Source organism: Macaca fascicularis, chromosome 6, assembly GCF_037993035.2.
Source record: "Macaca fascicularis isolate 582-1 chromosome 6, T2T-MFA8v1.1".
NCBI lineage: Eukaryota > Metazoa > Chordata > Mammalia > Primates > Cercopithecidae > Macaca > Macaca fascicularis.
The window spans coordinates 103,557,597-103,628,542 of record NC_088380.1 but is presented as its reverse complement, the minus strand read 5'-3'; the positions used below and the strand labels follow the sequence as shown (position 1 = coordinate 103,628,542).

At 47.5% G+C, this 70,946-nt stretch overlaps 2 protein-coding genes across 5 annotated transcripts; both read left to right on the top strand.

Annotated features, from left to right (window-relative positions):
- The first annotated feature begins 43,994 nt into the window (after nt 1–43,994).
- LOC135971389 (SH3 domain and tetratricopeptide repeat-containing protein 1-like) lies at nt 43,995–60,552 on the top strand. Of its 3 annotated transcripts, none has more exons than XM_065546580.2 (3): nt 43,995–44,042; nt 59,094–59,274; nt 60,451–60,552. In XM_065546580.2, exons 1-3 carry the CDS (start codon nt 44,006–44,008, stop codon nt 60,482–60,484), a joined length of 252 nt encoding a protein of 83 aa, XP_065402652.2. In that variant the 5' UTR covers nt 43,995–44,005; the 3' UTR covers nt 60,485–60,552. The 3 variants fall into 3 exon arrangements, with proteins under 3 accessions (XP_065402652.2, XP_065402653.1, XP_065402651.1); XM_065546581.2 differs by lacking the exon at nt 43,995–44,042 and adding an exon at nt 44,080–44,386; XM_065546579.2 differs by lacking the exon at nt 43,995–44,042 and adding an exon at nt 58,313–58,571.
- Nucleotides 60,553–64,451: 3,899 nt separating this feature from the next.
- On the top strand, nt 64,452–69,992 carry LOC135971388 (SH3 domain and tetratricopeptide repeat-containing protein 1-like). Of its 2 annotated transcripts, XM_073993976.1 has the most exons (4): nt 64,452–64,759; nt 65,465–65,621; nt 66,583–66,779; nt 69,593–69,992. In XM_073993976.1, the coding sequence occupies exons 1-3, from the start codon at nt 64,586–64,588 to the stop codon at nt 66,684–66,686; spliced, it is 435 nt and encodes a 144-aa protein (XP_073850077.1). In that variant the 5' UTR covers nt 64,452–64,585; the 3' UTR covers nt 66,687–66,779; nt 69,593–69,992. The 2 variants fall into 2 exon arrangements, with proteins under 2 accessions (XP_073850077.1, XP_065402649.1); XM_065546577.2 differs by lacking the exons at nt 66,583–66,779; nt 69,593–69,992 and having other exon boundaries at nt 65,465–65,974.
- Nucleotides 69,993–70,946: the final 954 nt, after the last annotated feature.

Genomic DNA, 70,946 nt, shown 5'->3' with positions numbered 1-70,946 from the left:
TCACTGTGTAACTAATTACCCCCAAAACTCTGTGGTTCAAAACACCATTTATCTCAGTGTCTGTGGGTCAGGAGTTTGGTGGTTTTGCTGGATGAGTCTGACTCAGTGTCATTTCACAATGTTGTAGTCAATGTGGGATGCAGCAATCTGAAGGCCTGATTGGGGCTGGAGGGTCTGCCTCTAAAAATTCCTCACCGGCATGGTTGTCGGCTGGTGGCCTCTGTTCATTACCATGTAGCTCTCACCCTGGATTGCTTAAATCTCACAACACACAGTTGGTTTCCTCCAGAAGAAGTGATCCAAGAGGAAGCCAGCAACATGGAAGCCATGATGTCCTTTATGACCTAACTTTGTGACATGCCATCACCTCTGCTGTGTTCTATTGGTTACTTGGAACAACCCTGATATGACACAATAGAGGACTAGGCAAGAGCATCAATCCAGGAATTTAGGGTTCATGGGTGCCATCTTGGAGACAAGCTAGCATGCCTGTAATGCTAGAAGCTGAACCCAGGAGCACCATCAGAGGCTGTAGATTCTGGTGATATCTCAAACACTCTTCCTGTGATCTTGATACAGTAACAAAATTTCTGAGTAACCTGAAAATGGAAAGAATAAGTTTCTACCAGGTGAATGATTAGGTGATGATGATCACTTTGAAGTAACCTGAGCCTGGCCATGTAAATCCAGCAATGTGTTCTTGGAAAAAAAATCACTGCCCTTCTCTAGGCCTTGGTTTCCTCAGCTTCAAAAAGTGTATAATAATAGCTGCTTTGGGCCAGGCGCAGTGGCTCATGCCTGTAATCCCAGTACTTTGTGTTGGGGTCCGCGTGTTTCCTAAACAAAGGAATGAACACACAAGACAACACAGGACGAGACAAACATGGCTGCCACCCCAAACGACATGCTCTGCTTTATTTTATACAGTCGTTTGTCGAATGTTGCCAAGTCACAAGACACATTGTTGTTTTTCTGACCGTTCCCTGACTTTCTGGATTTTCAAGATGTTTACACATAAATCAGCCCCCAGGGTCTGCTGTTTGCAGCTGGCTCCTTTGTCCTCCCTGTTTGCATGGAAGGAATGCCCTGCTTCATTTGCAAGAGCAGGACTTATCGGGAACGTCTCGTTTGTGAGCATGTAGTCCTCTACACTTTGGGAGTCCAAGGAGGGCAGAGCACAAGGTCAGGAGTTCCAGACCAGCCTGGCCAATATGATGAAACCTGTCTCTACTAAAAATACGAAAATTAGCCAGACGTGATGGCTTGCACCTGTAGTCCCAGCTACTTAGGAGGCTGAGGCAAAAGAATCACTTGAACCCAGGAGGCAGAAGTTGCCATGAGCCTTGCCGGGCCCGGTGGCTCACGCCTGTAATCCCAGCACTTTGGGAGGCCGAGGCGGGCGGATCACGAGGTCAGGAGATCGAGACCATCCTGGCTAACACGGTGAAACCCCGTCTCTACTAAAAATGCAAAAAATTAGCCGGGCGAGGTGGCGGGCACCTGTAGTCCCAGCTACTCGGGAGGCTGAGGCAGGAGAATGGCGTGAACCCAGGAGGCGGAGCTTGCAGTGAGCCGAGATCACGCCATTGCACTCCAGCCTGGGCGACTAAGCGAGACTCTGTCTCAAAAAAAAAAAAAAAAAAAAAGAAGTTGCCATGAGCCAAGATCATGCCATTGCACTCCAGCCTGGGTGACAGAGTGAGACTCCATCTCAAAAAATAATAATAATAATAATAATAGCTGCTTTGGTCAGTTCTTACAGGGGTTCAAGGTTACATATGTAAGATACAATTATTAAGCAATTGATAAATGGTAACTATTTTAAAGAATATTGCATATTGGCCAGGCATGGTGGCTCATGCCTGTAATCCCAGCACTTTGGGAGGCTGAGATGGGCGGATCACAAGGTCAGGAGATCGAGACCATCCTGGCTAAAACAGTGAAACCCCATCTCTACTAAAACTACAAAAAATTAGCCAGGTGTTGTGGCACACACCTGTAGTCCCAGCTACTTGGGAGGCTGAGGCAGGAGAATGGTGTGAACCCAGGAGGTGGAGCTTGCAATGAGTTGAGATCGCACCACTGCACTCCAGCCTGGGCAACAGATCAAGACTCCATCTCAAAAAAAAAAAAAAAAAAATGCATATTTTGTGATATTGCCTGGTAACCATCTGAGTTGATAGATGTATTTCAGTTTTTGGAAAGAAATATTTAAATTAGTAAGAAGGTAAACCTTTCTCATTTAATAACTGATATACCATATTTCATAAAACTAAGAAAATAGAAGAAAAACATCCATTGTCCTACAACTCTAATGCAATGTCATCACCGTGTTTCCTTACAGCCTTCTTTTCCATGCATTTCCCATAACTGAAGTCAGAGTGTACATAAAAGTTTGCTTTTTGCTTCTTTCTCTTTATATCTTAATATAGAAACTTCTAACAGAGTTTGACACAGACACTTGCCCCAGTGTGTCATGCTCAGAGGAATGACCCATGGGTCCTAATGAGAGGTAAGCACTGGAAAAGAAGGGGAAATTCCATAGGTCAACAAGGCTCCATCAGGATCAGATGAAGTTCTGACAGCAGATCTCATGGAGAGTATCAAAGGCTAACTAGGGGAAACAGTAGGAGTCACTAAGAGATTCTGGAAGTTGTGTAGGGATGAAAGTTGCTTAACTACTCTCTGACTCAGTTCATCTTCTATACACCAAAGATGTTACATGCCCCTACATTTATAGGGCTGCTGGGAGCATTCATGAAGTTCCTGCATGTAAAGTTCCAGGCACAAAGTAAAGATGTTGCTATTAAAATGGTAAGATGTGGCTGGACGCGGTGGCTCATGCCTGCAATCCCAGCATTTTGGGAGGCCAAGGGGGGTGGATCACGAGGTCAGGAGTTCAAGAGAAGCCTGGCCAAGATGGTAAAACCCTATCCCTACTAAAAATTAGCCGGGCGTGATGGTGGGCACTGCTCGGGAGGCTGGGACAGGAGGATTGCTTGAACCCAGGAGGCAGAGGTTGCAGTGAGCCAAGATCGCACCACTGCACTCCAGCCTGGGCGACAGAGTGAGACTCCATCTCAAAAAACAAAAAAACAAAACAAAGCAAATGATAAGATGCAATGCATCAGGGTCTGGGATTTTCCCAAGTGTTTAGCAGCCTAGGAATTCTCAACAGACTTCTGAAACATAATTTATGCCCTAAAATGTTGATGACTAATATCTATGATATAGAAAAGTATGTCTGAATATCAAGTCAGTGTGGGTTTGATCATTCATTTCAACCATTGGAAACAAACCCCAATGTCTCAAGGAGCCAGGTGGGTGACCTAAGGGTGCAACGGCAGGAGGGTGTACCACCTAGAGAGCACAAGCCCTCCTCAAAAGAGAAGCTGTTACTGGGTTCATTGTTGCCCTATGTAAGTGTGGACCAGGGTTGCTGTTTGACGTCTACAGAGCATTATTTCAACATTCATCAGATTTAATGCACTATACCACATAAGCGAGGTGATGCTACTAGGGTAGTTTTTGGAAATTTACACACACACAAGTCTGCTAAAGTAGTTAGGTTGAAGGATTCCTAGCTCTGGGAGAAAGGTTACATTTTCTGCCTTATCCCCAGCTCCCCAGCTATTGGGGTTATTTGAATTATTTAACCTTGACCTGTTGGATTAGTCCATTCTCACACTACTAATAAAGACATACCTGAGACGGGGTAATTTATAAAGGAAAGAGGTTTCATTGACTCACAGTTCTGCATGGCTGGGGAGGCCTCAGGAAACTTACAATTATGGTGGAAGGGGCAAACATGTCCTTCTTCACATGGCAGCAGCAAGGAGAAGAATGTAAGCTGAGAGAAGGGGTCCCTTATAAAACCATCAGATCTTGTGAGAACTCACTATCATGAGAATAGCACCGAGTTAACCACCCCCATGATTCAATTACCTCCCACCAGGTCCCTCCCGACTCACATGGGGATTATGAGAACTACAATTCAAGATGAGATTTGGGTGGGGACACAGCCAAACCCTATCACCTGTATTTAATTTGTATAATAAAATACATTTAATTTATAAATTATGTTAAAAGTACACATTGACAAATGAAAGGTTTCAATAAATCCTATACTAGAGCAAAGAAACCCATTTAACTGTATTCAGCCACTTGTTTCTCATAATATTTCATTCAAAAGCTTTATTTTCCATATAAAATGTACGAACACCTTACAGAGCACTCTTTGGGAAAGGATGCCCGACTTTTAAAAGGAAGACCCAAACAAACCGGTCAACAGAAACGGAGTGCTGCTGTGGTGCCATGTCCGAGACAGCTGCCAATAGTCCTCTGCCACTCACCATCCTTGCATCAGCATCTGGGACATGGTCATTACACTTGACGGCTTGTCACTCCACCTCTCCTCACTCCTCAGCTCACAGAAAAGAGATTTGTGAAATACCAGCTCTGGTCTTGGCAAATATTTGTTTCCCCCGGCACCCTGGAAAATGCATTTTTAAAACTCTTCCTACACTTTCGGTATGGCAGCAGCTTTATCAGTATGTGAAGATAGAGCGATGATGTGGCTTGGATACTTGACATTTTGTATTGGTGGAAAGTGGCAAACTGCACTGAGCTGTAAATGCACGGTAAACGGTGTCGTGCTGAATTATAAAGACAATTAGCATATTTCTTCCTTGTTTCTCATTTATCTTTTAGTTTGTAAACATGGAAAGCAGAGTGCGGTAAGCTTTACATGCCTTATCTGTAAAATGAGCACAGTGATACTTCGTTACAGACTTTTGTAAGCCAGAATTTTTAAAATGTGAAAGTACCTAGGATAGTATAAAAAACATAGCAGCATCCAATAAATTACAATTCTTAGTATTACTTTCACGCCTCCTGTTAACATTAAACTCTTGGAGGATAGAAGAAAGCATGGCTGTGAGGCACATAAAATCACCAGAGGAAATCAGAATACTGCAATGTTTGGGGTTCCTTGAAAATTTTTAAAGCGTGTAAGGGTCCTTAGACATGATCTTTTACAGATGAGAACAAGATGAAATGAGATTGATAAAAATTAATCAATTTGCCCACGTTTTGCACAGGAGCATAAATTACCAGCAGACAACATCTGGATTCCATACTAAGAGCAAGCATCTCATTACAAAGTTACAAACTGAACATGCCTCATGTCTAAAGTGCACACACCTATCAATCTTCACTTTGCATGGTCCCAAAGATTCTGTAACTTTCACAAATTTGCATGTTTAATAACAAATTTGAACTTTTAGGCTACTGAGTCATGTGCTGCAAATGTCACCGGTCCTTTGTTTAAGTCTCTGCGTGTATTTCAGTCAACAGGTTTTCTTCATTACGCACTGTGTTTTCTGTCCATCAGGCAGCAAAGCATCAGCGCATCCCACCACCAGATGGCGCCAGAGCCACTTGTGGAGGCTCTAGGGGCGCCGTCAGCTTGGGACTAGAAGCTGATGAAAAACGAGGAGTTTCGTTTCATTTCCGGGTTCCATTTAAACGTTCATCCTGGGCCATAAAAGCAGATGAATTAGATATGCCATTATCCTGAATATTATTATTTATATTTTATTTTATTATATATATATATATATATATATATATATAGAGAGAGAGAGAGAGAGAGAGAGAGACAGAGTCTCGCTCTGTCACCCAGGCTGGAGAGCACTGGCGAGATCTCAACTCACTGCAACCTCCGCCTCCGGGTTCAATCGATTCTCCTGCCTCAGCCTCCTGAGTGGCTGGGATTACAGGCACGCACCACCACATCCGGCTAAATTTTGTATTTTTAGTAGAGACCGGGTTTTACCATGTTGGTCAGGCTAGTCTCGAACTCCTGAGCTCGTGATCCACCAGCCTTGGCCTCCCAAAGTGCTGGGATTACAGGCGTGAGCCACCACGCCTGGCCTATCCTGCATATTTAAAGTTAATTGAGTTTAAGAAACACAGAGCAGAGAGAGAAATAGCGGCCCGCCCAGCAGCTCTGAGCTATCTCATATAAGGTTTAGCGGGGAATCCTGACCCAAGTCCAATCTCCAAGCTCTACACATCTCACCAACAAAACAGGAAGCCAACACATTCTGGATCTTCTTTCCAAGATAAAGTCGACCATTTGTAATATTTTTTTCAGAGACAACGGAAGCTGAAAAATAACTGCTGAGAAAGGAGGAACTTTTCTAGAAGAACTTAAATCCAAAAGCCTATGGGATAGTAATGAGAAGTGGAGGAGAACAAAAAAGGCATGGAAAGTAAAATCAGGAGGTAAAACAAACGTTTTAGAACAGCCAAGTGTGGGGAGTTGGAAAGTGAAGCTTTGAGTAGAAACCAGAGTTACAAAATTTCGGAGCTGGAAGGGGCCTTACAAGGAAGCAGAATTGGGCCCGAGGACTAAATAGTTGCCAAAAAACACACAGGCAATTAGTGGCAGACAAGAGAGAACCTTCGTTTTTGCTAACCAGGGTTCCTTCCATTGAAACATGTGGCCCTCTCACTATCTAACTAAAAACCTTTCACAAAATCCAAGTAAACACAGAGAAACATCCTCTCTTCTGTCTTCACTGCTTTCTCTGCCCACACCTGCACATGTGCACACACAGCCAAAATTACAACAATACAGGAAATTGAAGGAAGCCATCTGAAACTTCAACGTCGGGCACAGCCGCCACAGATAACATATCAAATGCAAGGCTAGAAATCAGCACTGTTCACATTCACACAGGAAGCCCGACTCAAGCTGTTTGACCCTATTTAGTAATCAGTTCCATACTCACAACAGAATGCCAGAACAAAAACAGAAGGAAAAGAAAAAAAATAACTCCAACCCTTCTTTTCCTTTGGAAGAGGATTTATACCAAGAAGTTTAAAGACAGGCCCAGCTGGTTTATAGAATTTTGCAGGAAATTTGGGGACCTCTGTGATGCCATTGTCTTCCCTGGCCCAGGAAAGTAGCCATACCAAGGCAGTTATGGGGATAATTCAAACAAATCAAAGCCATATTTCACCTCAATTGTGCTTATACTTTAGGCAAAAGTATTTTGGACCTAAATATTTCCGATAATCATCAGATGCATCCTGGTCTCATGGGAAATGCTGAGAAAACCTATGGGGCTATTATCCACTTACTAGCTCTGTAACCTCGGGCAACTTACTTAACTGTTCTGAGCCTCTTCCTTCCTCTACCAAAATGAGATTGATCAACTATTGCCTTCCAGAATAGTTCTGAGGTGAAAATGAGAGTCAATGTTCTATGGCATGAAGACACACCAGGAAATATTAGCCGTTTCTTTCAGACATATATGTATATTTAGTAATTATTAAAAATTTAATATATATTCATATATATTAAGTTTTATACAGTATTATATATAATTATATAAAAATTATGTATAGTAAATATTACATATAAAGTTTTACACATATATATATATATATATATATATATATATATATATATATTTTTTTTTTTTTTTCCTGAGACAGGGTCTCCTTCTGTCACCCTGGCTGGAATGCAGTGGCAGAATCATGGCTCACAGGAGCCTCAACCTCCCTGGGCTCAGGTGATCCTCCCACCTCAGCCTCCCAAGTAGCTGGGACTACAGGCGTGCCACCACACACAGCTAATTTTTGTATTTTTTGTAGAGATGAGGTTTCACCATGTTGCCCAGGCTGATCTTGAACTCCTGGAGTCGAACGATGCACCTATCTTGTTCTCCCAAAGTGTTGGGGTTACAGGCATGAGCCACCGTGCCTGGCCCCATTTAATTTTTCTATTTTGTTTAATTTGTGTGGACTTGGGCCTCAAAGAGAAAAGTGAGAGGAAAATGCCACTGGGGAGTTCTCTTAGGCCTAATCTACATCTGAAGTTCTCAAATATTTTGGTCTCAGAACCCATCTTCTTTCTTAAAAATTGAGGATTCCAAATGGCTTTTTAAGTGTGGCTTATTGATATTTACTATATTCACAAATAATACTCAGGGTTGGGCACGGTAGCTCACACCTATAATCCCAGCATTATGGGAAGCTGAGGTGGGCAGATCACTTGATGTCAGGAGTTCGAGACTAGCCTGGCCAACATGGAGAAACTCCATCTCTACTAAAAATAAAAAAATTAGCTGGGCATGGTGGTGCACGCTTGTAATCCCACCTAGTTGGGAGGCTGAGACAGGAGAATCACTTGAACATGGGAGGTGAGGTCGCAGTAAGCTGAGATCGTGCCACTGCACGTTAGCCTGGGTGACAGAGTGAGACTCAATCTCAAAATAAAATAAATTAAATAATAATACTGGGGAAGTCTTAAATTATTTATTCATATAAAAGTAAAAGTAATATATTATATGTTAATATAAATAACACAGTTTATGAAAAATGCATTTTCCAAAACAAAACAAAAATGTGGTGAGGAGAGTGATGTCATTTACAGTTTACAGATCTCTTTAATGTCTAGCTTAATAGAAAACAGCTGGATTCTCATATCCACTCCGCTTCTACACTCAGCCTGTTGTAATAACTTGTTTTAGTGGAAGTTCGTGAAGAAAAATCAGCCTCTGTGTAGGGGAGAAATATTTTAATAGCTTTTTCAGGTACTAGTGCTTATGGTGTGATACTATACATAAGTTCAGTAAGTATTAGTTTCTTAGAAGTTAATTTCAGTGTGGAATCTGCAGCCTTAACAATGGAGTTTTGTGCAACTTTAACAATGGAGTTTTTCCTCTGTTACAGGAATTCCACTGATTTATTTTGCCCTTTGAATACATTTTATCTATGCATGATTTTGTAACATTTGGAAGATACTGGTTCACTGAGTTATATAGATCTTTCAATTTCAACAAATTTTTTATACAACATCAAAAATCATTTTTTAACAATATTACCACCAATCTCATCAGAATAGTCTCTATAAGGAAACTGTCAAGCTCACTGTGATAGACATAAGTTTTCTATAGTTTTTATTTTCTCTTGAGTTCAGATTTTATCTTTGGCAACAGATACTCTTTGTTATTTTACTTGAGGTGACAATCTCACTTTATTCATTTTTGAGAAAGCATTTCTGAATTTCTCAAAACATGACTCCCAACATAGCAATGAATGGACAGCCACCTGGTGATATTGCTCCTAATATCCACAGAAGCAGCGTATGATATTACTCCCAATATCGCAGGGAGGGTACAGCTCTTCTGTGATATTGTTCGTAGTATTCGGAGGGGGAGAGGATGACGATAATTCCAGTATCACAGGCTGTGTTCACCTACCCTGTGATATTGTTATGAGTATCCTAGAAGGGAGAGGATGATATTACTCCCCATAGAGCAGGAGGTGTACACCCAGCCTGGGATATTGTTCCTAATATCCATGGAGGGGAGAGGCTGATATTACTCCCAATATGCCAAGGAGTGACCTCCACCCTGTGATATTCTTCTTAATATTCCAAGGCCAAGAGGTTGATATTACTCCCAGTATCGCAGACACTGTACACCCCTGTGTGATACTCTTCCTGATATCCGGAAGGGGAGAAGATGGTATTAATCCCCATATCACAGGAGGTGAACACCCACTCTGTGATATCTTTCCTAATATGCAGGGAGAGAGAGGATAATTTCATTCCCAATATTATAGAAGATGTACACGCCCCCCCCCCGTGATATTGTCCTCAATATTCCAAGGCACAGAAGATGATATTACTCCCATTATCACAGAAAATGTACACCCCCCAATGATGTTGTTCCCATGACCCAGGAGGGAAGAGGATGACATTACTTTCAATATGGCAGGGGGTGTACACACCCCCGGTGATACTGTTCCTAATTTTCACCTGGGAGAGGATGATATTACTCCCAATTTCGCAGGGGTCAAAAACACTCCTTTGATATTGTTCCTAATATCCAGGTGGCGAGAGGATGATATTCCTCCCTATATTGCAGAGGGTGTACACTTGTCTTTGATACTGTTCGTAATGTCTAGAGGGGGAGATGATATTACTCACAAAATCATAAACACGCTGTGTGTCCACCGTGGATCCTACGTTGAATTGTCTATTAATTTTAATATCCTAAAATTTTAATAACCCTAAGGGGTCACCATTTTAGATGAAACTATACCAGGAGATTCCTCTAAGGCCAAGAGCATCCAGCTGCTCCCCTGAGAGACTCTACCCCCTACCTCAGGCTGTCCTTGGAGATGAGATGACCCTGGGGCTGATACTCACTAGACCCTCCAATAGACATGGCCCCTGTGGGTATCCTGGGTCATCCCCAGACAGTTCTAAAATGCCAGCACTAGGAAAAGACAGGAGGGTGGCTGAGGACACAACACCCTGTAAAGTTTTCATGGGGGGACCTCAACCTAAAGATATTTTGGTAATATGTACACTTAGGAAAGATGAAAAGAAGAGAGGTACAAAGATTTTTTTTACAGTAGAGTGTCAGATGATTTATTCTCCGCATTCCTCTCATGTAAAATGTTTGGAAACAGAAAAATATTTTGGCCAAGGTGGCTCACGCCTGTATTCCCAGCACTTTAGGAGGCCGAGGTGGGCGATCAGTTAAGGTCAGGAGTTCGACACCAACCTAGCCAACATGGCAAAACCCTGTCCCTACTAAAAATACAAAAATTAGCTGGATGTGGTGGCGGGCGCCTATAAGCCCAGCTACTTGGGAGGCTGAGGCAGGAGAATCGCTTGAACCTGGGAGTCAGAGGTTGCAGTGAGCTGAGACTGTGCCATTGTACTCCAGCCTGGCAACAGGGCGAGACTCTGTTTCAAATATATATATATATATATATATATACATTTAAAATTATTACATGTAGATAGCATTTGAAGTCATGGGACTGACTGTAGTTAGAAACAAGAGAACGCAAGGAAAGTTTTTATATTTATATTTATATATAATTATATAAAATTAATATACATAATTATAATATGTAAATATATAGGCTGAGCACAGTGGCTTATACCTGTAATCCCAGCAATTTGGGAGGCCGAGGTGGGCAGATCACCTGAGGTCAGGAGTTCGAGACTAGCCTGACCAACATGGAGAAACCCCATCTCTACTAAAGATACAAAAATTAGCTAGGCGTGGTGGTGTGTGCCTGTAATCCCAGTTACTCAGGAGACTGAGGCAGGAAAATCACTTGAACCCGGGAGATGGAGGTTGTGGTGAGCCCAGATTGCGTCATTGCACTCCAGCCTGGGCGACAAGGGTTAAACTCCGTCTCAAAATAAATTAATAAATAAATAAATAAAACAAGAAATATATATTTATGTCTAAATATATAATTATAATACATAAATGTGTATATACATACATTTATTATAAATTTATTAATATATGAAATATATTTATTTCTGAGACAGGGTCTGGCTCTGTCACCCAGGCTGGAGTGCAGTGACACTATCATAGCTCATTGGAGCCTTGAACAGATGGCTCAAGAGATCCTCCCATCTCAGCCTCCTGAGTGGCTAGGATTGCATGCACACACCACCATGCCTAGCTAATTTTAAAATTTTTTGTAGAGACAGGGTCTTCCTTTTTTGCCTAAGCTGGTCTTGAACTCCTGGGCTCAAGTGATCTTCCTGCCTCAGGCTTCCAATGTGTTAGACGTGGGCCACTGCATCTGGTCTAATGCATTTTTTAATTTGCAAGTTTATATTATTTAATATTTTGAAGTACCGAATGTGTTGAACAACCAACTTGCAGAATTCCTGAACAATGGACGGTGAGCTGTCATGTCCTGGTTCAAATCGTCCTAGCACACCAAGGCTAGCAACCTTTCGGCCAACTTCCACTTATGTCTCCCGGGGCAGGACAATGTCACTTGGCCAATCCCCACTAAGAGGGACTCTGGAAAGGCAAGAAACTATTCTGTTCTCTATAATGGAACATGACCAGAGAGAAGGCAGCTGGGGGGGGCCAGCAGGGCCCTCCAACCAGCAGCGTCCACCATCGACCAACTGCCCTAGAGCTACACCGTGCTGGGCATTTGGGGCACTGTTATCAGCAAGGGTTTCCATTTTTCTTCTCATGGGACCTTCATGCTACTGGCAAGAGACAATTTTTTTTTTTTTTTTTTTTTTTTTTTTTTTTTTTTTTTTTTTTGAGACAGAGTTTTGTTCTTGTCACTCAGGCTGGGGTGCAATGGTGTAATCTCGGCTCACTGCAACCTCTGCCTCCTGGATTTAAGCAATTCTCCTGCCTCAGCCTTCCGAGTAGCTGGGATTACAGGATTGCACCACCACATCTAGCTAATTTTTGTATTTTTAGTAGAGATGGGGTTTCACCATGTTGGCCAGGCTGGTCTGGAAATCCTGAGCCACTGCACCCAGTCAAGAGGGAGATTTTAAATCAATAAGTATAATTGTGATGAATGCCAGAAAGAAAAATGTGTGTGATGGGTTGGGGACCTAAGTTATTGTCTCATATTTTAACACTTTCATAGGCAATAACTAAACACTTAGAAGCTTAAAACGACACACACCTTTAAGCCAATTTTGGCAAGCTAGGAGTTGAGCACATTTTAGTGGGTCCTGTGCTTGGGATCTCACGCTAAGCAGCTGGGCTGCGTCCTCATCTGAGGCTCCACCAGGGCAGAATCCATTTCCAGGTCCGCCGAGGTTACTGGCAGAATTCATTTCCTCGGACCCGCTTGGCAAGGGCCCAGCTTTTTGCTTCCTTGCCTACAGGGCCCCTCCAAAGGTCCTTTCTCAGCACAGCATCTCCCTCCTGTAGCGCCTGCAGGTGGAACCTTTCTCTCTAGTGTGCGAAGGTGATGCACTGTGACAATGACATCCCATTGCTTTTGCCAGGCTCTATGGGTTAGAAGCCAGTCACCGGTTTTGCTCGTACCCAAGGTCAGGAAGACTATGCAAGGGCATAGGTCATTGGGGGGTCAGTCACTTTAGGGTGTGGCTGTCACCACTGAACTTGGTGAGACTTTAAGGGTTGGTAGGAGCTGGCCAGGTACAGGGGTGAGGGTGTGTCAGGCAGGGGTGAGGGCATGGAGGGGGATGCAGAGGCCTGCACCCTGGAATGTCCTTTCACTCCCTGAGGTTTTGTTCTCCTGATCCCTGAGTACATCCCAGAACACGTTGGGGCCCTAGCAGGGGAGAGGTAGGGAAGCATGTGTTGTTCATCCGGGGACCTTGTTAGGCAAATCAGATTAGGGGCCAGGCTTTCAGTGGTGGGTGTGAGCGTGGGAGTGATGAGTGTGCAGGTGTGTGTGGGAAGAGCGATGGGGATGGGGTCAGCCCCAGCCACCATGAAGACCTGAACTGTGCATCCACCCATCCCAGCAGCCTTCCTGAGTGAGTGCCTTCAGGGCGCAGGTCCTGTTTTACACATGGAAGTGAATCAGAGTGGGACACTGCCTTGCCTTAGAGAGGTCACACTTCTTCTCTTTCTTCTTCTTCTTCTTTTTTTTTTTAATTTGTGACAGAGTCTCACTCTGTTGCCCAGGCTGGAGCGCAGTGGTGTCACCTTGGCTCACTGCAACCTCTGCCTCCCAGGTTTGAGCAATTTTCCTGCCTCAGCCTCCTGGGTAGGGTAGCTGGGATCATAGGCATACATTACCATGCCTGGCTAATTGTTGTATTTTAGTTTCACCATATTGGCCAGGCTGGTCCCAGTCTCCTGGCCTCAAGCGATCTGCCCGCCTCAGCCTCCCAAAGTGCTGTGACTACGGGCGTAAGCCACCACACCGGGCGGAAGGTCACACTTCATGCCACGTGGGTGGCAGCCACTCAGACAGCACCCCAGCTAGCACTGGGAGTGAGGGGTGCTCAGCGTCCTAGGAAGGCAGAGGGCTGCATGAGAGGTTCGGGGAGGAAGGACTGGAGGAGAATTTGAGATTTTCACCTGAGCAGCTGGGTGGATGGAGGGGCTGTTTACAGAGAATCACAAGAATGTGAATGAGCAGGTTAGGGCACTAATAAAGCACTCTGTTTTGGCCCGCAGAAAATTTGAGATGCTTCCTTGTGTCCAGCTGGGGCTTTGGGAAAGGTCAGGGCTGGGCATCTGACTGGGATAGATGTTTCTGGCAGGCAGCAGAGCATGTGGATGGTTTGTGAAGCCCAGAAGGGCATGAGATTTCCTGTGGCAGTGCCCACTGCAAATGGAAGGTCATTTGGCCTGAGCCCAGGTATATACAAGTTGGGCAGAGAAGGGGGTGGGTCCCCGGGACCCACCGAGGAGCAGCTATGGAAGTACAGGGAAACCAAGGGTGTGGGGTCACATGAAGCAGGAAGCTCAAATAAGATGAGGAAAGACGTTTTAAAGACGATCAGGGCTGGGGACAGTGGTTCATGCCTGTAATCCCAACACTTTGGGAGGCTGAGACGAGAGGGTATCTTGAGGCCAGGAGTTTGAGACCAGCCTGGGCAACATAGGGAGACCCCATTTCTATAAATAAATAAATACCATTGGTACTTGGCATTTCAGGCGGGGAAGAGCAAACACATGAAAGCTTTGAGGCAGGAAAGGGAAGTGATTAGCGCTCGCTCCTGGTTCCTTTATCAGACCTTAAAGAGATGCAGAGACATTTCAGGTACTCCTTGGCCGAGCTCCTTCAGGGAAGCCCTAAGTTCGCTTCTACTTCACATCTATTAATTTTTTTTTTTTTGGAGACAGAGTCTCATTCTGTCGCCCAGGCTGGAGCACATGCAGTGGCACCATCTCAGTTCCCTGCAACCTTCACCTCCCGGGTTCAAACGATTCTCCTGCCTCAGCCTTCCCAGTAGCTGGAACCACAGGTACGCGCCACCACGATCGGCTAAGTTTTTGTATTTTTAGCAGAGATGGGGTTTCATCTTGTTGGCCAGGCTGGTTTCGAACTCCTGGCCTCAAGTGATCCACCTGCCTGGGCCCCACAAAGTGCTGGGATTACAGGTGCGAGCCACCGCGCCCGGCCCTACTTCACTCCTAACGCCCACCATACGTGCTTCCAAATGTTTGCTGAATGACAAGGTGAACGAGTGAATGGGACTACGTGACTTCGGGCAGCAGGCAATCCTATTCCTTGGACCTCAGTTTCCCTTTTTGTAAATCAAGCCTGTCTCTCGCTCTCTGCCCTAAAAGCCTGAGTTCTGGGCTTGAGATGAGCACGTCCTGTAGAGCAGACTCCAGGTGGACGTTGAGCTGGGTCTTCTAGGAGGCCAGGATCCGGCCAGCTCTTGGGTCAGGTCCTCCCCCAGGACCCCGCACGCCCAGTCCCAGCACCGCCCCGCGCAACCTGCCTTTGTTCCCCCAGGCCCCGCCCTCTCCGTGCAGCTCGCTCCCCATTGGTCTGGGGGCGGGCCCTGGGCGACCGACACCGCTGGGGGCGGGGCGGCGGGCGGGGCCGTGTGCACCTGCGCGGTGTGTTTCCCGGCCGCAGCCCCGCACCAGCTGCAGCTCCTTGATCCGAGCCGGATCCTGAGCGGGGAACACTGGCTGAATCGGCGGCGGCGGCGGCCCCGCCCCGGGGCTCCATTGTTGAGGCTGCCGCGGCTCTGTCCGCTGCTCAGCTGCGCTCCAGTCGGCCCAGGCGCCGTGGCGAGGAGCGAGCGCTGCGAGGCGGCGGCTTGAGGTGAGACGGCGCGACGGGCGACGGGGTCTCCGGACCGGGCGGGGGTCTCTGCCCCGGGCGTGGCGGCTCCGAGCTGGGCTCCGCAGGGTCCGAGGTCGGGATCCGGGGTCCTTGCGCCTGGGCTTTGTCTCGGGCTCGGGTGGCACCGGGGGCTTCGCGCCTGCTGCGATACCGGGTGGGCCCGCGCGGGGGTCCTGGTCGCCCTGCGGGTGGGGGCCGGTCCCTACTGCTCCTGGGCTCCCCGCGTCTGTCGCGGAGGGGGCTGCATGGACCCGGCCGCTGGCTTCTGCCCGGTCCCCCGCGGCGTGGCTGGTCCCCGCGTGCGGCAGAGGGGGCCCTGCGAGGGCCCACTCGTGGGGCGGGGTCCGGGTCACCGCGAGTGGGAGACTCCGCCGCCCTCCCTGCCCTCCCTGGCAGCGAGACTGCTTCGCCAGACTCACCGAGGGGACTGCGCGGACCCTCGGACGAGGGAGTCCGTGACTCTGGGTGGGGGCTGTTTCCCGGCCCCGCATGACGGCTTCCTGAGTGTTTTGTCACCTATATAGGTGGCTGCGTGGACCCGCGCGCGTGGGTCCTGGCCGCCCTGCTAGTGGGGCTGCGCGCCGCTCCGTGGCTCGTCTGCGTCGACCCCGCCTGGGACGCGCGTGTAGTGGGGGTCCGTGCGCTGGGGGCGCACTGCCCCCGCCCCATGGTTTATCCTCTCACTTGCCTGGCGGGAGGAAGCGAGAGGCGCGGGCCCAGAGCTGTCGCGCAGCAGCCACACAGACCGCACTGACCTCTGCCCTGGCTGGCGGGTCCCGGGGGGCGAGGGGCTGTCACCGCGCGTCCCACCGCCACGCTTCCTGCTCTGGCCCCGGGCTAGGCTCTGATTCGAGGGAGCAGGGCCCTTCTGCCCAGCGCTTCTTGATTTCTTCCGTTAGTAATGGGAAGAAAAAAAAATCTGGAAAGCCAGATTGAACTTTGTAGCTCTCAGCGCTTGGAGAGTGGAAGAAACTCTCCCAAGAATTTGGTGGGCTGGAAAATGCGTTTCGAGCAGGAGCATCCACACCCACGGAATGAGGCCAAGGCAGTTACAGTTAGAGGTCAGATTTAAGAGGGGAGAGCCAGGGTGAGGTCCGTGGGTGGGGAGACCTGATGCTGCCCCTCAGACGTGTATTTCTCAGACACCAAAGAAAGTGGAATCACTCCTTAGTGAATGCTTTCATCAAACTTTTGAAAAACCTGTAATGTCCCAGGAAGGAAAATGGAACTGGACAGTTTTCCCCTTTTAAGAGTGTTAAACGTCCCGGAGACAAACAGCAGAAGGCTCAAGGAGTCCAAATACTCAACCTGAAGTTCTTTCTGAACAAAAGATGGTGTATAAGTAACAGGCATAGGAGACAAAACTGAACTAATGACCGCAGCTGTGGCTCCTAGCCCTGTAGCATGTCATGCAGGCCCTTTTGCCTTCTCTGCCCTCCGCTGTCCCAGACCCCAAGGCTACCGCGCACCTCCAGTCATCAGCTCCTGCGGACCCATTGCTATGAACTCTGTTTCTGTGGCTCCCTTCTCTCTGAAGTTTTGCTTGTTCTCCTGAAGTCCTGGTCTTTAAGAGCTTATGATCTGCAGGGACAGATTGGCTTTGGGCAGTACATAGTTAACTGTAGCACAGCTAGAAAAATGCTCCGATAGAGGTGCGCAGGCAGTTTGTGCATGCTGGTAAATGCGAGGTCCTTTTTCAATACCATGAATCCAAGTATTCATGCTATTTTAAATCTGCAATTTTTTGACTCTCCAGAGGGTTTTTAGATTAATTTTTTTTCTATTACTTCCTAGTGTTTGTTGCATCGTTCAGAGTACTTGATTAAAACTTATCAGGTCGGCCGGGTGCGGTGGCTCACGCCTGTAATCCGAGGACTTTGGGAGGTCTAGGCAGGCGGATCACTTGAGGTCAGGAGTTCGAAACCAACCTGGCCAACATGGTGAAACCCTGTCTCTACTAAAAATACAAAAATTAGTTGGGCGTGGTGGTGGGCGCCTGTAATCGCAGCTCCTCAGGAGGCTGAGGCAGGAGAATAGCTTGAACCCAGGAGGCGGAGGTTGCAGTGAGTGAAATGGCTGCACTGCACTCCAGCCTGGGCCATAGAGTGAGACTTCCTCTCAAAACAAAAACAAAAACATTGTACTGGGTCTACCTCCGGCTCTGGAATTCTCCTGGAAGGCCTTCTTTTCTGGGCTTCATTTTTCTCACTTTTGAGGATCATAAACTACATAATTTCCAAGAATTTTTGCCCTACACCTTTAATTCTTTCAAGCAAATATAGCAGAGAAAAATTCTCTTCCCCGCAATGGTGTAAATAATGGAGGCCTTTGAAAATGCGGATTCTAAAGTGGAAGTTCTTTTTCTTCTTCCCCTTTGTTTCCTTTTAAACGAGTTTAGTTACATGAATATATACTTTATCTCAGAGTTAAGGACAAGTATCTATGATGAAAGCTTAAGCAGCTTTTTGGCAATATCTTGCATATTCTTCACAATTGTGTTTTATGTGTAGCATCTTCCCTATATCCAGTTGGTTTTTTTTTTTTTTTCTCATTAATGGAGTTGTTGAGCTCAGACCTTTTCAGGAGCAGTTTGTTGATCTTTTAAGTGTCATGTGAAATACGTTCCAATTTAACATTTTATTTTGGTGAGTAAAATGGGAGTAAATGGAAATTTGAGAGTGCCTTGAGTAGATGTACTTGGCTTTGTGTAATGGTTTGAAGCATAGTTTAAAATTACCACTTGTGGCCGGGTGTGGTAGCTCACACCTGTAATCCCAACACTTTGGGAGGGCAAGGCAGGCAGATCACGAGGTTAGAAGATGGAGACCATCCTGGCTAACACGGTGAAACCCCGTCTCCACTAAAAATTAGCTGAATGTGGTGGCACACACCTGTAGTCTCAGCTACTCGGGAGGCTGAGGCAGGAGAATCACTTGAACCCGGGAGGTGGAGCTTGCAGTGAGCCGAGATTGCACCACTGCACTCCAGCCTGGGTGAGAGAGTGAGACTCCATCTCAAAAAAAAAAAAAAAAAAAAAAAAAAACACATAAAAAATTGCATCACATGTTGAATGACCTATAAAGGAGTTACAATTCTAAGGAATATGGTAATTAATTCTTTAAAATAGTCAGGCCGGGTGCTGTGGTTTACACCTGTAATGCCAGCGCTTTAGGAGGCTAAGGTGCGAGGATCACTTGAGCCCAAGATTAGAAGCTGCAGTGAGCTGTAATCATGCCACTGCACTCCAGTCTGTGTGACGGAGTGAAACCCTTTCTCTAAAAGATAAAAAGGTAAATAAATAATTTAAAAATAAAATACTAAGCTCCTTTCCAATTTATCTGTTTGGTAAGGTGGGAATTTGATGTGCTTGAGTTTCTTAAAATCATGTGTCTTTGTAGAAAGGAGACACAATTTTCTCTGCTATTCCTAGTTATTTGGATGATTATGGGGATTAAAAATAGCCATTTGGTCAAGTCTTGAGCTACTGAATTACAATTTTTGCTTCACTCAGTAGGATTTTGCCTTTATTTTGATTTGCATTCTTATCTTAGTTTAGGAAAAGATCTTTGCTATATGCCCCATGCACTTTGTTCTTTTGGGGAATCTGATCTTAGGAGAGGGCTTCAAAACACGACCAGATTTTCTTTATGGTTTTCTAGATTTTATTAATGTCTTAATAAAATTTAACTAGTTAATGCTGCTTCTGTGTCAAAGTATTTTTCATTTAGAGTAGGCTTGATTTTTATATGCATTAAATGAAAGGAAGTCTCTCACGGAAGGGGACACATGGGTATGGAGAAGACAGAGGGTGTGTGTGTGTGTGTGTGTGTGTGTGTGTGTGTGTGTGTGTGTATTTTTTGGAGACAGAGTTTTGCTCTGTTGCCCAGGCTGGAGTGCAGTGGCAGGATCTCGGCTCACTGTAAGCTCCGCCACCTGGGTTCACTCCATTCTCCTACTGCAGCCTGCCACCATGCCCGGCTAATTTTTTGTATTTTTAGTAGAAACAGGATTTCACTGTGCTAGGCAGGATGGTCTCCAACTCCTGACTTCGTGATCTGCCCGCCTCAGCCTTCCAGAGTGCTGGGGATTACAGGTGTGAGCCACTGCGCCTGGCCAACAGAGGATTTATTTTTGAGGTCTACATTTCAGATTTCTTTTCTCTAGCCCTGGCCTGGGTCCCAAACAGGGAACTTAATTCACTCTATCACTGAAGTATACTCTTGCTTTGATGCCATTGGTATGTTGTCCTAGAGATTTGCTGTGGCTGCTAGGAGTGTTTCAGAGTTAAGAACTGATGCAGCCTCTCTTTTGTCAGTTTATGAGTCTATAAACCATCTTGTTTCCTTTAGCGTTATCTCCCTGGAACTGGAAGGTCAGAGATGAAGTTTTCTTAGATTATAAGTCTCAGTCTTTGCTATCTACCTTCGTCTGTCTCCCATGTCACCTGCTGTTTTTTTCCCCCCCTGTTTTTCATTTTAATATTTTCATTGGATAGGTGTCTATTATTGCAGGCTACCTCAAAACATTTTTGGATATTGACAGGATATAAGTATGAATAATATGTAAAAGATAACTTATTCTAGTTCTTTTGAGCAGAGGATTTGGTTTCCATATGTGGCCCTATTAAAGCTTTTGTTAAGTCCAAGTACTTTCTGAACTTCAGTTCCCTTACCTGTAAAATGGAGTTAGTTGTTAATAATACCTGTTCTGCCTAACTCAGGAGATTGTTTTGAGGATCAAACGAAATTATGAATGTAATGGAATTTTGTAAATTTTAAATGAAATATTGTATTACCTAAGATTTTTTTTTTTTAAACACCGTATTAAGAATGGAATGAATCTGGGTTTTCTTTTGAAATCCCAAATGTTTAATGTACAGAGACGTTTTAATGTGTCTGTTGGGGAGCTTCATTAGGATTGTTTTCTATCTTTAATTGGCCAGTATTGTTTTATATGTTAGCATTTTTGGGGAACATCAAAATTTGTGTTTCAGTTATCATTAATATTTTACAAAGTTATTGAATGTGCATGATTTAGCCTTTAACAATCTCTTCAATTATTTACATTCCCATGTAAAAAATGCAGTAATGAACGTCCATGTAAATAACATTCCCATGGTTCAATGAAGCATAATTTCTTGACATCTCAGTTTCTAAGTGCTCTGTGTTGAGGTTGGGAAAGCTAAAGGGCAGTCAGAGGTCAAGGTCAGCAAAGCGTCACCTTTGACATTTGAAATCCAGCAGCAGATATCACAGTGAACCCCATTCCAGCATCCAGGAAGTTTCTCTGCCCTGCCTCTCCTCCGGCCACCTCAGAATCTGTGTCTGCGGTGTTGGTCCTGCTTTCCTGTCTCTCCTCTGCCTTTTCTTTCTCTTCACCAACTTCTACCGAGTGCCTCTGATGTCTCAGACAGTGGCAGTGGGATTACAAAGGCTAATAAACCCAGCCCTGGTCCTCAAAGAATTTATGTTTTCTGTGCAGATATTAAGTGACACTGTCATATATAGTGTTGACAAACATTGATACAGATTTCCTGTGAAGTGCAGAAGCACCATCCTAGAAGCAGAGATGCAGAGGCAGCACTGGTGACTCACACGTGGAGAGCTGGAGTTCTTGGTCTAGTGGGATAAACTGACCTGGACATCATTTCAGTGCAGCGGAGTGAGTGCTGGGATGGGCTCCCTTGGGGCATCTGGGGCTGGGTTTGTCTGGTGTTTAGTCTCCTGTCTGGTACTTAGAGTTTATCAGTAAGATGAGCATTGGGAGGCTTCTAAGTGAAAAGAAAGGCAATCACTTACCTGGAACCTAAAATTTGTAGGTGTTCTGGGCCATTTATAATTCACTGAATCTGTTTTGTCAGAATAAGTCTATCATTTATTGTTTTGGATGGAGTGTGGCCAGCCCTGCCTTGCGATGTAAGGAAATCAGGAAACGCTTGTCAGGTGTCAACACTGTGCCAGACACTGTTCTAGGGGTTTCCATGTGAATCACTGTATTCATTTCTGTTGCTGCTTTACCACATTTCCACAAATTTAGTGGCTTAAAACAATTGAAATTGTATCATCTCACAGTTCTATGGGGCAGAAGGCTGACGTGGATGTGACTGGGCAAAAATCACCATGTGGGCTGGGCTGCATTCCTCACTGGAGAATTGTTTCCAAGTGCTTTTGGCCAAATATAGTTCCCTGTGGTTGCAGGACTGAGGTGTCTGTTCCCTTGCTCTCCATCTGTTGGGAGCTGCCCTCAGCTCCTAAGGCCTCTATCTGGTCTTTGCACGTGGTCCCATCAGCTCAGGACTAGGTAGGCCAGGGACCTGGTCAGGCTCTCCAGTTCCCCTGTGTGCATTTCTCTTCTTGCACTCGGAGAAAGTTCTATTCCCTATTTTAAAATATTTTTTTGAGATGGAATCTCGCACTGTTGCCCAGGCTGGAGTGCAGTAGCGTGATCTCAGCTCACTGTAACCTCTACCTCCCGAGTTCAAGTGATTCTCCTGCTTCAGCCTCCTGAGTAGCTGGGACTACAGTTGCCCGCGACGACACCTGACTAATTTTTGTATTTTTAGTAGAGATGGGTTTCACCATTTTAGCCAGGATGGTCTCCATCTCTTGATCTCGTGATCCACCTGCCTTAGCCTTCCAAAGTGTGGAGATTACAGGTGTGAGCCACCGCGCCTGGCCAGTTCTATGCTCTTAGAGGCTCATGGGATTAGATTGGAACTCCCTGGATAGCCCAGGATACTCTTCCTAAGGCCTGTGGCAAAGCCCTTTTGCTGCACGACATAGTCACAGGTCTCGGGGGTTGGAATCCCCCACCACAGTTACTGATCCACTTACTACAGCAGCCTGGGAGGTGCTTCTTTTCGTTGCCTCTGGTTAACAGATATCTTTTTTTTTTTTTTTTTTTTTTTTTTTTTTTTTTTTGAGACGGAGTCTCATTCTCTTGCCCGGGCTGAAGTGCAGTGGTGCAGTCTTGGCTCACCACAACTTCCACCTCCCAGGTTCAAGCAGTTCTCCTGCTTCAGCCTCCTGAGTAGCTGGGACCACAGGCACGTGCCACCAAGCCTGGCTAATTTTTGTATTTTTAGTACAGACGGGGTTTCAGTATGTTGACCAGGCTGGTCACAAACTCCTGACCTCGTGATCCGCCCGCCTTGGCCTCCCAAAGTACTGGGATTACAGGCGTGAGTGACCACACCCAGCCATGAATATCCTTCTTAAATGAAAAAACCGTTCCTCTGACTTGATGTGAGGCTATTGGTGAGACTGATAGCAGTGGAGACAGGTCCATCAGAAATGAAGCTAAACTTTGTTTTCTGGAGTATTTTGATGGCCTGCCCTGATCATGTAAGTTTTGCTAAGAAGTCATTAGAGTAATTCCTCTACTGGAAGAAACACCATATGGGGAATTTGGGACCTTCCCTTTTCAAGTTTTACACAAAAGACTCTTCATGGGCGAAAAGTACATGATTCCAGGTCCATTTCTAGAATGGAAACAGCTGCGTCAACCCAACAGCGATTCACATTCCTGAGTTTGAGAGAATCTGATTGTTTCAAGGCTGAAGCCAAAAGCCCAATAAACAATGTTTGTACCTTTATTCATAGTTAGGAATTAGGTGCATCCTGTGGTCAAGCAAACAACTGATGGTGGTCACCAAGTAGTTTAAAACCAAGTAGGACCTCATTTTATCATGTGGGTGCTTTTGATTTTCTTAACTAAGTTTTTATTTTCCTGTGCAATAAATGACAAACTCTGACTTGAAATGCATTTCCTTTAATAAACCAGAATCTAGGGCCGGGCGCGGTGGCTCACGCCTGTAATCCCAGACTTTGGGAGACCGAGGAGGGTGGATCATGAGGTCAGGAGATTGAGACCATCCTGGCTATGGTGAAACCCTGCCTCTACTAAAAATACAAAAAATTAGCCGGGCATGGTGGCGGGCACCTGTAGTCCCAGGTACTCGGGAGGCTGAGGCAGGAGAATGGCGTGAACCTGGGAGGCAGACCTTGCAGTGAGCGGAGATCATGCCACTGCACTCCAGCCTGAATGACAAAGCAAGACTGTCTCAAAAAAAAAAAAAAAAGAAAAAAGAAAAAAAAAAAACCCAGAATGTATAATCCTAAGGTTTTTAACCTGGCTTTCAGGACTTTATGAAGTCCCCAAAATCCTGTGCAACAATTTTGTGTATCTACATCCATGTGTGTTTATGGGGAGATGAATTATAGCTCTCCATACTTTTTCAAAGTGGTTGGATTCCAAAAAATTTTAGAATACACCACTTTGGCCTAGTGTGGTGGCTCACACCTGTAATCCCAGAACTTAGGGAGGCTGAGGCAGTAGGATCCACTGAGGTCAGCAATTTAAGACCAGCAACATAGCAAGACCTCCACCTCTACCAAAAAAAAAAAAAAAAAAAACAATGCTGGGCATGGTGGTGCACACCTGTGGTTCTAGCTGCTCGAGAAGTTGATCACCTGATCCCAATAATTTGAGGCTGTAGTAAGTTAGAATTATACCACCGCTCTCCAGCCCAGGCAACAGAGCAAGACCCTCTCTCAAACAAAAACAAAAACAAAAAACCATATCACTTAATATACTATTGTTGTTGGTCAAGTATCAGATTTTGTTTAAAAACTAAATACTCTTTTTTTTTTTTGAGATGGAGTCTCGCTCTGTCGCCCAGGCTGGAGTGCAGTGGCATAGTCTCAGCTCACTGCAAGCTCCGCCTCCTGGGTTCACACCATTCTCCTGCCTCAACCTCCTGAGTCCTGGGACTACAGGCGCCTGCCACCACGCCTGGCTAGTATTTTGTATTTTTAGTAGAGACGGGGTTTCACCATGTTAGCCAGGATGGTCTCGATCTCCTGACCTCGTGATCTGCCCACCTTGGCTTCCCAAAGTGCTGGGATTACAGGTAAATACTCATGTTTAGCAAAGTTGTACAGGCCTACAGCTCTAAGAATCAGAAATTAACAAGGCTTAGGACAAAACCCAGCAATCCCCCACCCTACCCTTCTCCACTCTGATCCTTGCTCCTTGGAGGTTACTGTGTTTATGTTTTAGCTCGTTCTTCTAGATTGTGTGAAAGACAGGGAGGTGTCCTACTATGGAAGACAAGGATTCAGGCTGCTTACCTTCCCCGCTCCTCCTGTTGCCCACGTTTTTATCCCCCATCCTCTCAGTAAAATTATTGTGCTAGTGAGGCCAGGCACGGTGGCTTGTGACTTATCCCAGATTTTTGGGAGGCCGAGGTGGGCAGATCACTTGAGGCCAGGAGTTGAAGGCCAGCCTGGCCAACACAGTGAAACCCCGTCTCTACTAAAAAATACAAAAATTAGTCAGTTGTAGTGTTGCACACCTGTAGTTCCAGCTACTCAGGAGGATGAGGCACAAGAATTGCTTGAACCTGAGAGGTAGAGGTTGCAGTGAGCTGAGATCGCACCATAAGCTGAGATTGCACCACTGCACTCCAACCTGGGCAACAGAGGTAGACTCTGTCTCAAAAAAAATTATTGTGATAGTGGGATACATAGTATAATAGTGTATATATTTAGTATTCTTCCTGGTTTTTGGCCCACAGCTTCTAAAACCCTTGTAATTTCCTGAGTGATAGGAACATCATTGGTTATAATATTTGGTCTTAGGTTTCAATACCTGACACAAGAGCTTCTAAGACTTTGGGAATCTCTGGGGCGATAGGAGTGTCTTTTGTATGATAATGAGATGACAGGGGGCTTAGGCCCCTAGACAGGTTCAGGATCAGGGCTGGTTGCCAGAAAGATGAGTCATGATTATAGAGTTAGACATGTCAGCCCCACACCTACCTCTGGGAGGGGAGACGAGACAGGCTGGAGATTGAGCTAGTCACGGGTAGCCAGTGACTTAATCATGTTGATGTTATTAAAACTCCATAAAACCCTCTAAATACTGGGTTTGGGGAGCTTCTGGTTTGGTGAATTCATTTGGTGCTGGGGAGGTGGCGCTTCCAGGCATGGGAGCCCCGACCTCTCTGCCCCGTGGTGTGCCCTGTGCCTCTCTTGCATTTAGCTGTTCCCGTGTTCTCTTCTTTGTAATAAACCAATAAGAGTAAGTAAGTGCCAAGCACTTTGCGTCTGTCACCTCTCTTACTTTTTCAGCAACACTGTGTGGCAGATAATGTCCCCATTTTGCCGGTGACAAAATGAGACTGATGCATTGAGTAACTTGCTCAAGGTCACATAATAAGCGGAATTCAAGCTCTGAATCCGAAGCCTGTGCTTTTAACGAGCATGCTGCATACGCGGCCTCTTTATTTGTTAGGAGTTTCGGTGTCTCTAGGGCCTGACACCAAGTTGACTGTTGTGGCCTAGAGCTGTTATAAGGGAGCTTTTAGCGGCCCTGCTGAGAACAGAGCCAGCACCTCCGGATTGGCAGGGCAGGGGCTGTTCCTGCTGGGAGCTGCAGGTCACTCCCTGTAGCCCTTGGCTGATCTTGCTCATCCACTCCCTCCCTCATTCAGTAGTTCCTGAGTGCCGCCTCTGTGCGGAGGAGAAGGAGGCAGCCTTCCAGCCCAGGTGGGGCCTGCAGGTACACAAAGGGAGAGGCAGCTGTGCGCTGAGCTGGCTGTAGGCTGGGACAGTGTGGCTCCAGAGGTGGCGATAGAATGCTCTGGGACTGCAGAGAGAACACATGCTTGTGAAAGGGAGGAAGGGGCAGTCACCGCAGAGGAGGTGTACTTGAGTTGGACTTTGAGGGAGGAGTTGGATTTCCACAGTGGAACCGAGCAGCTGAGGCTTTCTCAGCAGCTGAAGATTACAGCCAGCCAGCCTCAAATGTTCAGTTTTTCCTGAATTCCCTTTTTTAAGAGAGTGCAGTAAGTTTTCAACAGAGATAAAGCAGTCACCTCCATGTCATTCATGTTCTGCAAATCCTATGTGTAATTGTTGATGCTTAGCAGATGGGGGCAGCCTGGGCCATAAGAGAAGAGCCTGTGTGTCCACTTGTTTGGACATCAGTCAGGTGTTGCACAGGGCAGTGATCACTGCCTTCCCCTGAGGAACTCAGTTGTACTTTTATGTGGAGAGGACAAAGAAAGCTGTTGTACAGGGGGCAGGAGACATTTCAACTGCAAAGCAAGGCACAAAATACATAGTCTGTGCCCTGCATGAGAAACCTAGCAGAACTGTGTGCTGATTCCACCCCTGCCTCCCCTTCTGAGAGCGAACCGTCCATTGTACCATGGTGGAAGGCATTTCTGAAGCCTCTGCAATCGGAGTGATCTGTTACTTGCCCATTGAGCCTTGGGGCAGCAACCAGATGGTGTGGCTGAAACACAGGCCTTGGCCAGACGTGGTTGGTCATGTTGGTTCTGCCACTGATTGTGAATTACAAAACCTTGGAGAAGTCATTGTCTTTGTGTGTGCCTCTCATGTAAGATGGGGAACACTGTGGCCATTGCAGAAAAGCAGATAGGTGGAGCGAGTATGGAGTGCTTTGTGTGTGTGTGTCATACGGTGAATGAAATGGCACTGATTGACATTATTGATAGTAATAACAGGTTTAATTCAGGAATAAAACTGGTAAAGTAGGCCAGGTGCGGTGACTTACGCCTGTATTCCCAGCACTTTGGGAGGCCAAGGCGGGCAGATCATGAGGTCAGGAGTTTGAGACCAGCCTGGCCAATATGGTGAAACCCCATCTTTGCTAAAAATACAAAAATTAGCTGGGTGTGGTGGTAGTCCTGGGTGTGCCTGTAGTCCCAGCTACTTGAGAGGCTGAAGCAGGAGAATCGTTTGAACCCGGGAGGTGGAGGTTACAGTGAACCGAGATGGTGTCACTGCACTCCAGCCTGGGCTAGAGAGTGAAACTCCATCTCAAAAAAAAAAAAAAACCTGGTAAAGTATTTTACCCAGCCTAGGTACATGTGGTAGAGCCGAATGAAAGCTTAGAAAAAGATGACTTGAGAACTAGCCCAGCAGAGGAATCAGGTGGGATGTGTTGTTACTGAGTAAGTGAAATTTGCACCTGCTTTCTCCCAGGCCTCGCTGAGTTGTGTACAACAGAGAGCTCAGGTGTTGGGGGCAGTTGACCGGTTGAAGAATGCATTGCTATTATGTGAGGAACATTGGGCTTTGAAAAAGCAGAACTGGATCCACGTTCTTGCCTGGTAACTCTAACTATCATCTAGTTTGTAAAGGGGAATACAGTTCACTGAAAAATTCTTATGACAGTGGGGAAAGGATTGGGGCTTCTGCATTGGTGTGTGTAATATAGGTCATATGAAAGAGCATTTAGGCTGGAGGGAGACTTTTCATCTCTATAACTTTACTTTCACAGGATAATTCCATCATGATTTGAAGATTTTTGAGTCAAAACTACATTGTTCTGCTATGTGTTTTGGGGCAAATTTATACATACAATTTGCTTAAATATTTCAGATGATACAAGAATATATGTGTAGCATAAAAAGCTGAAATTTGCATTTCCCCTTCTCTAGAAGTAACCATTGTGAATAGTTAAGTCTGTATTCCGCTATTTTGTGTATTATAAATACACTGTGAATATATGAGTCTATATAGACATATATGTTACAGAAACACATTTTTAGAGATGGAATATTGCTGTGTTGCCCATGCTAGTCTCAAACTCCTGGGCTCAAGTGATCCTCTCGCCTCAGCCTCCCAAAGTTTTGGAATTACAGGCGTGAGCCACCGCGCCTGTCCTGGATGAGTATATTTACTAATTGCTAAGTTACTCTGTTCATTACGTGTCTATTGAACTCCCCCATGTGCCAAGCATTGTTCTGAATACCTTATATGCACCAATTCACTTAATTTTTAGAGAAGCTCTATTGTTGTGTCCCTTTTACAGTGAGGAAACTGAACCACAGAGAGGCTGGGGACGTTGTCTAACATCACACAGCCAGTGCTGTTGGAATTGAGGTTGGAACCCAGACAGCTGGCTTCAGATCTCTTAGCTGTGATCATAGATGGCACACCCAAACCTTAGGGCCACCTCCCAAGCCTTGCCTGAGCTCTGCCTGAGCTCTGCGAGAGCCGTGTATGTGAGGTTTCTTTCCTCTTTAAGAACACAAGTCTTGGAATTGTCCCAGACCCTGGTAGGAGCTCTTGAGGACCAAAAAACAGGGGTTCTTCAAGCCTGCCCCAAGGCCAGATCTCTGATTTAGCTACTTGGAAGGCAGACGTGGAAGAGAGTAATTTTGCCAGAACAAAAAGTCAAGATGGCTGGGCTGACTCGGCCAGATGCGGTGGCTCATGCCTGTAATCCCAGCACTTTGGGAGGCCGAGGCAGGTGGATCACCTGAGGTCGGGAGTTCGAGAGCAGCCTGGCCAACAAGTTGAAACTCCATCTGTACTAAAAATATAAAAATTAACTGGGTGTGGTGCTGGGCGCCTGTAACTCCAGCTACCAGGGAGGCTGAGGCAGGAGAATTGTTTGAACCCGGGAGGCAGAGGTGGCAGTGAGCTAAGACTGCACCACTGCAGTGCAGATTGGGTGACAGAGTGAGACTCCATCTCAAAAAAAAAAAAAGAGGGAAGGGGAATGGCTGGGCTGTCTCATCCTGGGGAAGAGGCCCTACAGCAGCCGTAGGACCTTGGCCACTTGGTTGGAAAAGAAGGAAGGAAAAGCTTCACCCATGGCGGTGACCTGGACTGCAGAAACCACACTAAACAGTCCACGTCCTGGAGCCTGGCCACCCCCTGGCCACCCCATTTGCTTCTCTTCTCCTTGGGTAGAGGGTGTGGGGAGCTTTCTACCCTGGAGGCTGAGCAGTGCAGCTTCTAACCAGGGTAGGCGTTTGTCTGTTCCTGGGAATACAGACAGCATTCTCATAAGCAGCCCAAATACTCCTGAACAGCTTTTTGTAGGGTGGGGTGGAGTGGGGCAGAGGGTCATTTTGACTCATAGGTACCTTTTCCACTTTCACGGCTGATAACTGTGTTACAGATTAAAGTTTTGTTTTTGATACTGAAGAGGGCTTAAGAGAGTGAGCTATTATGGCACATCTAAGTCTGCTAAAATAGAACCGCGGGGTAGTGTAGGAAAATCTCTTCTAAATTATGGATCATATATGGTGAACGTTAGAAGCCATGTGTACCTAAGTTGACAAATCAAAACATGGCTTGTCTTTGGGTGACCCAGGTAAGTCTGGATGCCACTGCGCCTTGTGTGAACACAGGATGCTGAGGTGTAGGGATCAACAGGCTTTTTCTGGACATCTTGCACTTCTCCCTTGGGGTAAAGTGGGGCAGCAGTAGGAGCACACAGCTGTTGGGCCCCTAATATTTGTCAGCTGTTTTACATGTGGGATTCCATTTAATGCAATCTTAGAGGTAAAATTATTTTATTGAAGATGAAGATAGAAGCTTAGAGAAGTTAAGAAAATTGTTCAAGGTCACGTCATTTGTTTTTTTTTTTTTTTTTTTTTTTTTTTTTGAGACAGAGTTTTGCTCTTCTTGTCTAGGCTGGAGTGCAATGGCGTGATCTTGGCTCACCACAACCTCTGCTTCCCAAGTTCAAGTGATTCTCCTGCCTCAGCCTCCCGAGTAGCTGGGATGACAGGCATGAGCCACCACACCAGGCTGATTTCATATTTTTAGTAGGGACGGGGTTTTTCCATGTTGGTTAGGCTGGTCTTGAACTCCCAACCTTGGGTGATCCGCCCAACTCGGCCTCCCAAAGTGCTGGGATTACAGGTGTGAGCCACCACGCCTGGGCAGGGCCATGTAATTTAAGTGGAAAGATGAAGTACTTGATGAACTCAGAAGTTTGACTTCAAAGCCCTTGATCTTTCCATAACACATGGTTCCTTCCCCGGTTAGTGGGGAGTGACTGAAGAACTCAAGGAAGTTGTGTTTTGTGGAAAGAAGACCTGAGGGGTGTATGGTCTTTCCAGGCTTGGAATTGCCATGCTGGGCTTCTGAATTGTGTAGCTGGGCCATAGAGAGAGAAGCCCCTCATTTAAGACTTATTCTTTGGGGGAAATAAAGGAAGGCCGCCCACATGAGACAGGCAGAGATGACTTTCTCAGAGCTGCTGTGGCAAGGGAGTCGGCACCATCACTTGCGTGTGGCAGAGACTGACATGCAAGTGAGTGGCAGATGAGGAGTGGGGAAGCTTCAGGATGGAAAAGAATGGCTCTCAGTGGAGGCTGTTGTGGGGGCTGGAGGCGGCTGTGCAGAAGTGGGGTGTCCTATGTGATTCGTTAGGGGTGTATTTGGCTTTCTTTGAATTATCCTAAATGGAAATAGGGGCCAAAATTAGGGTGGCTGTCAGTTTTGAGTCAAGTCCTGGCCACGGACAGAATCGTGGTTTAGTTTCTGGGTTGTGGAGAGAGAGCAGTCTGGCTTCCTGTCTCATGTGCTAGCCTGGCTGGCCTCCTAGCTGTTTACTGTAGATAGGGGATTGGTTTCCTGGGTGGGCAGCTACAGGTTGTGGTCTGAGTTCTGTCTTTATACATATGATCAGGCATGTTCTGTTTGTATATTCAGTCCCTCATTTTTCTTGTCAGTAAAAATATCAAATGACAAATTGGATACATTGGGAACTTTTTAGATGTCTGTGTCCCCTGGAGGAAGTTTTCACGTTCACATTTAATCAGAATGAATATAAACAATTGGGCCATTTATCTTGAAGTTGTAAAATAGGAAATCTTCAACAATACTACCTCAGCGCCATTTCCTGTCTGTCCATCGTTAGGGAATGTGTTTTTATCGCCCGCCGGCTCATCGTCCACCAGTTTGTGGTTGATCCACTTCTCTATACGTCTTGTCTTGTGTGCATCTCATTGTTTGCTAGTGTTAGCTTTCCCCTTCGTCAGTGTAGTTTATTTGTGTAGCCTCTGTTGGTAGGAAGTTATTTGTGGAATTTGTGAATGGAAGGGACCTTGGAGGTCTGCTAGGTCAGCCCAGTGATTTTCAAGATAAACAGAAATACAGGGAAATGTTCCAGCTTCTTTGGTGGCAAAACCAGGAATAGAAAGCAGTGTTCTTTGTGCCACAATGTCATTGGAAGACAACTCAAGGTGGGCCTAAAATGCAGAGTAACTAACTTTCATTTATCTCTGCTTCTGACTCTTGTTATCAGACATTTTAAATTGACCTTAATGTGTTCGCAGAAATATGAAAAGTTCTGACTTGTTTACATATAAGGTACTTCTTTGCCTACTCATTTGGTTGTTTTTTTCAACAGGATTGAAAAGACATTGTTATAAACTGAATGTTAATGTCCCCTCCAGATTCTTGTACTGGAGCCCTAACTGCCAGTGTGATGGTATTAGGGGATAGGACCTTTGAGAGGTGATTAGGGTTAGATGAGGTCATGAGCGTGGGCCCTGGTCTGACAGGATTAGTGCCCTTAGAAGTAGAGAAACCAGGCCGGGTGTGGTGGCTCACACCTGTAATCCCAGCACTGCCTAGCTAATTTTTAAATTTTTTGTAAGGTCAGAGTCTTGCTGTGTTGTCCAGAGTGGTTTCAAACTCCTGGCCTCAAGCAGTCCTCTCACCTCAGCCTCTCAAAGCACTGGATTACAGGCGTGAGCCACACGCCCAGCCCAGTGATTTTTTGTTGTTAAGATCAAGGACGGGTTCCCTGGCTTGGCATTCAAGGCTCATGATCTGGGCGTGATATGCAAGTTGGGTTTCAGTGTTTCCATTCCCGCCATCAGCCTTGCATTCCAACTTGTTGCCTAAGCGCTGTTCTGAAGCCCAGCCTGAGAGCTGCATTTAGAATTTATACCTTCTCATCTCTTCATCTTCTTTGCCTATGTTCTTATCTCCATCTGGGACATCGTCTTCACCTGTGTTCTTATTTCCGTCTGGGACATCGTCTTTGCCTATGTACTTATCTCCATCTGGGACATCGTCTTCACCTGTGTTCTTATTTCCGTCTGGGACATCGTCTTCGCCTATGTTCTTATCTCCATCTGGGACATCATCTCCACACTTCTGCCTCTTTAAATCTTCTCCATCCTTCAAGACTTGAAATACTCACTTCCTTTACATGATCCCCGCTCTGACATCCAAGCTAGAATTAATCTTTCTTCCTTTGAACTCTGATAGTGATTAATGTTTTTCATCCTTTAATTATGCAGCAGTCCTGTGTGTTAGATATTATTATTTCCCCAGTTTTTCATAGTTACTCTGAAAATATTTACTGTAGTCATATATTTTGAGTATGTAATATGAGCGACATTCAAAAGGTCCTGGAGAGTGAAAGGCAGTCCTACTCCCATCACTGCTCTGTGACCACTGTTGCCAGTTTTGTTTGTTTGCTTGCTTGTTTGTTTTTCCAAGATGGAGTCTTGCTCTGTCACCAGGCTGGCGTGATCTCAGCTCACTGCAACCTCCACCTCCTGGGTTCAAGCGATTCTCCTGCCTCAACCTCCTGTGTAGCTGGGACTACAGGCGCGCGCCACTATGCCCAGATTATTTTTGTATTTTTAGTAGAGACGGGGTTTCACCGTGTTGGCCAGGATGGTCTGGATATCTTGGCTTCTTGATCCACCTGCCTCAGCCTCTCAAGGTTCTGGGATTACATGTGTGAGCGACTGCACCCAGCCTATGTATCTTCTTTTTAAAACACAGATGTTGGCATAAGATAAACAGTGTTCTCCATCAGTTCCCCACTGGTAAATATTTAGGTTATTCCCAACCGTTTGGATTAATCAATGCTGAGTTGTACGTAATTCTTCCATATTTGCATCAATATGTTCATAGGATGCATTGCTAGAAATGGAATTGTGGGATTCAGGGTTCTGCACATTTTAAATGTTGATGGGTGTTGCTCGATTCCCTTCTGTTAGGGCCATACTGTTATCTCACTGTCAATGTGTAAGGGCGCCTATTTCTATTTCCTTGCCAACAGTTTGTTCTGACATCACACACACACATAAAAATAGCCCTTTGTTCCAAAAACATGGACATTTTACCTTTCTACTTAAAGTGTGAGCACACTGACTGAAGCTCTGTGTTGCAGTGATATGTGCTGCTAGGATTGTGGCTCTGTTTTGAATTTGCTAGCCAGGCTATGGCTTTCCAGTCAGTTATTTTTTGTTTTCTTCATGTTGTTCCTGCCGTTGGGCTGGGGTAACCTGTGTGAATTTCCTTCTACTGCCCAGCCAGATTTCCTTTCCAGTGGATGGGCTTAGTGTCTCATATGGCAGTCCTGTTTCCTGGTGATCTGGGCTTAGTGTGTCATCCGGCAGCCCTGTTTCCTGGTGATCTGGGCTGAGTGGCTCCATGAGAAGTTGCACCCATCTTCTCCAGTAGTGCGTCTTTTCACAGCAAGCAAAACATTTTCACCACTTTTCTAGCGGTACAGGCACTAGCTCTTTTCTGGGCATCAGGAGACCTGGCTTTGTTCTGGTTCAAGCAACAGCTGGTGAGTTACCAAAGACAAGTCGCATCTGGCCCCTGGTCCTTTGCTTTATAAGTGAATCGCAGTCCGAGTGGGCATCACTGCCCTGGTCTCTATGCGGTGCTGAGTGTTGCGGGGATGATGGCTAAGTGTCAGGATGCATTTCCACTGCTAGGGGATTACAGGCCAGCCAAAGACACAGGAGGAAAGCTAACAGCCCTGGGCAGGTACACACAACGAGAGGAGTTTGAAAGGGTGGTTCCAAGTTCCTTGGTGTGATTGATGTGATCACAATAAACATTTTATCTCTAAGTCTTGGGCCATTGGACCAAGAGAAGAGAGAGCTGGTGTTGAGTTGTAGTGAGAGGTGTGTGGTTCGTGTGCCTGCTGAGCCTGGCTGGGACTCAATTCCATTGAGTCCCATTCCATTTTACCTTCTGTTTCCACCTTTTTCGTGCTCCTGCTTGTTTCTCCAGAAAAAAATGCAATAAATTGCTTTCAAAAACTTTACAAAAGCCATAGATGCTTATTGAAAATAGTTCAAATGATATGGAAGACAGAAAGATAGTGAGTGTTTTTCTGTTGTGTGTTTGGATGAATGTGTCTTTGGGGTAGTCACTATTAACACTGGGTGTATTTCCTTCCAGATCTTTTCCAGTGCACCTACAAATACATATGTACACTTCGTAAAAAACAAAATAGTACCTGATAAACATTGAGTTCCCCTACTCCCACTGCACAGTCTACATGGACATCCTTTCATGGTGATACGATGAGACCTGATCGACTCCTTTTGTTCGCTGGAGGGGCAGGTAATAATAGCTACAGATAACTCACCTTCAGTGGGCATTTACCATGTGACAGGGTCTGTGCTCCGGGCAGGCTACATGAAGTGGGTCTTAAGGCTTTTTACAACAATGCTATGGGTGAACACAGTAATTGTTAACATTTTGCAAATGATAGAATTGCAGTAGAGAGAAGCAAAGCTGCTTGCTCAAACTCATGGCATGATTCCTGAGAGAGAGAGAACACTTTTAAAACAATTGTTGCTATAATCAGGTGATTTATGATCATTTCAAGAAATAGTGCATTCAGCGAATACATTTCAGGGTCTGGTACAGTCTGGGAGCTGGTCCTGAAAATGCACTGGGCTAGAGGTAAGGGAGCGGTCCATTGGCCCTGGACCGCTAGTGCAAGGAGGGAGGTCCCGGGGAGAGGGGGTATGGAGAGGAGGTCTCTGAACAAACCTTGCAACATCCATTTCTGCTGAGTCTGGTCCGAGGTCTGGGTCTTGACATGCACACTTTTCAGAGATACTTGGTTTTGATTTTTATCATGGCTCACCTGAGCAGCCATGGTTTCAAACTGCCTGGAGATGTGGTCTGGAAGGCCAGTGCTATGCCCATCCTTCCCGCTCCTGCAGGAGGGGAGTCATCCTGGACTAGAGGGCTTTGCCTGTAATCAGCTATCTCATAATAAGTGGATTTGATGCTGGTTTCGCTAGGTCAGGAAATTTCCCATTTGGAAGGAAAACTGATACTTGTTTTTGGGTTTTGCTGAGGAGTCACAGGGTTTAGAGCAGGGACTGGAGGTTTGTTGAGACACACGTGAGTGCACTCAAACATCTTCCATGAAACGTGGAAATAAAGACAGTGTTCCAGAGAGGTCCCTGGCTTTGGGATATACATATTTCAGTAACAGAATGGCACTGGATGTCTGCTGAATTTTTTTCATGCTATTTTGGCAAATTTTATTTGGGTGTGTGTCTCCTTTACAGACGGTATGACATCAGTTTTTGCCACCAAGTATTTACAGCCATTGGTCCCTCCTATGTGGGTCACTTTTGTGCCGTGGTTTCTTTGGGTAAATTGTAGGTCTCCTACCCAAAGCACATTGCCCATTTCAAGGTGCTCCTGGTTTCTGAACACCTGTGGCAGTGCCTTCCCTGTAGGTGAATCCAGCGGAGAAAGTACCCCTCCCCAGGAGGTGGGGACTGGTGATTGCCTGAGTGAGGAGGCCGGGGATGAGCCCTGGACTAGAATTTGGGACTGGCTGCTTTTTCCTTCCCCTCCTCTCCCTCCTATTTTGCCACCACCCCCACTTTTTAAAAATTTCTTATTAAAAATTAAGCAATTATTTTGGTTTCCTTTATTCGCTATTCCTTTCTAATCGCATGCAGAGTGAGCCTAGGACAGTGGAAAGGAAAGTTGTACTTAGCTTCAGATGATCCTACCAGTCCCGCATTGAGGGGCTTCCGCCAGGCAGCATCGTCAAGTGGCGTTGAGGTTCTCCTTTCAGTCCTCAGCGTTAACCAGCAGAGGCAGGTGGTACTTATTCCTGGTTAATGTTGAGGAAGTTGAGCTCAAAGTGGCTAAGGGAACTTCCCAAAGTCACATAGGAAGTAGCAGAGTAGAACCAAACACAGATTGTCTCTGAATCAGGCAGGTCGTCCGATTCCAAAATGGGCTCTTAATTTTTGGAGGTCAAAAAGCTGAACAGACACAGATATTTCTTTTTTTTTTTTTTTTTTTTTCTTTTTGAGCTAGGGTTTTGCTCTGCTGCCTAGGCTGGTCTAGGCTCAAGCTGTCCTCCTGCCTTAGCGTTCTGAGTGCTGGGCTTACAGGTTTGTGTCACCACACCCAACCGAACAGACATTTCTTGAAAGAAGACATACAAATGGCCAAAAAATATGTGAAAAAAATGTTCAGTATCACTTACAATCAGAGAAATGCAAATCAAAACCGCAGTGAGGTATCATCTCACCGATTAGGATGGGTATTATCAAAAAGACAAAAAATAACAAGTGCTGGCAAGGATATGGAGACAAGGGAGCTCTTACAGGGTGTAGGGGGGTGTAAACTAGAGCAGCTGGCTGGGCGCGGGGTGCACGCGGACATCCCAGCACTTTGGGAGGCCGAGATGGGCAGATCACCTGATGTCAGGAGTTTGAAACCAGCTTGGCCAACATGGTGAAACCCCGTCTCTACTAAAAACACAAAAATTATCTGGGCATGGTGGATCACACCTGTAATCCCAGCACTGTTGGGCGACTGAGGTGGGCGGATCACTTGAGGCCAGGAGTTCAAGACCAGCCTGGCCAACGTGGTGAAACCGCATCTCTACTAAAAAATACAAAAATTTGCCAGGTGCAGTGGCAGGCGCCTGTAATGCCCGCTACTCAGGAGGCCGAGGCATGAGAACCACTGGAACCCGGGAGGCGGATGCTACAGTGAGCGAGCCGAGATTGCACCACTATACTCCAGCTTGGGCAACAGTGAGACTCTGTCTCAAAGAGAAAAATGAAAAAGAGTAAGAGTAAGCTAGGGCACCCACTATGGCAAACAGTATGGAAGTCCCTCAGAAAACTGCAAATGAAATTACAGTGTGATCCAGCAGTCCCACTACAGTGTAGATACCCAAAGAAAAGGAAATCAGTGTTGGAGGGGCATCCACACCTCTGTGTTTCCTGCAGCACTGTTCACCATAGCCAAGGTATGGAATCAGCCTCGGTGTCCAACAGCAGATGATGGATAGAGAAAATGTGGTCTTTATACACAGTGGAGTACTAGTCAGCCATAACACAGGATGAAGTCCTGTTATTCTCAACAATGTGGATGGAACTGGAAGATATTATGTGAAATAAGCCAGGGACAGAAAGTTACACAGCATATATTCTCTTATGTGGAAGGCAAAAGGAGTGGATCTCATGGAAGTTGAAAGTAGACAGAGGATCCTAGAGCGTTGGAAGGGTGGGGGAAGAGGGAGATAGGGAGAAATTTGTTAAAGGATGCAAAATTAGAGCTGGATAGGAGTAAGTTCTAGTGTTTTATAACATAGGACGACTATAGTTAACAAGAATATATAGTTTCAGGCTGGGCACCATGGCTCATGTATGTAATCCTAGCACTTTGGGAGGCTGAGGTGGGTGGATCACCTGAAGTCAGGAGTTTGAGAGCAGCCTGGCCAATGTGGTGAAACCCCATCTCTACTAAAAATACAAAAATTAGCCGGGCATAGTGGTGGGTGCCTGTAACCCCAGCTACCAGGGAAGCGGAGGCAGGAGAATAGCTTGAACCTGGGAAGCAGATGTTGCAGTAAGCTGAGATCACACCACTGCACTCCAGCCTGGGCAACAGAGCAAGACTTTGTCTCAAAAAAAAACAAAAAACAAAAACAAAAAAAACAATATATAGTTCCAGATAATCGGAGGAAGGGTATTGAACGTTACCAACACAAAGAAATGATAAATGCTTGAGATGGTGGATATGCTAATTACGCTGATCACATACATTACATGTATTATAACATCACTATGTGTACTCCATACATATGTAGAGTGCACAATTATGTGTCAATTAAAAAAGAAAAAGCTGAACTTAGATTGCAATGGCTAAGTAGCTAGCTTTTTCATATTTTTGATATAGACCCGGGGCATTTATTTTAAGTAAACTGCCCTTGGCTTCAGGAAATGTTTAGTATTTGAATTTTAGCCTTGCATTTTATTATACAGAGAAGTAAAACTGTAGGCTTGCTTTAGATACAGTCACAGGGGTTTGCCGTGATGACTTTTTGTGTAATGAGGGGGAAATATACCTTAATTAATAGGCATACATGCTCATTTTTCTCCCTCGTACACATTTTTAGTTGTTCTCCAGGCATTGTGATACTTATGTAAACAGTATGCAATATCTTAGGCAGGAATCAGAATTTTAAGGTAAGAATACTTAGAGTTATATATTTTTCAAGCTTTCAAAGTGGACATTTTACATGTCTATTATATAACTGTAATTAAATTTTCAAAAAGACAATACCTGTCTAATATGAGTGATGCTCTAACATTTTTTGTTTGTTTGTTTGTTTGTTTGTTTGTTTTTTTGAGACAGCGTCTCACTTTCTCCCAGGCTGGAATGTAGTGGTGCGATCATGGCTCACTACAGCCTCAGCCTCATAGGCTCGAGAGATCCTCCCACCTCAGCCTCCCAAGTAGCTGAGACCACAGGTGTACAACACCATGCCCAGCTAATGTTTAAAATTTTTTGCAGAGACAGGGCCTCCCTCTGTTGCTCAGGCCAGTCTGGAATACCTGGGTTTAAGTGATTCTCCTGCTTCATTCTCCCAAAGTGTTGTGATTACAGTCATGTGCCACTGCCTGGCCCCATATAAGTGGGATGATGACTTTAGCCTAGGAGTTCCACACCAGCCTGGGAACATGGCTCAAGACCCTGTCTCTACAAGAACTAAAAAAATTTACTGGTCGTGGTGGCACCTGCCTGTGGTCTCAGCTACTCCAGGAGGCTGAGGCAGGAGGATAACTTGAGCCCAGGAGTCAAAGCTGCAGTGAGCTCTGTTCTTGTCATTGCATTCCAGCCTGGGTGACAGAGTGAGACCTTGTCTCTTAAAAAAAGTTAATGGCTACCTGATTATTCATAGGAAAAAAACCTGAACTCTGATCTAAACCTTATACCTCGTACAAAAATTAACTCAAAATGGATCATGGACTAAAATGTACAGTGCAAAATAAAGATGAAAAGAGAAGCTAGAGACTGGGAGAAACTATTTGCAAACCAGATGTCTGATGAAGGACTCATATCTAAAATATATATAGAACTACCAAAATTCAGCAGTGAAACCACATCATCTACTTTGAAAATGAATAAAAGACCTGAAGAGACATTTCAGATAACATATAAGCACATGAAAGGATGTTCAACATCATGAGCCATCAGAAAAATGCACACTAAAGCCACATCACTATACACCTATCAGAATGCCTAAAATAAAAAGTAGTAACAAGACCAATGCTGGTGAGGATGCAAGGAAACGGGATCACTCACACTTGGCTGGTGGGAATGGAAGATGGTACAGCCATTCTGGAAAACAGCTGACAGTTTCTGAAAAAACTAAATGTGCAATTGCCATAGGATGCAGCACTCACATTCATGGGCAGTTATCCCAGAGAAATGAAGACTTATGTTCACACAAAAGCCTTTATGTATCTGTTCATATCAGCATTATTTATAAAGGCTAGAAACTGGAAACAGCCCGGAGACTGTTCAGCAGGTGAATGGTTAAACAAACTGGTGCACCCAGGCCCCAGATACCACTCTGCAGTAGTTAATGACATCGTTGTTCATCAGTCTTTCAAACTAGAAACCACTATCATGCTTAATCCCCTTTTTTCCATCCTGGGTCTGAGTGGACTTCATTTTGCATTTCTTTCCAATGCATTTTCCCTCTGTCCTTTCTGGTTGCGCCTCATGCCTCATTTGCACTGTTGTAAGAGCCATCGAATTTTTTCTCTGCCTCATCATGGAATCCTTTCTACACTTCATGCCCCGCATTGCCATTGGAACAATCTTTCCAAAACATGAACAAACTAACTTAAAAGGAATATCCCAGGTAGCCTTCCAAATAAGTATAAGCTTTCTGTTAGAAGTTTTACTTCTTGTCTATAGGGAACCCCAGAACTCTAGAGAGATGGATTTGCTGTCTGCATTTTAAGATCAGGCAGAAATCCCTGGAGGGGCCCATGTGGAATATTGGCACAAATACTGGTTGTAGAATCAGAAGCCCTCATATCCTGGTTCTAACACCAGCTGGATGTTCTTGGGAAAGTTTTGGTTTCATAACCTCAGAAACACCATTTCTTAGAAATGGAGATGAGGAAGCATACTGAAGGGATCACACAAGGCTGCTGGGAGGAGCGGATGAGGAGCATGGTGAAAATGCTATGTAATCCGTGAAGCACGTCGTATGTGTGAGAAGTGGAGCTGTGTGAATAGCGGTTCTGGAAACATTGTATGAAAACGATGGAAAGCACATTCATAGTTCTGCCTGATGATACCACTGGGCACCTGTGTTGTACATGCCTGCAACATGGGTGAGGCCCGGGTCAGTACGGGATTTCATGCAGTTAGAAAGGCCCGAGAGGACCCTTCCCCCCTCCAGCTGTAGGAAGGTGGTGGCTGTCTCCTGCCTATATTTGGTGGAATTGTCTGTGGTTCCGTAGGGCCAGGAATGCAGGGAGTGGGGGAAGAAAGCCGGCCTGACTGCTCGCTAGTCAGCCTTCCCCCAGGGAGGAGTGGAGGGGTCATTTCGTGGTAACTTGCCAAGTGTTTCTTAACCCATCTGCTCTTAGAAATGACCAGCATGACAAGTAAAAGACCCGTTAGAGACAGATGGGCTGTGTGTCCCCTGCGTTTATGGCTTTGTGGCCTCAGAGCTGTCAGGACTCGATAGCTTTCTGGGGAATGCTGGGTCAGCCAAGGGGCTGAAAATAGTGAGAGGAAGAAAATTCCCCCTTGCTCCTCTGCTCTGGGAGTGGTTACAGAGGAGAGCAGCATGGAGAGCCCAGCCGTGGGGTCCCTCTCAAGCACGCCCTCACCGCAGTGGGAATGCGGGTCTCAACCTCCCTAGGCCTCCGTGATTTTCGTCTGTCACATACTCACCTCCAGCAGGGATGTCTATGGTGATGAGATGAGGGAGCATCATAGCAGATGTGGCACTTAGTAGGCTTGCGATGAGTGGACGCTGGCGTCAGTGGAACAGGAGACTGGGCGCTGCGTGTGGACGCACTCACGTGCTGGTGGCATGGGTGGACAGAGGAGAGAGGGACGCTCTGCCATTCTCCTTTTGGCCTGTCACCCCCGCTGTTTTGAACAGAATCCCTGAGTGTATTCTGTTGCCCCAGTCAACTTGGTAGGCTGATTGCTCAGTTTTCTGCTTCCACATTTGATTTCTTATGAATGGGAAAAGGAATACTTCAGTTACTTTTCTGGTTGATGGCATATATTCCTTGATATCACCTTAATGCTTTTTAATTTCTATGTATTTTGGATTCTGGAGCTTGCCTGACATCTGTGGTTTTATGCCTCACCCTCTCGCGTAACTGTTGGCCACACCAGGACCAGAGAGAAGTGGCCAGACCGATTGGTAGCAGGGCTAGGACTGGAATTCCCCAGACTTTTGGCGCCCAGCAGGCTCTGTTTTCTGTATTGCACTGCTCTTCCCTATTTCGACCCCTGTTAGGACAGTGGATGTGAAATGTAGCTGGGCGCTTTTGGGGGTGTGTTAGGAGTGTGGCAGATGCCTCAGACTGGCATTTTCCCCTGATTCTGAATTCTCATGGCTCAGAGTCAGTCTCTAGGCTACGGACCGGGAAGATACAGGAAGTTGTTTTGTGTGGCAAACTTTGCCTGGGCATTTTTTTCACCCGGCAATTTATTTGGTTTGGACTGGAATAAATCTCTGATATTGGTTTCTTTGCCAATATTATTAGGGAGTCGAGCCTGACTTGTTAACTTAGCCCGATTCGTAGTGCTTAGAATCTCAGTGAGTGTGTGTTGAACTGAGCGGAAGTGTGAGAACATCTTGGATAGTGGTTTGCAAACCTAGCTGCATCTGGGGGGCTGTGAAAAAAGCATGCGTGCTTACTCCAGACCAGTTGAAATAGAATCTGCAGGAATGGAGCCTGGGCAGCTATAGTGCTGTTAAAAACCGATATACCATAAAGGTTGAGATCCACTGATCCACAGTGAATTGGAGTCCTGGATCATAGACATGCCTTATGCTTTCACCAGCTTAGAATGGTTCTTGTGCTTTAGAACTGTGAAAAAAAGTGTTATGCAAACAAATGTGGAAATAGCCTAAATGCCACCTCCTGTTACTACCTGCCATGAAGTATATTTACCAGTTATTCACTCTATTCTGATCTCTACCCGTTCCACCTTTTCTTCATGGAACAATGATTTGACAGTTGGTTATGCAGAACCAGAGTAAGTGTAGTTTGATTGGCGGGAAACAATTTTGGGTATGAAGTACTCTTTAGGCATTTATTGAACTCTTGTTTGTACCACTGCTGTGCTGGACAGTTTATAAATATTCCTTCTTTAAACAAGGCCTATGGAGTCAGGCTGCCTGCGTCTTGCTAACTAGCTGTGTCATCTGGGGCAAGTTTTTAAGCTTATATAAACCTGACTTTCAGCTATGAAATGGGATGACAAGGAGTCATTATCATCTCACAGGATTGTGCAAATGTGTGTGTAAAGTGCTTAGTTTGGTGCCTAACACATAGTAACTACTCAGTAAAGTTATTATTACACCATCATCATCATATTTAAATGTAAATATTAAGAGCTAATAAATTTGTAAAGGTAGTATATACCCTTACGCCTTGAACCAAAGACTAGTTTAGTTTTAAGTGGTTGGGTTAATTTATCACTTAAATATTAGCCTCTTGAATACCTTGAATTTCAATTGAACGTAGCCAGAGGATTTCATAATTGGACTGTTGCCTCTGGAAGTTGGAGCTTTGTTTGGTTGGTTGGTTTCACTTCCTACACTAAGCATGTGGCTGTGTGCATCTTTATGGTGACTTCCGGTACTGGGGAATCAAAGCTTCATTCGCTTCTTTGGAGGAGATGATCTTATGCCATATGAAGCACTCAGACTTCGTTAACTATGTACCATCCAGACAAGACCAGGTGCTTCCCATGGCAGCCTGTCCTTTTCTTAGCTCTCTCATCAATCTAGCCTGTTCCTTCTATTCCTCTTTCTATTAGAACTCCTCTTCGAACAAGGAATGTTGTTTTGTCACTGCTAGGTCCCCAGCAATTAGTAATGCCTAGCACATACTAGGTGCCTCCTGAATGTTAATAGGTGATAATCTAGCAGAACACAAGATAAATCCGCAGGTTGAGATTTAAGCTGTGTGGTATGAACGCTGCATTGGCAAACTTATTGAATCAATTTTGTTAATACAAGTTTAACATGTCTTAGTAACTGACTTAGTTCAGTAATCACTTACTGAGTGTCTTCTAGGCCAGACATTTTTGTTAATACAAGTTTAACATGTCTCAGTAACTGACTCAGTTCAGTAATCATTTACTGAGTGTCTTCTAGGCCAGACATTTTTGTTAATACAAGTTTAACATGTCTTAGTAACTGACTTAGTTCAGTAATCATTTACTGAGTGTCTTCTAGGCCAGACATTGGGGACAGAAAGGTAATAATATATGATCCCTGCCTCATGCACAGGAAGTCTAGTGTGATGGACAGACATGTGCCAATGGCTGCCATGGAATATGGTGAGTATTAAGATAAAGGGGCACCCTGTGTGCCCTTGGAGCACAGAGCAGGGCTTGTGTTATGGGAACATGGGCTGCATGTGAAAACACAATTTAAATTAATTTTCTTTTTTCTTTTTTTTTTTTGAGACAGAGTATTGCTTTGTCATCCAGGCTGGAGTACAGTGGTGTGATCTTGGCTCACTGCAACGTGCTCCCCCCAGGTTCAAGCGATTCTCGTGCTTCAGCCCCCCGAGTAGCTGGGATAACAGGTGTGCACCACCATGCCTGGTTAATTTTTGCATTTTTAGTAGAGATGGAGTTTCACCATGCTAGCCGTGCTGGTCTTGAACTCCTGACATCAGGTGATCCTCCCATCTCGGCCTTCCAAAGTTCTGGGATTATAGGCATGTATGTGTTCATCCTTTTAAATATCTGCGGGTAGCACTTAACTTTAAATGGGTACTAATTAAACTATTGAATGACTTTAGTATGGATTGAATGACTTTGCTCGGTCCTCATTTTTAATTTCCTTCATTAGAGGAAAAAAAAAAATGCAGGTTGAATATCCCTCATCCAAACTGCTTGGAATCAGAAGTGTCTCAGATTTTTTTGCATTTTTGGATTTTTGAATATTTGTATTGCACTTGCTGGTTGAGCATCCTGAATTCAAAAATCCAGAATCTGAGCTGCTCCAATCAACATTTCTTTGAGCGTCACGTCGGCACTCAAAAAGTTGTGGATTTCGGAGTTTCTGGTTAGGGAGACTCATCCTATATGGGTGCTGGATTGTCACAGGATTTCTGGACCAGAGGTTAAGTGACTAGGCTTTGGTTTCCGCTTTGTTCCTAAGCAGGCTGTTTTCTTCCATAATCTCAGCTTTAGATCCCCTGGTTGTCAAAGAAGGGGATGGGCCATTGATGTTTACGGCCTCTGTTAGTTCTGACTTGGAGACACCTGGCTTCAGTTCACCTTCCTTAGGAGTGGACAAAGAATATGGGAATTTTGAAATTGTTAGTCAACATCTACAGGGTCATTGCAGCCTGGTTTTAGGTAAAGGCAATCTTTAGTGAGCCCAGGGAGAAGCACTGGTTTAGCTGTCAGCTGAGAGGGGTAAGCGGTCCTATTAAATTTTCTCTGTGTTAGTGAAAGCATTGTTAAGGGTCACAGCATTAGTGGAGCTCGCTGGAAAGAGGAGGGGAACTCACTGTTACAGGTTATATTGAATGTCTTTTCAGTCACTAAATGCTTTTTATGATATGTTTTTCAGGATTTCAGTGTTGTATGATTTCTCTGTATTAAGCACAGGAAATTAAACATCAGCAAAAAAGAATGCTCTTTCTTTATTTTTTTTTTCTTAGAGATGGAGTTTCGCTCTTGTCCCTCAGGCTGGAGTGCAGTGGCGTGATCTCAGCTCACTGCAACCTCGGCCTCCTGAGTTCAAGCGATTTTCCTGCCTCAGCCTCCCGAGTAGCTGGGATTACAGGTGCCCGCCAGCATGCCCGGCTAATTTTTGTATTTTTAGTACAGACGGGGCTTCGCCATATTGGCCAGGCTGTTCTTGATCTTCTGACCTCAGGTGATCCTCTTGCCTCGGCTTCCCAAATTGCTGGGATTACAGGCATGAGCCACCACGCCTGGCCTTGAATGTTCTTTCTATGGGAATCTACAAAAGCCAGCTTTTGAGCCTAGTAGCAGAAAACCTCTTCTTCATTGTTTAGCTGTGCTGTGAGCTTGGAGGAGGGCTTCAAGCCCAGCTGAAAAAGCTGTAGTATTTTATGTCAGTGGCTGTCTTGGAGAACTTAATGAGCACTGGGCTGGAGTGATACTGTCAGAGTTCCTGAGCTGTTTGAGGCTCTCAAAGCCTAGATACTGGGGTTGCCCAAATACATCAGCTGGACTCACTATTTCTCTCGGGAGTCGGGGGGTGGAAAATGCTGTTGTCTTAACTCTGCTCTTAATTTTACAGTGCTGTTATTAATGGTAAGAATGATTTCATACGTTTGTATTTTGCTTCGTAATTCACAGAGAATTTAAAAATCCATTATCTGATTTTATTCCCTCAGCAGTTCTGTGAAAAAGGCAGAGCAGTTTTCATATCTTCTGTTTTCCCGTGATTCTCTTGTGGCTCACAGAAGCTAAGAGCCTTCACCAAGGTCATAGGGTGAATGAGTTGCAGAGCTGGGAGTAGAGGCTCAGGCTTCTAGTGACCCTGTTTCTTCCTTGATAGCTCGCTCTGGTGGCGCTATGCTCAGGTAACTGCGCATGCTCGGTTTGGTCTTTCGTAAATCCCTGCCCCATTTTGGGGGAGGTTCTTGGGATGCTTCTATTCATTTTGGAGCATTTAAGTATCTTGTCCTCTCTCCCTCCTCCCAGATGCATGGGCATTTCTGCAGGCCCCCAGGCTGGCCCTTGTGAGTGGGAGTGTCTCCTGCCTGCACGTTGCTTGCATGCCCCCTTCTGAAGGTGCTCTTCCCCGCATGGAGCCCCCTCGTGCCTGCCTTCACACTGCAGGCTGTTCGGTAAATGTTACTGACTCAGCATCGTTGTTTTCTAGAAATGAGACGGGGTATGGAGGCCAAGTTCTTTTCTGTTTGAAGGCTGCCATGGTATCATCTTGCCTTCCCCGTGTGTGCTCCTTGAGGGTGTCGCTGTGCTGCCGTCATCTGTGTTCCCTAGGGTGCCTCCCTTGGAGTCCCAGCCGTAGCAGACATGCAGTCAGTGCTCATGGCCTAAATAAGAGGAAGGCCAACGGAGCCATTAAATCTGGAAAATGACAAGTGAGGGAAAGGAATTTTTATTGAAGGCTTGTGAAAAAGAATCTTTTTAGAAAAGTTGACCTGTTTCTTAGCTGGAGCTGAATTTCAGCTCAGAAAAGCAGCTGTGTGCCCAGAGGGCTTTGGGATTTCAGTTTGGACAGATGAATTTAATTTGTTGTTGAATTATCCTTTTGTAGTTTTATTAGACCTTTCTCCCAAATGGAATCGATTTTTCTATAAAAGTCTCACTTCCTTTTTGAGAAGTGTAACACTAATTGTATGGGATGGTCTCCCAAAAGATTACCTGCCAGGAACCAAACACACTGCCTCAGACTCAGGCCCCTGGTTTCTGCCTGTGCAGCTGCAGGGGAGAGACGCACGCTCGAACTGAAATCAAGACGCATGTCTGCATCTTCTCTTTCTTTACTGCTGTTTCGGCTCTGAGCTGGCCTGCCTTCAACATCTAGGAGCTTGGTGGGTGTAGACACATTACGGTATGGAGGAGGGATATGGTGTTGCAACAGCCAGGAGACTCACTGAAGTCTCTGTTCTCTTCCTGCTCACTGCTCTGACTTTGTACAAGTCGCATTTGTAGGGCTGTGCACAATGGTTTACACCTGTAATCCCAGCACTTTGGGAGGCCGACCTGGGAGGATCTCTTGAGCCCAGAGTTCGGAACCAGTCTGGGCAACATGGTGAAACCCCATCCCTACAAAAAATAAAAATTAAAAAATTAGCCAGGTGTGGTGGCTCATGCCTGTAATCCCAGCTACTGGAGAGGCTGAGGTGCGAGAATCACTTGAGCCCGGGAAGTCGAGGCTGCAGTGAAACATCATTACGCCACTGCACTCCAGTCTGGTCAGAGCAAGACCCTGTCTCAAAAAAAAAAAAAGAAAAACAAACAAACAGAAACCCATTAGTAATAGTGGCAGTAGTTAACTTTTGAAAGTTTGGAGAAAAGTTCCTAAATAACCTGTGACCATGGACAACTTACTTAGCCTTTCTATGACTCAGTTTCCTCATCTATGAAAAATGAGAGAATATGGTACTGATCTTACCGGATTTCAATGAGAACTAAACGAGATCAAACTCAGAGCCTGGCACCTCGTGAGTGCACACTCAATGTTATTATTTCAACATTTTAGAGGAAAAAGAATGCTAATGGGTCATTATGGCTAAACATAGTCTATCACTGGTGTTACTCATGGTATTGGAAGGAACTTGAATTCCATATAGATAGTGTGATGGAGAAAGTATTTTGGGCATTGGCAGCATTTATTCAAAGAACAAAGGACGTGTCTGTCCTGTGTGGAGAGCTGTTTCCGCTTGTTTCTTTAAATGCTATGGGAAAAGCAGTCGGCCCTGTGCTCTCTGCCGGACAGCTTCAGTCTCCATGTATTGATTTGGCCAATTGTCGCTCGCTGTCATCATGGCAGCAGCAGTTGAAGGGACAGCTTGTCTTGATTTGCATTTTTGTGTGTTCGTGCTATTTATAGACAATTAAGACATGGAAGCCTGTTTATGGCAAGCTGGCAAATTCAGCAAAACATGGAAAAACCTGTTAGCACAGTTTGCACGTGTGCGGGCACAGAGCAGCCAAATAAACACACACGTTTTCCTGTACTTTAAAAATCCTCTGGGAAAAAAAAAAAAAAAAAAAAAAAAAAAAAAGACATTAAACCATTGCCCAGATGGCTTACAGAGCTAGAGCTTTCTCCTTGAAGTACATGAGTATGGCTGTCAGATATCTGAAACCCAAAGCCATCTTAAAACATCACCATAATTTTGATGCTACCCCTACCCACCGTTTTTTTCCATTTGTAAGGTAAAAGGATCCAGGAAGGAAAGTATCAGCTTACAAAGGCTTTTGTTACAATTAATCGTTCACGTTCTTTCTTTTGGTATCTTATTCTCTGTTTACATTTTATTTTTATTTTTACTTTTTTTGAGACAGAGTCTTGCTCTGTCACCCAGGCTGGAGTGCAGTGGCACGACCTCGGCTCACTCCAACCTCTGCCTCCCAGGTTCAAGTGATTTTTGTGCCTCATCTTCCTGAGTAACTGGGATTACAGGTGTGTGCCACCACGTCCAGCTAATTTTTATGTTTTTAGTAGAGACAGAGTTTCGCCGTATTGGTCAGGCTGATCTTGAACTCCTGAACTCAGATGATCTGCCTGCCTCAGTCTCCCAAAGAGCTGAGATTACAGGTGTGAGCCACCGTGCCCGGCCGCTGTTTCCATTTTGTAACGCTAGCATCACCCCAGTGTAGGGTGGCTAGGGGTATTCTTCTTTCCTGTTTCCTGGTGTATTTTCCTCTACAGCATTGATCACTCTTTAACATACTTTTTGGTTGTCTGTCTCTACCTACAAAAATATGTATGTTCCTTGTTATATCACCAGTGCCTGGCACGTAGTTAGTCAGTCAATATTTGTTGAATGAATGAATGAATGAATGGGCTAAAAGAACCTTCTTCTTCTTTCTTCTGGCACTTCACACCAAATGCTTTTGGAAAATGCTATGTGAACAGGGATCATAAGCAGGAGAGGTTACACACATTGCTGTGGGATCGCCCATCATCCTCAGATACTTGTCTGGAAGGAGGTGGAGTACTTGAGTAGAAATGATACAAGATAACTTCTTCAGGAAATCAGCCAAGTGTCACAGCTTTTCACATAGGCGTGTGATATTTGCGTATGTGTGTATGAAGAGCTGTCGTGGCCTAGAATCACGGGCCTTTAGATCCCTTGTACAGATAGAAAAGTAAAGGCCGAGGCCCAGGAATGCTGCAGGCCACCGAGGTAGAGTCCCTGTCTGCCCTTCTCAGTGCCCGGTCACTTCTCACTGCACTCCCCTCTTTACTGCTAAAGCCACTTTCCCTGACTCTGAATGTGTAACCACGAGGGAGAAAAATGTACTCCAGGCTCACAGTTTGTGGAGAAAAAGCCCAGCAGCTGAAAATCATGTTGACGAAGTTTGTACCTAGAAAAAGTGGCCATTTCTATAGTGTCTTTAAATTTCCCTGTTTCTCATACATTTTATAAACAAGACAGTAGAAGGAGATTTGGGGACAGCAACTTTAGAACAAGGGGGAAAAAAATCAAACCTAGAACATTCCAGTTTCTGTTTTCTTCTCAGTTTAGGGCTGAGGCACTTTAGCTTCCTGTCTAAGGGACCACTCAAATCTGATTAGAAGCCATTGTGGGCTGGTAATTATCCGTAATTTTAGGAAGACAGATGCAGCACCAACTCTGTTCTCTAATAGCAGGCTTATTAATTTTATATTTGCATGGCAGGAGAAGCAGATGGCAAGGTGGGATAAGCGTCCAGATGCTTGGTCATTGATAGCTTTTTACTTCCACGTATCACATGGGGATTTGGGACCCAGGAGGCCTGCTGAGAACTGATGATTATCTGTCCCTTAACCAGCTAGGTTCTTTTTAATCCTGAGCTCAGAAAGATTGCTCCTACTGCAGCCAGGGAAGACAGGTGGTTGACTGGTTAGAAATCATGGCAGGTTATTTTCTCCAGTTGGCAAGCAGAGCTATCAAAAAGTTGTCTTCTCTATTGTATTTCAAATCTGGGTGTTAAAAAAATTGTGTAAGCAAATTAAGCATTTATTTAATGGTAGTTGTGTGTGTTCTTGATGCGAATGAGAGGTGCATTCCCTTGTAAAATCCCTGGGACACTGTAGGAGGACGTGAGCCTTAGAACTGAAGTTGGTTTTCTAGATAATCATGTAGACATGATGATGCTGAGCACCAGACAAAGATGTTGATTGAAGTGATTTAAAAAAATTTTCTGAGTTCAGAGTTTACACCAATATTTAGAAAATCAGCAAAGGAACTTGGAGGAATGTTCTCAGGCATCCAGTTCAGCCCCCTACCCACATTGTCATAAACTCCGAGTGTGTGTACAGGGAGGCGCATTCCTTTCTGGTCTCATCACAGATCCTTCCCTGGCTCTGCACCTGCCTGTCATGTACGTCCGTGTGAAGAGACCACCAAACAGGCTTTGTGTGAGCAATAAAGCTTTTTAATCACCTGGGTGCAGGCGGGCTGAGTCCTAAAAGAGAGTCAGTGGAGGGAGATAAGGGTGGGGCCATTTTATAGGATTTGGGTAGGTAAAGGAAAATTACAGTCAAAGGGGGGTTGTTCTCTGGTGGGCAGGAGTGGGGGTCACAAGGTGCTCAGTGTGGGAGCTTTTTGAGCCAGGATGAGCCAGGAAAAGGAATTTCACAAGATAATATCATCACTTAAGGCAAGAACCGGCCATTTTCACTTCTTTTGTGGTGGAATGTCATCAGTTAAGGCCGGACAGGGCATTTGCACTTCTTTTGTGATTCTTCAGTTACTTCAGGCCATCTGGGCATATATGTGCAAGTCACAGGGGATGCGATGGCTTGGCTTGGGCTCAGAAGCCTGACATTGCCCTCTTCCCTACCTTCCCTACCTTTTCCCTCCTGTGCGGTTCTCTCACAAAGTGAATGGCCTCAGCCACAGCTTCTCTGCAGCTGCATCAGACTGTGGCAACTGGAGTGGTGGCTGCTGCAGGGCCTGCTGTCCCCACGGAGCCCAGTCTTGCTTGCCACTACAACCTGGTCACCATTTTGCCCTGAAAGTATGTAATTCTACAGAATGTGAGCCCACATGCTGGGGATGGAGGCGTCTTTATCACGGTGTGCTCTGCATATTTTAATCTTGGGTGGAAAGTATGGAAAAGTATGTGATACCTGTGGTTTGATGTCAGAAGGACGTTGTGAACTTGATGTGGACTGAGGATGTTAAGGTGCAACAGGCACCCCGGCTTCATTAAATGAGACTTCCCCATCTCCCTGCCAGGCACACACAGGTGTATGGCCATGCCTTATGTGTTATCCTTATCTAGAGTGTGCCTTGTTGTCATGCTTAAAATTACATGATGATATTCTGCCTCATAGAGTAGGTCCCAAACCGCATTCAACACAGAAATGTACTCTTGCTATTGTACATAGAAAGTGCTTTCATATACCAAGTGGGAGAGCAGTCCTAAAATCTGGGCTGGAATCGCAGAAGGAAGGCATTGGAAAGCAACAGATTCCCTAATCCGAAGCTGATTTTTGATGAACCTAGAAACAGGACCAAGAGAAGTGAATTTGCCTAAGGCCCTGACAGTGTCTCACGGTAGCATCTGAACCTAGCAGTTTCTTGACCTATTTCTTTAAATGATTAGTCATGCTTCCTCTGATTCCTATATAAACATTCATTTATATAATGTTCATTCTTCATTCATTCTTTTATATTCATTTATATAATGTTCCTCATTCATTCTTTTGTTTCAGTGAATTATTGCAGTGCTACCACGAAACAGTATTTGAGTCAAAATGTGGCAGTGTTGATCCCTTTCCAAGGATTTTAGTTGCACAGTTTTTCAAAGCTGTGCTAGCAGTTTCTTGTTGGTTGCAAGGTGTCCTTTCAGAAGCCAATTGTGTGGTGTATTTATGTTGATTGTTGGAGGTAGTTTGGTTAGAACCTACTTCGAGTGGCTGGCGTGGGCCTGGGGGACAGTGACAGCTGCCTGCTTCATGGGCAGAGATGAAGTAATTGCTTCCTGGGAAGTACCATCCTCCTGGCCACACTCTCCAGCCCATTTCGTTTGTGTTGGTTTCCTTGGCATCTGCACGTTTCTGGCTTCATGTGAGTCTCATTTATTTTAGCGTATGACTTCAGGCTGTGGGGAAGAATGGCCATTTTAGCAAAGAGATGCACACAAAGGAACAACTGGCTAAATGTGAGTGAAGACATTCTTAGGGGGGGTTTCATTTCTTTTATTCTGTGACAGGCAGTCTGGGAAGCCGTCTGGACACGTGGCCTGCGCTGTCACAGTTCCTCCTTGCAGGATTGCAGATGTTTGGAGATTGTAGTGATAACTGTTATTGAGAATGTCATTCTCGCAGGCTCTAGTAAGTCAGGATTTATTCAGTGTTAATTTGTTAAAGACAACTGTATTTCTAGCCAAATCCATGTTAGACGTTTCTCCTGGCATTGTTGCTGGGGGTATTCCCGTGGCTTAGTCTTAGGGAAGCACACGCCTTTGAATACTGCTGAAGCTGTGAGTACCCAAAGCGCACCGGAGTACTTTTGCCATATGAGGTGTTAGTCACTGATACACATCTCAGTCAGACCTGATGGATTCTTGACCCCTTCCTTTTTTAATTTTTTAATTTTTAATTTTTATTTTTGTTTTTTAAGAGCACAACCCCTCAGGTGGCCACCATGAATCTCTGGTGTTTTCAGTTGGCTGCAGCCTATTTGCCATCTCTGGTTCAAACATATTCAAAGCCTGATGATGCTTCCCTCTGTTGTTCTTCTGCTGTGTGACCTCCGCACCCGCAGGGTTCAAGACTGTCAGAGCTGGGAGCCACCTTCACAACTACCAGGGTTTCCAGAACCTCCTTCTTCTAGCCCTGGGGATGGAAGAGATGTCATCAGAGGTGAAGGCTTATTAGGTTTCCATGCCATTGATAACGAATGAGGAGGTTTTCTTTTATATAAGGGGAGCGTCTTATAACGTGCTTTAGTAGGGTAAAGAAGCTTTTGAGGTTTGCTTTCTCTGGAAAGATAATTTGTGATCCTGCCCTTGCTTTCAACAAAAATATAGTTTGCATACCAGTGCATTTTGTATTACTGAGCACTGGCTGACAAATGGTTCTTAACTCGTCATTCACTCAGCCACTGTTTCTTGAATGGCATATGTGTGCCAGCTGTAGTAGGAACTTGCTAGGCTCTAGGACTAACCCTTATGAAACGGGGGTCCTGGGGGAAGCAAATGCATATAAATATAAACGTTTGAGGGGATATCAGAGGGGGTGCCTATAGGTGCAAAACTTCGTTCATTCTTTGCCCCATCTAGGAGGTTTTGTGTCTTAGCAGCATGTTCCATAGCAACACATCCCTCTATCAAAATATTCATCTTATTATTTTGAAATTCTCTGCTTAGGTATGTGTTTTTCCGACTAAGTTTAGAACTGGTTAAGGACAGCCTATGGGGTATGTATTATATATATCTAAACACACACATATATTTATATATATACACATTACCAGTATAAATTTACAATATATTTATATATATACACACATATATATTTCTCCCTTTCTGTATATACACACACACACCACACACATATATGTACACACACACATATATGAAATTCTACTGCCAAGCACAGAAAGTCAAAACTAGGCAAGGATTCTTTTAGTGTTCATGAAAAAATAGATGTGCTTAGTTGAGAGCATCCTTCAGTTGCCAGGGGAAAGACAGGATGGATTCACAAATGGAGATAGTGTTTTGTTTTTGTTTTGGTTTTTGTTTTTTCTTTGTTTAACTCTTGAATTCAAAATAATCCAGACTTATGGAAAAGTTGCAAAAATAGTACAGAGAATTCCCATATACTCTTCCCTCAGATTCCCCAAACATTTCACCCCATTTGTACTTTCTCTTTCTCTCTCTGTGGATATAATTTTTTTTTTTTTCTGAAATGTTTGAGAGTGGAAGGTAGAATGCAGGGTAGGGTGAAAGGTGGAAGGAGAGAGGTAGGTTGGGAGGCTTTTTTTTTTTTTTTTTAAACCTTCTGAGATGGAGTTTCGCTCTTGTCACCCAGGCTGGAGTGCAATGGCACGATCTCGGCTCACTGTAACCTCTGCCTTCTGTGTTCAAGTGATTCTCCTGCTTCAGCCTCCCGAATAGCTGGGATTACAGGCACCCACCACCATGCTTGGCTAATTTTTTGTATTTTTAGTAGAGGGGTTTCACCATGTTGGCCAGGCTGGTCTTGAACTCCTGACCTCTGATGATCCACCTGCCTTGGCCTACCAAAGTACTGGGATTACAAGCATGAGCCACTGTGCCTGGCGATTGGGAGGCTTTTGCAGTAACCCAGAGCGCTGTGATGAGGGCTGGACCTGGTTGGAAATGATGAGAAAGGTGAGAAGTGGTTAGGTCTGGCATATAGTTTGAAAGGAGAGTTTAAATGGGTTAGATGACAAGAGAGAGACGTGGCTCTGAAGGCATAGTAGCCCTTGCCCTGCTGGGCCGGATGAGACAGGCAGCCTAGGGCTACTACCGCACCCTGCGGGCGGCTCAGGACCTGGGCCAGCGGAGGAACCAGGCAGTGGTGCTGGCCAACTTCGGGACCCTGTGCCTGCACGCGGGTGCCAGCAGGCTGGCCCAGCACCACCTCCTGGAGGCCGTGCGGCTGTTCTCAAGGCTGCCCTGCAGGGAGTGTGGCCGGGACTTCACCCACGTGCTCCTGCAGCTGGGCCACCTCTGCACCCACCAGGGTCCGGCCCAGCAGGGCAAGGGCTACTATGAGTGGGCCCTTCCAGTCGCTGTGGAGATGGGCCATGTGGAGAGTGAGTGCCCCGGTTCCTCCTGTTCACCTTCCGGGGCCACTCGCATCAGGGCACACCTGGGGTTTGTGATTCAGAAACAAGTGGTGGTTTTTCCACCATCGAAAGTGCTGAGTCATGGCCAGCAGCAGATGTTGGCAAGCGCCCTGGAGACAGGCGGTTCCCATGCAAGGCCAGGCCCTCTGCCCTACTGGGGCAGCCAGCTCTTCCCAGTTTGCCCAGGGACCATGCTGCCTTGAGCACGGAAAGTCCTGCGTGCTGGGAATCCCTAGCCATAACCCTGGGATCAAGACAGGCTCTGCTGAGCTGGGACTTGGGGCCCCTCCATGAGCTAGGCCCTGAACGCCGGTTCTTGTGCCCGTCTTATCTGCTTGGTGTGTTGGCAGGCTGCGCACCTGTCATCCCACTTCACAAAGGACACGGGGCGGGTGATTGCCCGAAGCCGCAGAGCAGTTCATGCAAAAGCAGCTCGTTGTGCAGTGTGTGCCAGCCCCACGCATAAATAGGGCTTGTGGGGTCCTCGGGTGGCAGGGACTGAGCATGGGAATGTGAGTTTTAGGCCAGAGAAGCCACAAAAGGGTGAGTGGCGTGATGGCGGGGCAGCACTTGGCCCCGGGTTAGGGAAGCCTCTTAGTCTGGGACCAGAGGGTTGAGAGGATTTAATCAAGTAATAGGTGGTGGTGGAGGGGCTGGTGGTGTAGCCTGTGTGAAGGACCAGGGATAAGCTAGTGGGGGTGAGTGGTGGTGAGTGAGTGGGGGTGAGTGAGCGGGGATGAGTGAGTGGGGGTGAGTGAGTGGAGGTGTGATGGGGGTGAGTGGGAGTGTGAGCGGGGATGAGTGGGGTGTGAGCAGGGGTGAGCGAGTGGGGGTGAGTGAGCGGGGACGAAGGGGGTGTGAGGGGCAGTGAGTGAGTGGGGGTGATTGAGTGGGGGTGAGTGAGCGGGGATGAGTGAGTGGTGGTGAGTGAGCGGAGGTGTGATGGTCAGTGAGCGGGGATGAGTGGGGGTGAGTGAGCAGAGGTGTGATGGGAGTGAGTGATCAGGAGTGTGAGCCGGGATGAGTGGGGTGCGGTGGTGAGTGAGTGGGGATGAGTGAGCGGGAGTGTGAGTGGAGATGAGTGAGTGGGGGTGAGTGAGCGGAGGTATGATGGGGTGAGTGAGTGGGAGTGTGAGCGGGGATGACTGAGTGGGGGTGAGTGAGCGGAGGTGTGATTGGGGTGAGTGAGCGGAAGTGTGAGCGGGGATAAGTGGGGTGTGAGCGGGGGTGAGTGAGCAGGGCTTATGCAGGGAGGTGCAGAGTTAGGAGTGCGTGGGTTGGGTGCTGGATGGTGAGAAGCTCTTCTGGAGAGCTAAGCAGGGCCTGGGGCCTCAGGCTGTGGCTTGGCCTTTTCCCCAAGAGCACTGGGGAGCCATGGAGTGCTATCCAACAGTCACTGCAGACTGAGCAGTGAATGGACAGTAGGTGGGCAGGGCTGTCCGAAATCTAGGCCGCAGAGGATAGATGAGGAAGTTGAGTCCAGGGAAATGGCCGAGACAAGGGATACTGTTGTGGGTCCCCTCTGCCTTGCAGTGCTTTGTCATGGCATAGTGAGAGCACTCAGAGCTGCCTCCTGTGGCCTGGACCAGAGCCCCAGGGGCTGTGGCCAAATCTGCCCATTTCCCAGCACAGGCCTGGCACCCACTCCTGGCCCTAGGAGGGATGAGATTTTGGGAAGGACCATGTGAAGGGGCCCCGGTCCCACATATCTGCCCAAGGAGGGGTGGGGGGTTCAGACCCAGGCTTCTTCCCCAGGGGCATTCTCTGACTGGAAGGAGACCCTCCAGGAATCCAGCGCCCCAACCCCCACTGCAGCCTCCCGTGGCTCCTGGCACAATAGCCTGTGGCACCTCCTCCTACGAGGCCGTCCCCAGGGTGCTGGGGGATTCAGACTTGGAAATGCAGGCCAGGGAACGGGGATCATGCCTCCCTATCTCCCCACCCTGCCCTGAATGGTCAAGGAGACCGAGGGCGGCGCTGATACCCCACATGCTTACTTGGGGTCATTTTTGAGTCACTTTTGGTAGTTTGTGTCATTTTAGGAGTTTGGCTGTTGTGTCTAGATGGTCTGATTTGTTGGTGTAGAGTTGTTCGTAGTGTTTTCATGGAATCCTTTTATTTCTGTCAGGTTGGCAATAATGTTTCCTCTTTCATTTCTCATTTTAGAAACTTGGGTTTTTAATTTTTTATTTATTTCTTTTTATTAGAGATGGGGTCTCATCATGTTCCCCCAGGCTAGTCTTGAATGCTGGCCTCAGCGATCCTTCCACCTCGGCCTCACAAAGCGCTGGGATGACAGGCGTGAGCCATGGTGCTCAGTCTCTGATTTCCGTCATTTGTGTCCCTCTTTCTTTTCTTGGTCAGTCTGGTGAAAGATTTGTCAATTTTGTTATTATTTTCAAAAAACCCACTTTTGGTTCTGTTGATTATCTCTGTTTTTCCATTCTCTGTATTTTTACTTCCCATTTCCACTCTCATATTTATTATTTTCTTCCTTTTATTTGCTTTGGGTTTAGTTCATTCTTTTTCTAGTTTCTCAAGGTGGAAGGTTAGGTTTTTGAGATTTTTCTTCTGTCTTTGAATGTAGACATTTACAGTTATAAATTTCCCTTTCAGCACTGCCTTAGCTGCATGTTGGAATTTTTGATACACTGTGCTATTTTTTTTTTTTTTTAAAGACAGAGTTTTGCTCTATTGCCCAGGGTGGGGTGCAGTGGTGTAATCTTGGCTCACTGCAACTTCTACCCAGGTTCAAGCCATTCTCATGCCTCAGCCTCCCGAGTAGCTGGGATTACAGACATGCACCACCCTACCCGGCTAATTTTTATATTTTACTTTTTTATAGAGACGGGATTTCACCATGTTTCCCAGGCTGTTCTCAAACTCCTGGACTCAAGCGATCCTCCCGCCTCGGCCTCCCACAGTGCTGGGATGACAGGCGTGAGCCACCGCGCTGGCCCGGGCTGTGCATTTGTTTGCATTCTTCTCAAATTAGTTTTCAGTTTCCCTGATGGTCTCTTTGACTCACTGGTTGTTTAGGAGTGTGTAATTTCCACATATTTTTGAATTTCTCACATTTCCTTCACTGTTGATTTCCAGTTTCATGCCAGTACAGCTGAAGAACACCTCTGCTTTGGTCTCAGACCTTCTCCATTCCCTGAGGCTCATTTTGTGGCCTGGCACATGGTCTGTCATGGGGAATGTCCCATGGGTGCTCGAGAGGACTGTGTATTCAGCTGTTGTTGGGTGGTGTGTGTAACAGCTGTCCATTTGGCGTACCTGGTTTCCTGTGTTAATCTCCGGAATGTTTCTGGCACTAGAAAATCAGAAGCTTTCCACTGTTCCCAGCGCCCTGGCTTTGGGAGAGGTCAGTGAGCCTGTGGCTTGGGAGCCTGGATGCATGAGAGAAGCATGTGTGGGAACGCCAGGGCCCAGCTTTGAACCCCGTTCCCCCAACATGATGCCGTATGTGGCAGACATGACGCTTGGCTTTGCTCTCTCAGGGTTCCATCTGCGACAGGGGCTACTTGTGCCCCTGGCCTCATCAGCTCAGGCTGAAGGCGGCCCTGGTCCTGGCCAGAGAGGCTTTGTGAAGCAGAAATAGATGGCCTGGTGCAGGGGCCGAGCCTGGCCAGGACCTCAGCCCTGGGAGTTGTAAAGAAGGCCGGCCTCTACCATGAGCATCTGCACCAAGGTGTGCCCATGTAACTGTGTGTTCGGAATCTGTCCTGAAATGGGTGCATGGCCTGTCTGTGCTCAGTCTCCCCACCTATGGGGCCCAGGCTCACAGAGGTGTGAAAGAGGCAAGCATGGCGCAGGGTCCTCCGAGCCCAGCCAGCCTCGCTTCGATGCTGGGAGACTAATGTCTTCCATTTTGTCTTCTGCCCAGGCCAGCTGCGGTCCGTCCAGCGGCTGTGCTACTTCTACGGCACCGTCATGCCCAGTGAGGCCCAGCGTGTCATCTACCATGAGCTCCAGCTCTCCCTGGCCCGCAAGGTGGCCGACAAGGTGCTGGAGGGGCAGCTCCTGGAGACCATCAGTCAGCTCTACCTGTCCCTGGGTACCGAGCGGTAAGGGCTGGCTTTGCAGTGGTGGAGGTGGGGATGGGCAGGGCAAGGAGCGGGGCACAAGAAAGCTGGCCCAGGACCCCAGCAGCCCCTCTCCTTTTGATCATTTGGTTCCTTGGCATCAGATGCTTTGAGCTGGTGGGCCTGGGGTCGTTCCAGGGCTGCTGCTGGCCCGTGAGTCCCAGCTTGAGCCTCCCTTGTTGGGTCAAAGGTCATCTCCACCCCAGCAGAGGCAGTACGTGCTCTCTGGGCTGTTCTTCCTACTATGGTGGCTTTTGTCATCTGACCTCTGACTGCCCCGAATCTTCACTCCTGGCCTTCATCTGTCCCCTTAAATGTGACCACAGCAGCCACCTGTGGCTTCTCTCCCACAGAAGACAGAGCCAGTTGTGTCACCTGCTTCCCTGGGGCAGGGTTTCAAGGTCTCACATCCCATATGTGGCCTACTCGGCTTCCCCCAAGCATCCTGACCTGGTGGGGTAACCATGGCCCTGGCCACCCCACCCACAGGGCCCAGTGACATTGCTGCAGTCACACCCCCTCGAGTGTCAGACTTACTGAGAGAGCAGGGAAGGAGCCAGATTCCATGGGGACCTGGGAGACTGGCTCCAGTCTTGGCCTCAGGTTCACAGAAGGAAAATGGGCCAGTGTGCTAGAGCCATGCTTCTCAAAGTGTAGTCCCTGGACCAGCAGAGCAGCATCCATGTCACCTAGGAGCCTGTGGCAAGTGGGAGTTCTAGGGCCTGCCCCAGGCCTGTGGAGCCGGAAGCTCTGTGGGCAGGGCCAGCAAGCTATAGGGACAGGCCTCCGGGTGACTGTGATACCTGCACACCTTGAGAACCATCGGCCCAGATAGCCTCTGAACACTAACGGCTCCTGGTGCGTCTGGAGAAGACACAGGCCATGTCTGGGAGGCAGGGGAGATGGACTAGCACATTCCTCCTGCCACAGGGCAGCATGATGCCCAATTCCCTCAGAAGGATGTCCTTCATCTTTTCCATGCTGTGTGTGTTCACCCTGGCCCTCCCAGCACCCTGGGAAGGGCAGAACACTGCACACACAAGGGGGCCGTTCCCAGTCCGCACATTCCAGATTCATCTGTCACCAGACCCACAGGAGGAGGCAGACTGGTTCCAGGAGGATGAAAGCCCTTGTTCTGACACCTGTGTCTGATTCCAGGGCCTACAAATCCACTCTGGACTACACTAAATGAAGTCTGGGGATTTTCATTGATCTTCAGAAGAAAGAGAAGGAGGCGCGTGCCTGGCTGCAAGCAGGGAAGATCTATTACAGCCTGCAGCAGAGCGAGCTGGTGGACTTGTACATCCAGGTGAGTGGCAAGGGATGCAGGAGGACCCCTGTGCTGTTCACTTTCTGTCCATCCACCCATCCATTCATTCTTCCATCATCTATTTACCTGTTCATCCATCCATCCATCCATCCATCCATCCATCCATCCATCCATCCATCTGTGCATCCATCCATCCATCATTCATCCATCCTTTTCTCATCCATCTATTCACCCATCTATCCATCCATTCACCTGTCCATCCACCCATCCATTCATCCTTCCATCATCTATCTGTTTACCTGCTCATCCTTCCATCCATCCATCCATCATCCATCCATTCTTCCATCATCTTCCCATATACCTGTGGGTCCTTCCATCTATCCATCTATCATCCATCCTTCCATCCTTCCATCATCCATCCATTCACCTGTTTGTCTTTCCACGCATCCATCCATCCATCCATCCATCATCCATCCCTCTGTCCATCCATCCATCCCTCCGTCCATCCATCCATCTATCATCCATCCATCCTTTTATCATCCATCCATTCTCCTGTCCATCCATCCATTCACCTGTTCGTCCATCCATCCATCCTTCCATCTATCTTTCCATCATCCATCCAACTGTTCATCCTTCTATCCATCCATCCATCCATCATGCTTCTGTTCACCTCTTCGTCCATCCATTCACCTGTTCGTCCATCCTTCCATCCATCCTTCCATCCATCTTTCCATTATCCATCCAACCATCTTCCATCCATCCATGATGCTTTCATTCAGCTGTCCATCCATCCATCCATTCATTCATCATCCATCCTTTTATCATCCATCCATCCATTGACCTGTTCATCCATCTCTCTGTCCATTCTTCCATCCTTCCATCATCCATTCACCTGTTCATTCTTCCATCCATCCATCATCCATCCATCCTTCCATCATTCATCCACTCGCCTGCTCATCCTTCCTTCCATCCATCCATCCATCCATCCATCCATCCATCCATCCATCCTTCTATCATACATCCATTCACCTGTTCATCCTTCCATTCATCCATCTATCGTCCATCCATCCATCCATTCATCCATCCATCATTCATCCATTCTTTTATCATCCATTCTTTCAGCCACCATCCATCCACCTGTTCGTCCATTCATCCATCCATCCTTCCATCATCCATCCATTCACCTGTTCATCCTTCCATCCATCCATCATTCATCCATCCATCCATCCATTTTATCCATTCATCCATTTATCCATCCATCCATCTATCATCCATCTATCCTTCCATCATCCATCCACTCACCTCCTGTTCATCCTTCCATCCATCCATTTATCCATTCATCCATCCATCCATCCTTCCATCATCCACCCATCTTTCCATCATCTATCCTTCCATCATCCATCCATTCATCTGTTCATCCTTCCATCTATCCATCATCCATCCATCCATCCATTTATCCATCCAGCCATCATCCATCCATCTGTCCATTCATCCATCCATCCTTTTATCATCCATCCTTTTATCATACATCCATTTATCATCCATGCATTCACCCGTCTATCCATCCATTCACCTGTTCATCCATCCATCCGTCCATTCATCCTTCCATCAACCATCCATTCACCTGTTCATCCTTCCATCCTTCCATCCATCCACCTGTTCATCCTTCCATCCATCTACCATTCATCCATCCACCATTCATCCATCCATCATTCATCCATTCATCCATTCATCCATTTATCCATTCATCCATATATCCATCTGTCATCCATCCATCCTTCCATCAACCATCCACTCACCTCCTGTTCATCCATCTATCCATCATTCATCCATCTATCCATTTATCCATTCATCCATCCATCCTTCCATCATCCATCCATTCATCTGTTCATCCATCCATCATCCATCCATCCATCCATCCATCCATCCATCCATCCATCATCCATCTGTCCATTCATCCATCCATCTGTCCATTCATCCATCCATCCTTTTATCATCCATCCTTTTATCATACATCCATTTATCATCCATCCATTCACCCGTCTATCCATCCATTCACCTGTTCATCCATCCATCCGTCCATTCATCCTTCCATCAACCATCCATTCACCTGTTCATCCTTCCATCCTTCCATCCATCCACCTGTTCATCCTTCCATCCATCTACCATTCATCCATCCACCATTCATCCATCCATCATTCATCCATTCATCCATTTATCCATTCATCCATTTATCCATTCATCCATATATCCATCTGTCATCCATCCATCCTTCCATCAACCATCCACTCACCTCCTGTTCATCCATCCATCCATCATTCATCCATCTATCCATTTATCCATTCATCCATCCTTCCATTATCCATCCATTCATCTCTTCATCCATCCATCCATCATCCATCCATTATCCATCCATTCATCCATCCATCCATCCATCCATCATCCATCTGTCCATTCATCCATCCATCTGTCCATTCATCCATCTGTCCATTCATCCATCCATCTGTCCATTCATCCATCTGTCCATTCACCCATCCATCATTCACCCATCCATCATTCACCCACCCTTTTATCCATCCATTCACCCGTCTATCCATCCATTCACCTGTTGTTCCATCCATCTGTCCGTTCATCCTTCCATCATCCATCCAATCACCAGTTTATCCTTCCATCCGTCCATCATCCATCCACATATCCTTTTATCCATTCATCCATCCATCCATCATCCATCCATGCTTCCATCATCCATCCATCCACCTGTTCATCCTTCCATCCATCCATCATCCATTCACCCATCCATTCATCCATCCATCCATCCTTCCATCCATCCTTTCTCCCATCCATCCATTCACTGTTCGTCCATCCATCCATCATTCATCCATCCACCCACCAATCTACCTATTAATCCATCCCTCCATTCATCTATCTGTCAATTTGTTTATCCATACATTCATCCACCATCTATCCATCCATATGCACATACATCATCTACCCTCCACCCATCCATACATTATCTACCCACCCATACATACATACACACATCATTCCACCCATCCATCCATCCATCCATCCATCCATCCATCCACCCACCCACCCACCCACCCATCCACCCATCCACCCATCCACCCACCCATCCACCCATCCACCCATCCATCCACCCATCCACCCACCCGTCCGTCCGTCCGTCCGTCCATCCATCCATCCATCCATCCATCCATCCATCCGTCCATCCATCCATCCCAGCATTAATCTATCCACACACTCATCCATCCATCCATGTGTCTACATCTCCTCATCCATTCATCCATCCATCCACTCATTCCTAAGCCACTGCTGAGCACCTGTTGTGTGCCTTTTTCCTCCCTCCAACTGGTTCCCTCATATCCTCCCCCAGTGGCCAGCATCTTCTCCCTGAGGGCAGAGGCGCAGCCCCTCACAGTGCCCAGCACCTGCTCAAATACAGCACATGCTCAAATAATGTGACCACTCAGTTAACACACAGAAGAACTTGCTCCAAGCAACACGTGGCACATCTCCTTACAAAATGAATCTATCATAGTGGCTGTTTTCAGAGGCTTTCCCAAACACAGTGTGGTCCGGAACAAATTGTGAAGCCCACGAGCCTGGTGAAGCTTTCATTACTGAGCACCTGCTGTATACCTCCTTGAGCTGAGGAGAGGGATCAAGAGCTCATGGCCAAGAGGGGACCAGGCCCACCCACAAACACTGTTGATGTGGCAGGGATGTGGCAACGCAGAAAGGAGCCAGGGGATGGGCTCCCAGCAATCTGGGGGCCACGGAGACTGGTGTGAGTGCAGGGGGAGTGGGCTAGGGCTAGCCCTGGTGGTAGGATTCACAGGTGTCGGGCTCCTGGGCTGCAGCTGCTCAGTTATCTCCTGGCACTCAGGTGCATCAGTTCATTGTCCTCATGCCAGTGGTGGGGGCAGCCCTAATGCACAGGGTCTGAAAAATGCTCAGGTGTACCTGTAGTGTGTGAGAGGAAGGAGGCTGGAAAAGGTGGGCATGGCCACCTCACCAGGTGTGGGTCTTGAGGGAACTTCTGTCTCCTTTCAGGTGGCACAGAATGTGGTCCTGTACACAGGCGACCCCAACCTGGGGCCGGAGCTGTTTGAGGCAGCTGGAGACATCTTCTTCAGTGGGGCCTGGGAGCGGGAGAAAGCTGTGTCCTTCTACCGGGTGAGCTGGCCTGTGGGCTGATGTGGGTGGGCCTCAGGGGGGCACCTGGAGGGCTGAGGCACAGGTGTGGCAGGGCAGAGGCCTCCCACCTGGAGGCAGGGCCACCCATGCACATGCTAGTTTCCAAGTGGTCTCACCGGGCATGATATTGACCGTGCCCCTGCCTGGGACAAACACTCGGGGCCTGGATGTGACAATGGCTCTACCCTTGTACCTGATGATCTCAAGCAACCATGAGCGGGAAGTTCTGTCCCCATCTTTCAGATGAGGAAACTGAGGCTCAGAGAGGCACAGGGACATGTCAGAGGACACACAGCATGTCACTGGGAGGCCCGGGTCTGCATGCACCCCGAAGTGGGACGGCTTCTCCCTTCCTCTGAGCTCACGGTGTGGCTCAGTCCTGGGCACAGATAAATGTGGTGTTTTTAGAGCAGAGAGGAGTGCTGGCTCCCCCGAGTCAGACCCCCGGTGGCCAGGTGGGAGAGACGGGTCTGAGGCTGCCGGGTGTAGCTGGATGGGCCTCAGGTGACTCTTCAGCCCCCAACTTGGGTGTCTGAACTGTGTGTTATCCCAGAGCACAGAGCTGTGTGGAGGTGCAGGTGTAGCTGGGGTGTGGGAAGCTCCAAGCACATGTTTGAGCTCTGAGGAGGGCGCTGGGCAAGGTGGGTGCTACGGGAAACCTGACCCCACCTGCCTGTGTGGTAGGACCGGGTCCTGGCCCTGGCAATGACTACAGGCAACCGCAAGGCGGAGCTGCAGCTACAGCTGTGCAACAAGCTGGTGGCACTGCTGGCCACACTGGAAAATCCCCAGGAGCGCTTGGAGTTTGCCTACGTGGCCCTAGCACTCAGCATCACTCTGGGTAAGTCCCCTGAGCCCCACCCTGCCAGGACCCACACTGTGCCAGAGCCCAGCCTCCAGGACTGCAGGGCAGGAGCTGAAACAGCTGCTGGATTTTCCTGGTCTCCTGTCCAGGCAGGCAGATCTGCCCAACTGGCTTCCCCGTCCGGCTGTGCGGCACAGCCCAAGGTCTCTCACGCAGTGCAGAGCTCCCTGCCTGACTGAGCTCTGTTTCCTCTGCCTGTTCCCGCTGCTGACCACAAGGGCCGCCCAGTGTGCCCTCTGCCTTCCAGACATGCCAGGCATCTCGTTGGTCCCTGTATGTGCCAGGCTGAGTGGCATATTCCCTTTCTCTTGTACCCTTCCCACCCTCATCAACCACCCAGCTCTCTGGCTGATAAAATCCCAATTCCCCTTCCAACAGTCTGCCCCTTAAGGCCGGGCATCCCCTGGTGCTGTGCCAGGGTCGTCTGTCCCCCTCCAGAGACAGGGAACCCTAGGCAGGCCGCATGCCCCAGCGCCTTGTGCCCTGTGGCCCAGTACACAGTAGGTGTGCAGCTGACTCCCCAAAGTAGGGGGCTCCGATTGTGACACACCCAGGAGGAGTCGGATGTTATGTCTGTGGGTTGCCTGGAGCCGGGGTGCCTGGGAGCACCTGGACTGCATGGCTTTTGGGCTCCCCTGGTTAAAACCAGTGAGCATAGGCAGGTGGCTATGTGTAGGCACAGAGCTGGGCCATCCAAGTCCGACTTTGCCAAAGCCTCACAGTAGACGGGGCAGGCCTTATTAATTCTGCTTTGCAGATGGGAAAGTGAGTCTGGGAACCCAGAAGGGACTGGCCAGAGCTGCCCAGGTGACCGCAGGTGCCTGGAGGCAAGCCAGGTGTGCTGCCTGGGGTCTGCATGCCTGCTCCAGAGGGGCCTGTGCCCTCCCTGCCCCAGGGAGCCACATCCTCACACCTGCCCCTTTGGCCTCCACCCCAGGGGACCAGCTGAATGAGCGCATGGCCTACCACCGGCTGGCCGCCCTGCACCATCAGCTGGGTCATGGCAAGCTGGCGGAGCACTTCTACCTCAAGGCCCTGTAGCTCTGCAACTCGCCGCTGGAGTTCGACGAGGAGACCCTCCACTACGTGAATGTGTACCTGGTGCTCGGTGACATCATCTTCTACGACCTGAAGGTGGGTGGGGAGGGGCAGGGCTTGGGGTGTTCCCGGCCCCCTTGGAGTGGGATCTCCACCCAGACCCCAGAGGCCTGGGTTCCAGCCTTCCTTAGGAATGGCCCAGTGGCCTCCCTGGAGCTCTGCACGTGGCTGGAGGAGCCGGCAAGGTCAGCAGATACAACCCAGCTCCCAAGCTGGCCAGGCCCCACCCTCAAGAACTCAGTCTCAGCCAGGGAGGCTGACACATGAGTGGGCAATGGTGTCCTCTGGATAAAGAAGGAGGATTGCAGTCGGGGGGCCCTCCTGGAGGAGATGACACCAAAGCTGATTCTTGACAGTCAAGTGTCAAGTTGCATTTAACAAAGAAAACAGGGTCGGGAGAAGGACATTTCGGAGGACGGCATCATCCTCGCATTGAATCAACGTTGCAAGATCCAACCCAAATCCTGGCGCCTCGTCTAGGAAGCCTGCCCAGGGTGCCAGCCTGCACTGAGCAACTCCTTCCTGGAGTTCCGAGACACCTTGAATTTTCACATCACCCAGGAAGGGTGGGGTGGGACCAGTGTCTTACCATTGGGTTCACAGACAGGGAAACCCCAGCTCAGGGCAGGTGCGGTGGGGCGGGGCCCCAGCCAGCCAGGCTGAGGCCTTGCTGGGTCGGGTCTGTCTCGAGGGGAGGTGCTGTGCTCCCTCTGCCCCCAGCCCTGCAGGGGTGGAGAGCTGGGACTGTCAGACTCAGACCTGGGGTGTCTCCACCCCTCTGCCCAGCAGGCACCGCCCCTCCTCAGCATCGCACCGGCACCGCGTCAGTGCTCCTTATGGGCTGAGGGGCCAGGGCACTCCAGTCCTGCGGCCGAGATCTTGGGGGCCTTAGAACAACATGAGGAGCTGGGGCAGCCCTAAGACCCCGCCCCGTATCCCCCACCGCAGGCCTGGGGCTGCCGGGAAGGCCCCCGCCCAGTGCTGACGACACCTGGTGGTCAGAAGTGGTCCCTGTGGCCTCCCAAGTCCCAGCCAGACAGGGAGGTGCCAAGTGTCAGACCTAGAGGGACGCTGCTCACCGCTCAGGGGCTCACCTGGGACCCAGGGGGACGGGCCTCCCAGAAGAGGCCTTTCTCTGTTTTGGTCAAGCCTGCCGCCCACTCCGCCTGCCCAGGAGGAAGGAAAGGGCCAAGTAGTACCTGAGAGGCCAAAGTCCATGGTTGGGGTTGAGGGGCAGAGGCCTCCTTCACCTCCTTCCCATGCACAGCCCTCCTTCCCATGCACAGTCTTCCTTCCCATGCACAGCCCTCTGGGCCTCATTGTGACTATGCTGTCAGCGCAGGCCAGCTTCCCACAGGGAGACCCCCTTGGAATTCCCCAAGGGCGGCTGTCTTTCCAAGGCTACACCCTCCTCCTTGTGTAGTAGGCTCTGGACCCAGGGCCCAGAGGAGTAGGAGAAAAAGCCGGGCTGCATGGGGCCTGGAAGGCTGGCAGAGAGGCAGGGGTAAATGGGCATCTTTGCCGATTGCCTCTAAAAAGGGGTCCCCTTTAGTCTACACGTGAGAGCGAGCCCTGGAATAGGTAGGATTAGGTGTGTCCTGGCTCAGCCTGCCACTCACTAGCTGCTGCACACACTACAGGCACATGGAAATGCACACGCAAATGCACACGGGCACAGGCACACGCACACACAGACACGCACACACACACAGGCATGCACACAGGCACACAAACACGCACAGACACACAGGCACCCAAATATGCACAGACACATGCACAGGCACACGCAGAGACATATGCATTGGCTGGCTCCTTCCTGTTTAGTTGGGATGCCCCCACCCCTTCAGGAAGCCTTTGCCTTCCACCCCCGGCTGAGTCTGGGGCCTCCTGGGCCCCCCACAGGCTCCTGGGCTTCCCTCTGCCACAGCCCGGGCCACCCTGTGTGGTCAGTGTTCACTCCCAGGTCCCTCAGACTGGGAGCAAGGACATTAGGCTCAGCCACGTACCCAGCACAGAGTCCAGTGTTCGGCTGGGCCGAGGGGCATTGGATGAGCAGTGGCGGTGACTCGGGGCCTTCTCACGCCCCTGCGCCGTGTGTGGGGCGGGGCAGTGGGGGAATGGACTGCTGCATCTTGGACTTTGTCCTTGGCCCTGGGAGTCATCTTGAGATGGTAAAGAGGGACAGGCTAGGCATGGGTCTTAGAGAGGTCCCTTGGGTGACCCCATGTGGAGGAGGCGCCTGGGGAGAAGCCGGGTGGGGGATGGGAGGGTCAAGGAGGAGGTCTGGGAGATGGCATCCCAACCCAGGGATGGTGAATTTGAGCCAAAGATGCATTGAAAATGGGAGTGGATGTCTGGGGAGTCACACTCCGTCAATATTTCAGGGAACATTGCCAGAGAGAACACCTGTGAGATGGTTTTGTACCTGGCCTGTCCCGTGGAGGGCCTGGAAATGGTCAGCATGGACAGGGGCCAGAGGGGAGCCTGGGTCACTCAACGCTGTGCCCCTGCTGTGGCTTGGAGCCACGGGCCCTGCATGGAACTCTCAGAGCAGGCAGGATCTGCCCTGACCTCAGCCCATGGGGAAAGCAGCCACTGCCTGCAGAGAGGGTGGCACTGGGGCAGGAGACTTGGGGTGAGTGGGGCGTAGGGGCAGTCAGGAAGGCTTCCAGGGGTGTCAGGGTCATCCCCACCTCCTGCAGCTGAGACCACAGCAGTGTCACAGGCTTCAGGGTTCATGGGGTGAGCCAGCATTGGCTGGACATGTGGAATGACCTGGAGACAGGAACGGCCTCTGGGAAGACGGGCTCCGAGTCCCCCTTTTGCTGAGCATGACCTGTCCCCTTCAGGACCCGTTTGATGCAGCCAGGTACTACCAGCTGACACTGGCAGCCGCCGTGGACCTGGGCAACAAGAAGGCACAGCTGAAGATCTACACGCGGCCGGCCACCATCTCCCACAACTTCCTCCTGGACCGTGAGAAGTCGCTCTTCTTCTACCAGAAGGCCAGGACCTTCGCCACAGAGCTCAACGTCCACAGGGTCAACCTGCCTCCTCTGCCACTCTGCGGGTGGGCCCCCTGGTTGGCCCCCAGCCACCCTCGCTGAGGACAGCATCCGAGGGAGTGGGTTTTGTGCAAGGAGGATGGTCTCCTCCCTCTCCTGGTGTCTCTCGTGGCTCATTTTCTGGGAAATGGAGGCATGAAAGCAGGGTTCAAATAGCAATAAATGGTTTTTTTTTACAATAACATACCGAAGTCCCCAGGGCATCCTTCCCTGTGTGCTTCCTGGGCTGTGTCTGGGGGCCATCTCCTTCCCTGGTGGCAGCCCGCTGATCTTGGGGATGAGAACAACTGTGAGTCCAACAGACCTGGGCCAGGTCATCATGAGCCTCGGTTTCCTCGGCGGCCAGAGGGGAGATGGTGGTGGAACTCTGGGCAGCTCCTTGCTCTCCCTGCTCAGAGCTCTTGCTGTAGGTCTCGTGCCGCCCTTGCCTTTAACCTTCAGGCCACTGTGCCTGGATGTGGGGGCTGCTAGTGTCCCTGTTCGCCATTGAAGAAATAGAGGCACAGAGAGGTTAGGTGTCTGGCCCACCGTCACACAGCAGGTAGGGGCAGAGATGCAGAGCCCAGTACACTGACCACCACACCACCCTGCCAGCCTGCAGCCAGGAAGATGTCCCCCATTAGGACCCAAGGTCAGCTCCTGGACCTCTCTTGTGGTGTCAGGAGAGCCACAAGCCAGTGAGGGTGGCCCCAGGGATCCCTCACTCAGTGTCCTCTGCTCCTAGGCTTGGTTGGGCCGGGCCTGGCCAGTCCCACCTCTGACCACCGGTCAGCCCTGCGGGAAGTGAGATGCGGGGATCTCTGCCTGTGTAGATGCTGCTACCCAGTATTGAAAGCCTTATCTGGGCTGCCCCCCAGCCGTCCCCACATACCCCTCCCCTTCCAGCCTCCGGCCCTCATCCCAGTCCCTGGAAACCCAGGTTTTCCTTCTTGGAATCTCTGGGCCCAAGGAACACAGCTCACACGGTCTCTGCCAGTTTACGGCAAGGAAACCGAGGTTAGAGACTGTGGGTGTCCCACGTGATTCTCACAAACACTGCACTCTCCCAGGCCGCTCTTTTAAACACTTTAAATGAGGTAACTTTCACATCGCATGCAATGAACTATTTCAACGCAAATAATGTGGCATTTGTGCATTC

Coding starts and splice junctions, on each gene's coding strand:
- LOC135971389 (XM_065546579.2), top strand. CDS start 58,388: ATGGTCTGTCATGGGGAATGTCCCATGGGTGCTCGAGAGGACTGTGTA. Junction 58,572..59,093: donor GCGCCCTGGCTTTGGGAGAG/GTCAGTGAGCCT, acceptor TCTTCTGCCCAG/GCCAGCTGCGGTCCGTCCAG. Junction 59,275..60,450: donor CTGTCCCTGGGTACCGAGCG/GTAAGGGCTGGC, acceptor GTCTGATTCCAG/GGCCTACAAATCCACTCTGG.
- LOC135971388 (XM_065546577.2), top strand. CDS start 64,586: ATGGCCACCTCACCAGGTGTGGGTCTTGAGGGAACTTCTGTCTCCTTT. Junction 64,760..65,464: donor AAGCTGTGTCCTTCTACCGG/GTGAGCTGGCCT, acceptor CCTGTGTGGTAG/GACCGGGTCCTGGCCCTGGC.